Genomic DNA, 69,692 nt, shown 5'->3' with positions numbered 1-69,692 from the left:
TTGTTATTTGAGACAGGGTCTCACTATGTAGTTGAAACTGACCTAGAACTCACTGTGTAGCCCAGGCTGGTCTCGAACTCACAGTGATCCTCCTGCCTCAGTCTCCCAAGTGCTGGGATTACAGGAGTGCGCCACCACACCCGGCTCTCATTTTACTCTTCTTGATTTGAGCCTCATGAGAGTATGTCACCAGAAATTCCTGGAAATGCTTTTGCCTTTTTTGTTTGGTGCTCTCTTGTCTTGTAGTTATTAAATTTTACTACATCTTGTGAGATTAGAAACTTGATTATGAATTTCACAACACAAATCATTTTCAAATAAAACAAACCAGTAATATATTAAAATATAGCATAAATTTTGCATAGTAAGTACCTTTCCATTGATAGTTATTTCAATCCTAAATTATTGCTACTGAGGAAAGACTACAATTTGACTACATTTTCAAATTGCTTCAGTGATCACTAGGACTTGGCCAGTGCATAGAGCACAGCTCTGCAGACTCCTCATCCATGGGTGAATAATCCAAAAGAATGTCAGGGATGTAACTGAGTGACACGCACCTGCCTGGAAGGCAAGAGGCCCTGAGTTCTTTTCACATACAGAAAAAAAGAGACAGAGAGAGAGAAAAGAGCAAGTGAGCACAGCTGTTTTCATAAGCGAGTACAAAACTATCCTCAGCAGTAGGAAATCCTTACTTGATTAAATAAATATAAAATAAAAAGTTAAAGCTCCTTACTTGATTGAAGTAAATATACAATAAAAAGTTAAAGCGCGGTATTGTTTAGGTAGACTCATTGCAGTCACCAGTGTTGCCATTTGATTTCATTTCCTTATTTTGACAGAAGGAGAAGAGTTCTCAAGTGCACAAAGAGTGAACTAATGCTGCTGCTTTCTTCAATTAGACTTTAAGGACAAAGCAAGGGGATACAAAATCTACGATTGTACGCAAATTTATAAAGCTATAAAAGGAAAGAATGCCACTTTGATTTTGAACCAAAGCGAAGGTAATTTCAAAAGGTAAATCCAATCAAAATATTATAAATATAAGATAAGTTGTTTTTAAAACAAAGAGGAACAAATGACCATCAAAGGACAGTAATCAGCTTTGTACTTTAAAGAGTTCAGTTTTGCAGGTTAAAAAGAAAGTACAGATAATTTAGTGAAAGAAAATCTGTAAATCATTGGAAGAAGTCGCTTTATTACTATTAGTGTTCCTTATATTATAATAAATTTTACTAGAACCAAACTATATATAGTTGAATAAAGCAAAGATAAAAGCCATGGGGGAAAGGAAAGAAGGGAAAAGAAAAAAATATGAGAAATGGAAAAACATGGAAACAAAGCCTTTGTAAACAGGGAAGGGTGGAGGGGTGAAGGGAGGGCAGGGGAATGGGGAAAAATAAGAACCAAGATGCATCATGTAAAGGTACAAGAGCCTAATGATTAAAGTAACTGTACTGTATACCTAAAATGTGCCAATAAACTTAATGGAAAGAAAAAGAAAAGATAAAAACCTACCAAGACAGTTCAGTGTCACTACACTGTTACAAATTTTTAAAAGTGTATTTACAAAGGCATACATCTATTTTACACGTATATAACAAATTCTACTATGATAACTGTAAACTTCGGCAAATATAAATTCTACAGTATCTTTATGAAGATTACTTGCATGTAATTTATGTATATAATATATACAAATAAAATGCCATTAAAATGTTGCATATAGATGTATACATGCATTTTATATATATGCATTGATGTATAGTGTACATGAGTTCATGTACGAAATATATATATGATATGCTGGCAGAAATGTGTTTACAATATATTTCCAAATATTTCTGCAGAATTCTTTGCCTTTTCATAGACAGGAATATTTTATGACCTAACATGAGGCATTTGTCAAAGACACGACAGTTCCGTAAATTTTGGCTTCGCTACTCCCCGCATATTGGATTTAAGAAACACATTTTGATGATTCGCGCATACAGCATAAGGATGACCTCGGCAGTACAATGACTTCAAGTCGTATAAACTCATAAATAAAAGGAAATCAAACCTTTCATAGAAGTAATCCAAGCAAGAAAACCTTTTGTAAAATTTGAGATACCTGCTCTAAAATGCCACAATGGGTGCACCTCCCTTAAAAGGAGATTATTTTGTAGTTTCCATTTTTTAACATACCCCCACAGAGCTCCACCCGACCCCCAAGAAAAATATTTTAAAGTTTTGTGGTGTCTACCTTAATTTTTCTTCCAATTATTTGCTTTTTGAAATGTGCTAAGATGGGATGAGTGAACGGGAATAAATCATTTATTTTTCACAATTAGCCATGGTGGCCAGAAGAGAGTTTCTCAATCCTTCACATGCATGTAAATCACCTGGGGATCTTAATAATACGCTACTTAGTGGATCAGCAGGTCTGGGACAAGACTGAATTCTAGCAAGTTTCCAGGTACTGTCCAACTGATCTTTTATTATACGTCAAAGGACTAGAAAACTTCAGCCATGGGTACTTGCTTCTGTTTCCTTTCACACGCACTCAACAAACCTATACCCAGCATAAACTATGAACCAGCCATTCTACCCTCCTAACGGTGAACTGAAATTTAAGCGGGGTTTAAAGTTATTTTCTTAATATTTTGTTTATTTCACTTGGTTATGGAAAATAAGTTACAAAGTGCCTTCAGGAAAATGAGTTAGGAATATTTGTTAGACTTGCTTGAGAGCAATTAAGTAATGCTTTAAGTCAATTACTTAACTTGCTAACCACGATCTAAATCCTGGTGGAATCAATCCTTGTAAAATGTTACTAAATGGAATGCCCTGGCTTACATTTACTTAAAGAGTCATGGAAGAGGTTTATTGGGTAGAATTTAAAGTATACAATAAAAAAATGAGTGTGGCACTTTAAGAGAGGAATGTATTACAGTTTAGAGCTGGAAATTGTTGTGTGCTGAGATCTGTGGAACTTCTGAATCTATAGATAGTTTGGGTTTGGATTACAGAAGTGAAGTCATAGTTCACTCATAGATAGAAAAGTAATGGCTTATTATACAGATTTTTTAAAATGACCCTTTTTTTCATGGTATGGAGGATCAAACTCTAGACCTTACTAGGCAGATGGCAGAACCACTGAGCTAAATCCCTGGCCCATAAAAATATTCTTTGAAAACCTTGAATCTGTTTATCTTTTTTTAATATGGAACGCTTCACGAATTTGCGTGTCATCCTTGTGCAGGGGCCATGCTAATCTTCTCCGTATCATTCCAATTTTAGTATATGTGCTGCCGAAGAGAGCACTGTTTCTTTATCTTAAGGTCAGGTTTCTGCCTTTTACTGTATAAACTAAGGTAATTTATGGATTTAAAATACCTTTAAAAGTTTGGGTTATCATGGTTTCTTAGCTACTTTTTCACTGCTGGGACAAAAATACTCAACAGCCACAAGTTAAAGGATAAAAAGGTTTATTTTAGTTGGTAGTTTGAAATAGTTTCAGTCCATAGTCAGCTGGCTCCAAGGCAGTGTAGGAGGGCAAAAGAACATGGTAGAGGAGAAACAGTTCATAGCAACAGGGTAGACAGAGTGCAGTGAGCCTGCTTTCCCTCTCTCTTTTAATATTCTACACAGGATACAAGACCCAGGTTGCCAACCCTCACACCCAGGATGGGTTAACTGTCTTCATTATATCCATTCAGCCACACAGAGAACTATGCCAATCCAACCCATGAACTAATCCTTTATCAAACACCCTTAATTCAGTATCACACACCCAAGATGCAGCCACCTTCTGAAAGCCCCACCTATGAGTGCATGAGAGTTTGTGGATTCATACAGATATAAGCCATAACAGAAGCGTAAACCTGGGGAGTACAGATATGGGTTGCTTTGGTTAACTTTGTGTCCTGAAGATGCAGTCTTCTTTAAAGTACAATTTTCAAATTATGATTTTCCTTGTCTCCTTTCTAGCTAACTGTATTTCTTTTATCCTTTTATCATTCCCATTCCCTTACCCTTTGCCCCCTTATTCTTAAGGGATGCACAGGGGCCAAAGATCTGTCTTCTTATGACTGCTTCAGGCTGAGGTGGGGGCACTGACCCTACCTAGCCCAGAGATCGTAAATTCCACTCTGACTGATCTAACTGAGCTTTTGTTGTTTGACAAACTATCCTACTTTGATAGTAAAAGTTGTAGTCCCAATGCCTCATTAATTCTTAGACCTGGCTTAAAGAAAATGTCACTGGCTAGGGTCCAAGAAAGTCCCTTAAGCAGAGCTGGGGAATTTTTACTTACTCCAATGGTGAGGCAGGTTACATGTCTGTTGACTTTCATTACAGAGAAGGAATTTTTAGTACACTAACAGGCATAAAAAGATTTATTAGGCAGCATTTACAGTGTGCACTCCAAGAAAATAGTGTGGGCCCTTAAGAGAGCAGTACCTGATTTACATTCTTCCTCCAAACATGTGACAGTTAATCTTGGGAGTCAATTGATTAGATTAAGAAACACCTAGAGAGATGATTAGATTGCAAGGGTACTAAAATAATTAATAGATTAACCCATTAATAAGTGTCTAAATGAATTAGCAATTAGGAGGCAGGATCTATGGAGGAAGTAAGTCACTGTGGGTATAGCTTTGAAAAATGAATCTTTTCTCTGGTTTTTTCCCACTTGTTCTGTGTACTGCCTACCAAAGCTTTCTTTCAACACACTCTTCCACCGTGATGTTTCTGCCATGAAACTGGCTGAAAATGGGTTAAAATCTCTGAAAACATTAGTCAAAATAAACTATTCTTCATCTAAGTTATGTACATCCAATATTTTGTCCCACCAATGAAAATGTAACTAATACAGCATAGTAGAAAAACTCAGCCAGGCAGGTTAGCAATAAAAGGTAAGCAAAGTCTACTTACTTCAAACTTCTCTACTTTTCTTTAAGGTAAGAAAACCATAGGAAGGAGATTGATTTTGGAATCAGACATTGGGTTAAGACATAATAAATTCCATTTCTTTGTGTGATCTTGAGCAAGTTGTATCAATACCCCGAGCCTAGGTTTTTCTTTCCCATATGGGAGTTAGTCAGCTTTCCATTACTGTGAAAAAGCATCTAAGAGAATCAGTGTAAATGAAGGAAAATTTTATTGTGGCTTGTAGCTTTAGAGGTTTCTGTCCAAAGCTGTTTGAGTCTATTGCTTTGATACTGTGGAAGCACAGAACATCATCATGAGGATGTCTGGAAGAACACTGTTTGCCACATGATGATGGAAAAGCAGAAAGAGAAGAGTCAATAATTAGGATTCCCTGTAAGGTTTTAGCACCAAGGATCTGACTTCTTTTTCACCTCCTAGAGGCTGTGCTTCCTCCCAGTATTGTCATGGACCAGATATCAAGCATTCTGCACACCCACCTTTAAGGGACATTAAGATCCAATTTATAGCAATGGATTTAAAAAATAGCAATACAAATAATGTTCCACTGATTTAAAACTTATTTATCGAACCCCTACAATAAGCCAAGGGTTTACCAGTGAGCAAGTGAAAACGGACGTCCCTCTCATATGTGCGATGGGTGGAAATAACACCTGTGTGAAGGCCCTGGCACACATCTGATACTCCAAAATGGTAAAAGTCATTTTTCTTTAGTAGCTTTCTAATCTTTAATGTTTTCCAGGTAACTCATAGTTAACACAGAACATCCATTTGCATGAAACTTTCATAGCAGCACTTGGATACTCCTTACTATATACCAGGCATGGTTCTAAGTGCATTATATGTGGGTTTAAACTTATTTAATCCTCACATTCACCAAAAGGCATGTTATTATTCTCATTTTACAATGACGAAAATAGTTTATCAGAGATAAAATTAAAGAATTTCCCAAGGCTACAGAACTAGGGCTTAAACTAGAGTTTGGCTTCAGACACTCTACTCTTAAATACAATACCCTACAGTAATGAAGTTAGAACCACTTTAAACAAGTTCAAAAAGTTTCAATTCATGCTTTGAAGAAAATAGCTGCAACTGTATATTAGCAGGGTATATTACGCCCTCTGGTGGAAGACAAGAGGAATAAAAGAAAGGGAACGTTAAGAACAATAGAAAGGTGGAATTTCAGCCTTGTTTTAATTTGTACCTCTCCAATGACCAGAACACCTTTTTATGTATTTATTTGCTATTTCTACTTCTTCATCTGAGAAGTGTATATTCATCTCAGATGCCCATTTTTGGATTGAGTCTTTAAACTGGGGGTTGGGTGGCTGATTTTTTTCAATTCTTTGTATGTTTTAGATATTAATCCTTTGTCTGAGGAACTACTGTGGGTTACTTTTCACTCTTTTGGTGATTAATTGCTGTGCAAAAGCTTTTTAATAAGATGAGATCCCAGTTGTTGATTCTTTGTAATATTTCCTTGTGGTCAGGGTTTGTTCATTAATTTTTCCTGCTCATATATTCATTCTCAGGTGTTCCACCTGTTCTTTTTATCCCAGCAAATTTTTTGTCTCGGCTTTAATATTTAGAACTTTGATCCATTTTAATTTTAGTTTAGTGCCTGGTCAAAGACATTAGTTTTAGTATTCAGCATGTAGAAAGCCAGTTTTTCTAGAACCATTTATTAAAGAGGCTATCTTTCTTCCAATGAACATGTTTGGCCCCTTTGTTAAAGACAAAGTGGTTGAGTGTGGTAGGTGTTGTTTCCACATCTTCTGATCTGCTTCACTGATCCTCGGACCTATTTTTTGTTTGTTTTTGCTAGTACCATGTGGTATGCATGTATGTATGTAGGTAGGTAGGTAGGTATTTGCCAGTACCTTGCTGTTTTTATCACAGTAGCTCTGTAGTATAACTTCAAGTCAGGGATTGTGATGCCCCCTGGCTTGCCTTTGTTGCCCAATGCTGAGATTGCATCTCACTCCAGAATGAATGGACATTAACACAAAATCAACCAACAATAAATGCTGGTAGGAGTTTGGCAGGGGAAAGGAATCTTCTCCACTATTGGTGGGAATGTAGTCTGGTGCCACCACTGTGGAAATTAGTGTGGAGACTCCTCAAGAAACTAAGAAGAGGTCCCATTTGACCTACCTATTCCCTTTCTGGGTATCTTCCCAAAAGAATTAAAAGCATCATACCACAGTGATATATTCACATATTTGTATATAGCAGCACAGTGTGTAATAACTAAATATTGGAAACAACCCAAATGCCCATCAACCAATGAATGATTTAAAAAAAAGTGCTTTTTAATATAATGGAGTACTATTCAGCCATAAAGGATAAACTTCAGACACTTCTAGGTACATGGATGCACCTTGAAACCATACTCAAAGTGAAATAAATGGAACACATATGTGTAAATGTTGCATTCTCTATAGTGAGAAACTGAAAGTGTAAATAAAGACCAAAGTGTATAATAGATATTGTGAAATAGGGAGAAACTATTCAAAATTATATCAAGTATGAGATACTTTGTTAATAATTGAAATGTTTTATGCAAAAAGGTATAGTATTATTAGGAAATGAGTTGAGAAATAGATTAGCAAATGAAAATACATTAAGATGATACACAGTATATTTACCAGTTATTCTTTATTTTTTGTGTAAAATTTTTTCATAGAACAGCTTTTATATTTTATTAACTATTTGTAATACATTAAAATATAAAAAGAATAATAGCAAGAAAAAACAGCAAGTTATTGACATTCTTCCAAAGCTTGCAAGCTTATGAAAAGGGCTGAAAAACCTAGGACCAAGACATAAAAATACCAATTGAGAGTCCAAGAGATCAACATGTCACAGGCTCCTTGCAGAGTAGCTTCAAAGGCAAAGCCTCCAGAGGGGCACCTATGCATAGGAAACGAGATGAAATTCTCAAAAAATAAATAGTGGAGGTGCAAATTTTACATGAAACAATTTTACTTAAAAAGTATTTTCAGTATTCAAAACACATGGTCATGAATCTTCTCAGGAGTCAATTAACAGGATTGGCATTCCATCTTCATTCTACCGTGAAAGTTCTCAGGATTGAGTCGTCCCTGGGAAGATACGCTTCTATGATCTCATGGGCTGCATCTGGACTCCACATCACCCTCAGTACCCACACAAAAATCTGTGTGGAATAAAAATCACTTCTTTTCTCGTCAAGCTTTACAAATAGTTTAACGCCAATAGGCGTTAACTGTAAGCTGACTGCAGCGACTTTGACGGAAGCACAGTAGTCTGTATGAAGTCAGCAGCACCAATGCATCGCCTGTGTTCCAGCGGCTGAGGAAGGGTGGGAAAGGCTGCTCTGTTTATTCTTCTTCCACTGCTGCTGCATCTCAGCAGTGGCAAAGTCCCTGTTTCCTGGAGGGCAGGAGACTCAGAAAGACTGTTGCTGCTCCTTGGAGTACTGAGAAAACATCACCTTCATTCTCCTTTCTCTTCCTTATTGGGTCTCTCCGGAAGATGCAAGATGGTATGGGAGGTGGCTTATGCATTTGTCTCCTGAGAATCGTGACTTTATGCTAGTTTAACTAGAGACAGAGAACATAATTTCCTGTGCCGGGGCCTGGAACACTGATTCTTCAGTGTGCGAATCCATTGGTATATCTGTTCACTTACACTCCTACAACCCATCTTCTCAAATAAGTGCTATCTAATTTATCTACTGGAATGAAAAGTTATTAAAAATACTATAATATTTTACATGAACTTTCTTTTAAAAATTAAATTTTGGAAAAATAATACTATTTTTTAAAAAAATCTACTTCAGTGTGTTTGGAAGTTAGGTCCACAATGCATGAGTTTCTTTGTGTTTTCACAGTCTCTAATAGTGCCTCTGAGTTTTCTCTTGTCACTCTATTCTTATGATTTAATAAAAGTTTTCAATGGACTTTTCCTGACAGAGTGAAATAGATACTGTTTTATACCAATATATGTTGAAAATGAAGCTAGACAAAAAAGACCACCTATTGTGGTTCCATGTCTTGACTAGGCAAATCTATAATCCTAATAGAAAGGCTTTTATCAAAAAAGACAAGATACCAAGTGTTGGTGGAGAAAAGGGAACCACTGTATACTGTTGGAGATAAATCAGTACAATCATTTTGGAACAGTATGAAGTTCCTTAAAAAATTAAAAATAGAACTACTATATGATCCAGCAATGTATTTTTCTTCAATGTATCCAAGGGAAATAAATTTAGTATGTTGAAGAGATATCTGAACTGGGCATGGTGTTACATATCTATAATCCCAGCACTCAGGAGACTGAAGCAGGAGGATCACAGTTCAAGGCCAAGGCCAGCCTGGACTACACAACCAGAGCCTGTCTAAAAAGAAACAAAATGAAAGAAGAAAAAAAAGAAAGAAAAGAACAAAAAGCCAACAAAGGGTTATCTGGATGCCCATGTATATGCAGTATTATTTACATTAACAGTTTATGGAATCAATGTATCTATTGATGATGGGTGGAGAAAATGTGGTATATTTATGCATAATCTTGCTATTTGCAACATGAACCTGGAAGACATATAAGCCTGGCTGATATAAGCCAGGCACATACATGTACCAATTTCCCACAAAGAATGTAAACATTATAAACTATAAACATGTACTATATGCTGATTCAAAAAAATACATGTCAAATACAAGGACAAAAATACCAAAAAAAGTGAAAATGGATGTCATATTATGCCAAAAATTTTAAAAACATTAATGTATTGCAAACATGTACAAAAAAGGGGGGATCCAGAGATGGAAGAGGAAAGGTAGAAAAAGGGAAGGGGATAAAAAAGGAATTAAAATATACCACATGCATGTACCAGTTTTTCCCACAAGGAATATAAACATGTACTACAAACCTGTACTAATTAAAAAAAAAAAAGCTGGAAAAAAGTTAAACTGGAGTGCCTATTTTAATATCAGGCAGTGTAGAGTCCTTAGAAAAGACATATCTAAGAATGCAAGTCATTTAAAAATGAGGATCTAGCTCAGTGGTTCAAGCGCCTGCTTCACAAATGCAAGGACTGGAGTTCGATCCCCATTACCCCCGCCCCCCAAATAGATATATGTATACTGACAGAACAATCCCAAATATTTATATAGCTTTTAAGTTTCAAAATGCATAAAAACAAAAACTTATACAACTGCATACCACTTGAGAAAAAGGGATGGTATATTAATATACACTTCAATGAATCTCCAAATGTTCAGCGCAAACAGCCAAAGAGTAAATACTTTGATTTAATTGAATTCTCAAAAGGGCAAGCTAATCTGTAATCAGAGACCAGGGATTTCAAGAGAGGGATTACAAAGGGGCAGGAAACATTTATGAAAAGTTATTTTCATTACCTTATAAGCAGATTTAGCTCTACATTTTAAATATTGTCATTTTATCTCAATACAGCCACTTTAAACATAAAGAGCTGAGCATGGTGGCAGGAGGATCACAAAAAATGGGCTGGGGATTGAGCTGTGTTAAAGCCCTGGCTTCAATCCACTGTACTATAATTTTTTAAAAAAAAAGCAGGTTTATTAGTGATTATTGGAGTCTACATTTCTCCAGCAAACACCCCACAAATCCACCTGAGGTAAACTTCTACCTTAGATTTCTGCTGAAACGAAGGGCAAAACCCTGAAGCTGCTCAGATGCTGGCAAAAGATGTTGTGCAACCCATTGCTAAATTTCTGAGGGCTCTCACAATTTCAACTTTTTGTGATTTTTCATATTCCTAATTGAAACTAAAACACTCCACTTTGGAATAAAAGTGTCCTTTTTTGGGCTCTTGCAGTTAGCAAAATGCTTGATTGCAGCTGAGATTACACATTCTTTTTTCTAGTACTAGATGATGGTTAATTTCACATTTACTAGCATTTGTTTCAGTCTTTCTAAAATGCTTACTTCAAAACCCAATTACACAAATATTGTTGTTATTAGAAAAATTTGAATGCAGGTAAAGCCAGGGACTCTCACAAGCTCTCCACAAACAAGACAGGAATCCACTCTGCATTCATACAAGTACAACTGATTACAACTTCCTAATTATTTTTGGGATTAATATTTATAAAATTCAAAGGCTGTGGGGCCTGGGGCAGTGTTTGTTTCTGGCAGTCAGTTGTCAAGGTGGTGCACTGTAACCTGGGAAAGATGCTGTGGAATTTGCTGGCTCTTCGACAGACTGCCCAGAGGGACCATCAGCACTGCTTCACGCAGCTGTTTTGAAAATTAAGTTCCACAGAAGCAAAAGCTTCAGGAGGACAATGGAATTCCAGTGCACCTGAAGGGTGGGGTAGCTGATGCCCTCCTGTACAGAGCCACTCTGATTCTTACAGTTGGTGGAACTGCATATGCCATCCATCATTTGGCTGGGGCATCATTTGCCAAGAAGCCAGAATGACTTTAGTCTGACCAGCAGTCAGATGGCTCACTTCCAATCAGCTCCCTGGACCAGTAATATGATAAATAACTGAGCTCTTCTTTGGGGATTAATATTTATTGACTTGTACTAACTGCCACCAATAAAGCAGCCTTTACCATGAAAAAAAAAATCAAAGATATACATTAGTAAGTTTATACCAATTTTATTAATAACAAGCAAAATTATTTTAACATGAATATAGATTTCTTACTTTGGCACATTAAACACAGAAATATTTACACACATAAAATACTGTTTTAAAACTACCTTCAGAAATAAAGAAGACAGCAATATTTTACAAAGAACATGTTTTTGGAAATAGATATTGAGAAAAAAAACATTTAAAACAAGTGACAAAACATTTAAATTAACAGACTCCAGACACTGACAGATGAGTTCGTATTAATTTGGTAAAGCAAATATAATGCTAAAAGGTGGTAAACCAGATTTATATTTAAGATTATTTAGACAAAATTACATGGACGTTTTACCATGAAATTGAATAAATTTTAATTTACCCTCTAAATCACACATCTTTGGTAACTGTTTCCCCTTTTGTATAAATATTTAAAATTTCTAATTTGTATTGAGATTTTTAAGCCTTTTCACAGCAAGTTGTAAAATATTTTAGAGGCTGTCTGCCCTCTATTTTTGGGGAACAAAATTCCAGGTATCACAGTGATTAACATTAAAAACAATTATTTTTAAAACTTTTTAAAATAAAAACCTAACGTTTTCTAATTAACCTTCATGATAATTTAAATTGATTTAGTTAGACGTCACAATCTTCGTAGACTCTCTTTACTTTTTTTAGTACCAGGAAGAGGACCCATTCTGTAACTGGTTTTTAGCAGCTTGCCATTTGAGCAGTCTTCAGTGCTATGGTAATCACATAGACACTTTGTACAATAATCAAACCTACAACTTTCTCGTTCACAGGTTGCTCGCTGTAAATAGCAATCAAATTTTGCAGGTGATTTACAGCGGATGCAGGCTTTGAGGCTTTCATTCTTTTTCAAAGTCTTGGCAACCTAGAAAACAAAAAAAGTCCTAAGTAAATATTAGAAAGGACTAAATGTACTGCAATTTAGTAAAACCAAGAAGGACACCTCTGCGCCTTAAGACAGTTCCTGCCCCTAGGAACCTACCTACCTTTCAATGGGCAAGAGAAAGCATCACTTGTCAAGGGGTCTAATGGCCACTGCTACTTTTAGACACTGTCTTTCATCTCATGAGTGCTACTTACAAATCCAATCCCTAACTTAAATGCCACCTTTCTCTGTAACATCTTCCTGGAGTCTGTCATTTAAGAATTGATTTCACTATTATTTTTCTTTTTATAAATCACCTACCACAATATACAGCACTTTTATATTTTCTGTAGCAGGCTTTAATTTCAAAACACAGGCTCTACAAAAAGATTATGGTTTTCTAACTAAATTTTACATTATCCATGTATGAGCAGAACTTTTAGTAGAGATGAGTCAACGATCTGAAGATAGTATAGGAAGCTTTGACTACTAAGAGCCGGACATTTTCTTAGCTCATTCTTCACTTACAAAATACTGCAACTGTAAAATGTAATGCTGAGACGTAAGAAACTTTCAAGTTATTTTTGAGAGTAAAATGAAGGGGATTAATAATTCCATAAGTTTTTATTATTCTATAATTAGAGTTAAATGAATACCAGTATCAGGTGTTGTAATTTGGTATGGAATGGAATTTACTGTCTAGAGATAAGTTATATTTTTATCTTGAAACCTTCCTATTTCTCATTTTAAACACTTTTAACAATAAATGCCAATGTCTTTAATATGTTTACGAGCAAAGTTACCTCAGAGAATTCACTGTGTCGACTATATGTAGAACTTTTCTGATCACCTTTCTTGGATAACTTGACTTGAGCATCTTTTTTGGGAAGAGTCTGGGATGCTGATTTTTGAACAGAAGCTAATGCCGTTCTGATCATAACATATTCTCTGGTTGAAGCGTGTGGTGAAAATTTAATGCTCTTTTCCTAATTAAAAAATATTTAGTAATAATCAAGACACTTTCTTACATAAATTCAACAGTCTAGTTATTTTTAGTTTCTACATATATCAGAAAGGTCAAACGAGAATGTAATGGATATATTCCTACATCTAACTTACCTGCACATGCTTAAATACAGCCACACATAAATATTCAAACATGGAAAGTCTAATTTTTTGGCAGAAAGTAGGAACCAGAAACTGAGAAATCACTTTAACACACAGTCTGCATGCTATTTATTTATTTTTGAGACAGGGTCTCACTATGTAGTTCAGGCTGGCCTCTAACCCACAGCAATCCTCTTGTATTAGCCTCCCAAGTACTGGGCACAAGGGTGCAGGGCTCTTGATCCAAAGTCAAAGTACAATCAACAAAACAAGTGGTCATTATACCCATTACCAGAAGATGGCAGTAGCCACATTCGAATGTCATTTTAAGTGCTAAGATTTAAAAACTATTTAATTTTCCATGATCAGTTTACCTATGAACAAACTAAATTTGGAAACTAATCAACTTACTTTTAATCTAAAGTTATAATTCTGGCTAAGTAGCAGTCTTTTAGTCATGTATAGATCTTGACTCCTAGAAACATCTACAGTTACCAAGTATTAAAAGTAAAAGCATTTCCTTTACACAGCAAGAATGTTGATAATTTACTGTTCTTCTGGTAAATGATCAAAAAAGAAATCCTTTTTATTTCTTAATAACTAAGAAATACAAATAAAACAAATCTCCCTAGACCCACTAGATCGTCAACACTCATTACACTCTATTATTTTGGACATTTTGATTCCTACCTTATTACCTTGGACATTCCACTTGAATCCAACAAATAACCAAAGTGGGATGCCTTGCTCTTTATTTTTGAAGGGTTTCTTATTGAGTTCTAGTAAAAGGCTAAAATGCTCTGTAAATTTAAAGAAGGGTTTCCAGATTGCCTTTCTTTTCTACTTCCTTTTTTTTTTTTTGTAGTTCAGTCTTGCTTTGATTTCACTGGGTAGCCCAGGCAGGCCTCAAACTCCTGGTGATCCTAATGCCTCAGACTCCCAAGTGATAGGATCACAGGCATGCACCACCTTGCCAGGCTGCTACTTCCTTATTTCTAAAGGTAAAAGAGTAATAGTAATGCATTTCGAAAAGAAAAAAAATCACCTACAAAGACTTACAGTAATTCTTTGCATTGCTTTTTTGTACAACTGGAATGCCCCTTTATCATCTTCTAGAATCTTCTTCCAAGTAGTGCTCACTTTAGACACACTGGAAAATAAATGATCATAAAAGAAACAAAGCATGACAAAGATGCTAAGATGAATATAGTAGAAAAGTATTCATAGTGCTAAAATTGAAATATGTATCAGCTGTGCTTCTCAAATCTGACTATACATTAGAATTCCTTGGGATATTTAAGATTTAAGGATGCCCATGCCTAATCATTTGGGTTTTAATTGGCCTAAATGGGAAAAAGCATTCTATTTTGAAAAGTTCTACATCAAGTAATTCCAGGTTAAGGACTACTATTCTGTGTTTTACTGTTTTTACAATATTTATGAAAACCAAATAGCCAGCATTCTGTATATAATACCATGCTAGATGTCAAAGCACTGTGGGACACACTGCTACTAGTAGAAATTCTAAAAAGTTATTAACATGGAAAAAAACACAATCTGTGAGTTATTATCCTCTAGGGAGCTAGTCAATAAGAAATATCAACACTTACATGTTTCACTTTACCCATAAAGACTAGAGTAAAGCCACACTTGCCAAATATTCTAATTTTTCAAAGAGCTTCTTCAAAACTAACCCAATGGAGAGCTGAACTCAACCTAATACAATAGCCTGTACAGTAAAATCATCATATTTTTCAAAGCTACCCCACCCTTGTGGGGATGAGGTAAGGGGAGAGGGGGGAGTAGGATAAAATAAATACATTTTATTAAAAACAAAATACAATCTTTCCCATCCTAATGGATTTTCCTTGGTGTAATCAAGATTTTTGAGACAGGATCTTGTTAAGCCGTTCAGGTTGTCCTTGAACTCATGGCAATAACTCTGCCTCAGCCTCCCAAGTGCTGGGATTACAGGTGTGTGCTACTGTGTCCAGCCCAAGGTTTTAAAATAGACAGTCATAATCAGATCCCTATTTGTGAGTTTCTACATTTTAACCACTGTCAAACTTAGGAGAGCCAGGGATTTAGCTTAGTGGTACCGTGCCTGCCTCATAAGTGCAAGGTCCTGAGTTCAAAAAAACAAACTAGGAGAGTCCTATATCAAAAGTGTCTGAACAGAAATCATCTCATACTTCATGGGCAACAAAATTGTGACAATGATTATACTTGTAGAATGGAACTAGGCCTGTTTTGTGTGTGGGGATAGGGATGGGTGTGTACTAAGGGATTAAACCCAAGGTCTTGGTACTGAGCTATATTCCCCTCTCCCCGACCCTTTTGCTTTGACAAGAACTCTAACTAAGTCACTAAGTTGCCCGGTCTGGGTTCAAACTTGTGATCCTCCTGCCCAACCTCCCAAAGTGCTGGGATTACAGGGTTGTATCCTCATGTTTGGCTAGACTGCTTTAGTTAATCCCCAAAGATACATAATTCAGAAATTTCAGAATTAAAATGGAAAGCCACCAATCTAACAGTTTTGTAATACCATGAATTTGAAATTCAAAATGACCAGATTAAATGCATTCTTCCACTTCATTTTAGTGTACCACTGGTGGTGAAATACCAGCTATCAAGCAAAAGCCATTACCCCAATTAAACAACACTATAGTATCACTACATATGCCAGTAGTACTGAGCCATCAAAAATCCACAGTAGATTACACTATACTTACTTGATTAAGTCCATATCACTGAGTTGAGCCAAAATATTTGCTAAGAGATGTTTCAGCTCCCTTCGAAAGAGTTCACTGAGAATATCTACAAATTCTAGGCCCATCTTCCTGCCAATTATATTCTGTAGTCTAAAATTTCCACTGGATATAATTTCTTTCAGTATTTCTCGATCTATTTTAGGATTTCGCTTGGCATTCTTTTTTAATGTTGAACAAACCACTTTTTCAAAATGAAGAACTGGCATTAAGTTTTTGTTGGGATACTGGTCTGGGTTTTGTGTCTGTGGCAGGCAGGACTGTGGTCTGCTTCTGAAATTTTCTTCCAGAGTGAGGCTATCCTCTTCACGTTCACTGAAGCCACTTTGTTGAGTAAATGAGGAATAGCCACTGTCTTCGTAAAGCCTATTGGTCTCTAGTTCTTCTATTTCATTTGAACTATTAAGTGTTTGTTCAACATGTCTATTTTCCTTATTATGCAAAGGCTTGCTTTTCGTTTCAAATTCTACAGTCCGAGGGCTCACAATTGGAGAACTAAGGTATGATAACCTTTCATATTCTTTAATGCAGTCTTTACAAGAACCTTCCAAATAAGCAGGACTGTAGAAATCTTGTCTTCCACTGTCATCAGGTTTTACCAGTTTAATTTCAGGATGAATATGATTACAATTAATATCACACTTCATTTTGACATAAAGAGTGGAACTTTCTTCTTTATAACCTAAAAAAAGAAGACAACATTTACTTTTTAACTGCAAAATTTCCACATATCCTTAAGTTGGGATATGATTTAATTATTTTACATTTTCTGAGCACTATGCATTGCCTATGTGCATCTGCCTATAAAGCTATGAAATTATGCAAGCTTACTCATATGACCATACTATGTGGAAATACTACTCAAACGCATAAACATATATACTCATATATATTTAAATTATTCCCACAATAGTACTTCAAAAAAGATGTATTCTGAATCTGCATAACTATAACATTTGATTATTTTGAATCTATATCTGGTTAAGCAAAAACATGGGAAAAAGAATCACAAAATAGCTGTACTTCTCAAACAAATGAGAGAAAATGATACATCAAGAATAGTCTGAAGTAAAATTTATTTTTAAAGTACTTCTAGTATTTACTTCTGGAATTCCTGGACTTGAAATGACATTTAAACATCCATTAAGATAAAGTCTAACTACTCCCAAAGTTCTTATCTCTGAGTTTTATTTTGGTCAGAGATCCACCTGGGTGACCATCTGATATTTTTAAGGTTTTTGTGTATTCTAATGGATAGTAAACTCATGCACAGGTACAATGCCTTGGTGTATCTTGCCTAACAGTGTCAGAAATACTGCTAACAATCAAAAGTAAGACTTAGAATGACATTCCATCATAAAAACTAGATTTAACTGCTGAGATAACAAGTATGAGTTACTGTTCAGTTACTGTAAAATAACTCAAGTCAAAAGTACAAAGGAGAACTAGCATAAGAAACAAAAATGATACTATCAACAAGTCATGCAATTATTTCTGGGTATTATTCATTAGATTACATTACTGATTCAAATTTGAATTACATACATGTATGTGTGTGTGTGTGTGTGTGTATTTTTCCCCCCAGGTTTGTTACTCCCAACCCCAACCTTAGGGCCTAAGAAATCATTTATAATATAATTTGACAAACAACACTTTAAGATAACTTCAAAACAGTTTCTCAGTCTCTGCACTATTGACATTCTGAACTGGCCAATTCTTTTCTTACGGGCCACACTGAATATTATAGGATACTTAGCAGCCTTTACCCATTAGATACTAGTGTCATCCCTTTTCCTCAAGATGGAACAATGACTAAATGTCACCAGTTACCATTCATTGCTAAATACTGGGGAAGAAAATTAATAACAGCAAAATATCATCCCTCATCCCTCAGTTGAGGATGACACCTTTATAAAGGTTTGGGATTCTGTCAGGCAGTAGGGACTGGCAAGAACATTCACTGAAAGCTAACTTGAGCAAAGGTACAATACTAAGAAGTAAGATAGATGGGTTCAGGGAAACCATCTACCACTACTAAAAGCAAAGCATATTAAGTAAGAAAACAATTAGAACACAAAGAAAGCCATAGGGACTTCACTGCTAGGTTAAATGTAGACTTCATATGCTTTATTTATTTTTTTCTCTCATTGAGTTCATTGGTACATTTTAGGTATACAATACAGCTACATTCATTATCGGAATCGTGTACCTTTACATGACAGGTCTTGGTTCTCATTTTTCCCCTTGTCCCTGCCCTCCCTTCACCCCCTCCTCCCCACCCCATTTACACACACTTTATTTCCATTTTTTCATTTTCTCATATTTTTTTCTTTTCCCTTATTACCTTTCCCCTGCGCTTCCCATTTTCCCTATACCTTTAGCCCTTTTCTTCCTATTTCACATTGTCAATTATGTCATTAGGATCTTATGTACCATTATAGTTTTTCACACCAGAGAAACTATTTGGTATTTACACGTGTGACTTATTTGTTTCACTTAGGAGTATATCCTCAATATGTATCCATTTTCCTATGAATGAATCTAAATTCTCATTCTTTACGGCTGAGTAGTATTCCATTTTATAGAAAAATCACATCTTCTTTATCCATTCCTATTTCTCATTCCTCCCATAAGCCAATGATGGGTAAGTTGATAACTAACCCTTATAAGCAAACGTTTAAAGCAAATCTTTATTAAATGCCAGTAATTTGTCTATATTTATTTAATTCCTTTTAGACCAAAACTTTTCAAGTCAAAATAAAAATGGCTATCTTTTTGTCAAGTAACTTTGCAAGTGTAAACTACCTTTTACTTTCTATAAAAAACAGTTATTTGCTCCAGGATCACACTAAATTTTAGACTAACCTAAAAAGTAGGAGGAATTTAGGACATAAAGAATAAGTTAAAAGTATACAAATTCTAAGTTCCCAATTAGTTCTAAAACACATTTGGGTAGTTTCCTTTTATTCAAAAGTGTTTTAAAAAATGATGAGATTGTTTTTTATTCTTTCTCCAACTAAAGAATTAAGTTCAAGTCAGATGTAGTGACACATTTCTGTAATCTTAGCACTTAGGCTGAGGCAGGAGGATCACCACAATTTCAATTTAGATAGGACTTTCAATTTATATGACATGATAAAAAAGGAAAAGCCACCTTTAAAGACACACCTTTTACTTTATTTAGTAGCCCAAAGCAAAGGGATCTGAAACCTTACTTTCAGAATTTCTTTATTCAAAGGATTCAAAGGCATACTCATTGTCTTTAGAACTATTTCTGGAAGACTGTCCACAAAAGCATTCAGTATCATTCTTTGATACTGAATATTCTTTTAATGATACTGATCATTCTTTTAAAATAGAGCTAACAATTCAAGTATCTTAAATTTGTTGAAAAGTTTGCAGTTTGCAGTATTTCTAAATACTTGGCCCATACAATCTTTGAGGTAGAAGGGGGAGCTCTATTATCTTTACAGTGAAGCTCAGGGATGCTCAGCTGAGAACCCTGCACAAGATTTAATAAGTAGTCCAGACAGCCAGATTGTTCTTTTCGTCTCTAAACTCAGTGCTCTTTCCACTATCTCAACTGGGAATGAGGTGCTTTGGAAATAGATTTGCTCACAAATAAAAACAAACCTACAATTTATAAGAGTTTTTTATATTTTTCTTTACAGTACAAAAACATTTTTATCTTTCAGACATAATTACTGTTGCTTACTTCAGAATCTCAAGCAAATAGCACAGTACCTGACAAAACGAAGACTTACACAAAAAAGTGTTTCCAGGTATTTTGGTTAATACCAGCATTAGAATCTATACTCACTCATTAAATAAGCACTTATGGAACAAAATCCTTCAGCTTTTTCTTTTGTGGTACTAGAAACTGAATCCAGAGATTTACAACCCCAACCTCTGTATTTCACATCAATAGCAGTTGCTATACACCCACTCAACTCTTGGGATTTCTACAGTGCCCCATTGTAATTTGTGAACCAACACTGATCTATTATTGTTAAAATCCTTATTTCCCTTAGTTTTCACTCTTTTTCTGTGCTCTAGGATCCCAACTAAGATAACTTAGTCTCTATACTGGGGATGGGGGTACAGCTCGGTAGTTGGGTGCCTGCCTGCCTGGCATGTGAGAGGCCCTCAGTTTGATCCTTGATTCCCAGTACCACAAAGAAGAAAGAGAGAAGAAAGAAGGAAGAAGGAAGAAAGAAGAGAGAGAGGAAGGAAGGAAGGAAGGGAAAGAAAGAAAGAAAGAAAGAAAAGAAAGAAAAGAAAAGAAAAGAAAAGAAAAGAAAAGAAAAGAAAAGAAAAGAAAAGAAAAGAAAAGAAAAAAAAAAAGAAAGAAAGAAAGAAAGAAAGAAAGAAAGAAAGAAAGAAAGAAAGAAAGACCAACTAGCCTTACTTCCTTTGCAGAAAGATCCTTGGTTGGGATTTGCATATTTTTCTTCACAGTTTGTCTGATGTTGTGAGTTTTTAAAACAGAGGTAAAGTGCTATTGTCACCATACACTAATAAGGGTAAATAATATTACTGTAAGTTATCGTTTACAATGTTTACCTTGATCACCTGGCTGAGGAGGTGTTGGTCAGATTTCCCCACTGTAAAGTCACTTCTTTGTGTTCCTTTACCTTTCTATACTCTTTTGAAGGAAGTCTATACATAGCCCACACCTCAAGGGAGTGATGAATTTGGAGGGGGGTAAAATATATAAATCATTTTTCTGCTTGGAAGTGTTATCTGTTCTTTTCCATTTATTTTATCACTTATATCAATACAGACTCGTGGATTTCAGGTCGTAATCCAATACTAAAAATTGTTGGTGAAAATGTTCCAGTTTTCACCGTTGTGAGCCCTTTCAGTTGACTTGGGTGCCCATTTAACATACTTGCAAATGGCATTTGCATTGTTTTGTTTTTTGAGTGTTCCTTATAGGAACACTTTTTACTGGAGAAAACTAATAGAAACCAAAATCAGGATGTTGGTTGCAGATTTAACTTTAAAATCTGAGATTATTACTGTGAATGAATGAATTATTATTATGAATGAATCACAATACTGTAAAATAAGTTGAATTAAATACTACCATTTATTTATACGAAAGGAAGCTGAAGTAAATGAACTCTTCATCTCTAACTAGTCAGGTACTTCCCACTGACGAAATTCTGTGTTCCTAAACAATTTAAAAAATGTATATATTCATATAATTGAGCTGGTATTACCCTTAAAAGGGAGAAAATATGACATGAATTAAATAAGTGACAGTAAAGAGTCTAATTTTGCTTGAGCTGGGCAAGGTGGAGCATGCCTATAATCCCAGCACTTCCAATACTCTAAGGCTATGCTGCTAGTTCAAGGCCAGCCTGAACTACCAAAACCCTGTCACAAACAATGGCTAGCTTTGCCACTTCCATTTACTCAATACTTGCTTAATGACAGGGTGAGAGGGAGAAAGATAATTATTTTTCTGTTTTGTTTGTCTGCAGTACTGGGCATTGAGTCCAGGACCTTCACACTGAGCTACATCCACCCCTTTTTGTATTTTTAAATTTTGAGACAGGATCTCATTAAGTCACTAAATTGTCCAGGCTGGGCTCCAGCCTCAGCCTGCCAAGGTGTTTGTAATTAAGGGTGTGCGCTAAGGATGATCTAAACAAAGTGACACTCTGAAATCTGAAAGGGCTGTGGGAACAGTTCAAGGGAAACATAAGAAGTAAGAAGTATAAATTATTCAAGGAGAAGGCGCGTAGGATTGCAAATTAGTGAGTTAGGAAAATGATTCAAAAATAATTTGAGAGTTAAGAGTGGTCTATATAGTATGTGTAGGATATCTTGACCTTTGCACCGTTCTAAGTATTGGAGAGAGAATTGGTTTATATTTTGAAAAGATCATTGGCAGCTGGGGAGAACAGCTTGAGGAAGGTTACAACAGAAGGCAAGCCAAGTTTTTCACAGGAGTCCAGAGGGTTGGGGACCAGGAGTTAGGATAATTGCACCGGAAATGAAATGGGTAGATACAAGAGGGTTCGATCCCTAGAACAGGGCTAGGGTTGGAGCTGGTCCTCTTATATAGGACAGTAAAAATTAGTTGTAAATGTGCTGAGTGTGGATGATAACTAAGGAAAGTGGAGTAAAAAAATACACTTGGGTTTCCTGCTTGATTATCTTAATTATAAAATACCATTTCCAGAATTTGGGAAAATTGACACAATTCTTAAAGTCTCAGTTTCCCACCCACAAAATGGGGGAAAGAAAAAGGAAATAAATATAGTTAAGTCTTTAGAGCCCTTATCACAAAGATCTAATAGAATCCATTTTACCACATTATCTACAATAAGCCAAACGTTTTCATATTAATATTCCTTACAATGAAAATCCTGAACATGTAAAAGCTGTAAGATACTTTGCACACAAGAGCATACATTTAGGAATCAGATGCAAGTTCCAGATGAAAATCCCTGCACGGCCTTTCAAATAGCTTTGGTAACTTAGAACAGTTATTTGCCCTATTATTCCTTATTTTCCCTAAAATGAAGACACTATTCAGAGTCAAATATTGCATTTTTAAAAACTCTCACTAAGTCACAGTCCAATCAAGAAAAAAGTAGTTTATTAGTAAACTTTATTTAGTCTGATTCCCATTTAACTTTCCAGTGAACTGACATTTCGCACTAATATGATTAAGATTACAGTGGTTAAAATCTACATAGCTTGTCTAGTATGCTAATTATATAATTAAATTCCAGTGTTCAACTTATAGATAACCAACCACCACGTGCCCAAGGTGAGGGATGGACTTTCCTTTAAGAATTTAAGAGGTCCAAAGCTCATGCCTAAAGCCTATAAACCAGCCATAATCTTCATTATAGGAAAGCCTTTTAAAAATATGTGGGTGCAGTAATTTTTAAATTTCATTTATTCTAATCTATAGCTAGGAAAAAAGTTGTAAGCAGCAAATACTTTCTGAGAAAAAGTAGTAAAAACTGGAATTTATAAAAATCAAGCTTCAGAATTTCAAAGGGAGATTTGTGATTAATGATCTTCTACAAATATACTTAACCTGCTAAAATTAAGTAGTTTTTTTCTTTCAAGACTTGATTGCTTTTCTAATAAAAGAGGCATTATCAAGCTGTACAATACAAAAATCAAATTGCTATTTTGTTCATTTCTAGCCATGTGAGGTAAAATAAATGCATTAGGATTTCATTTAAAGATAGCAACAAGAAAAAGAAAATAAGCGTCTGAATTGTGAAATAATCCAAGTTATGGAATGGAATATCTAATTGTACAGGGATATAGGGTAAATAAAAACCAATTCAATTCTCACAAAAATCGGCTAAAACTATAATCAGCGATTTTGTATTAAAAGATGCTTTAAAAAAAACCCTACACCTCCCCCTTTCAACTCCAGGCTTTAGAGAGTTATTAACCAAAGGGAAAAACGGGAAAATTGACGTTTTTGTTGGTATGTTCCAATTGAGATGGGAAGGGCATCTCTCCATTTGGCGGGAGTCGGAAGGAGCGAGACCCTGGAAATCCTGAGAGGTCGGTGGGGGGTGGGACGTCCCCTCAGGGCGCGGGACAGGCAGAGGCGGGAGATAACCTAGATCTCCCGCGCCCGCCAAGACTCAGGAGGCGGAAGGCTGGAGAAAGCGACCTAGGAAGCGAGGGTCCTGACAGATGTGGAAAGGGGTGTGAGGCACCTGGTCGGGCCCGGGGGCTGCAGGCTCGGGGCCCTGTCAGAGCGCTGCCCAGGTGGGGGAGGGGAGGGGGCTTTGGCGCCCATTCATCGGGGTGGGGACAGGTAGATCTTCCCAGGGACAAAACGCGCGCCCAGTCCGCAGCGACCCGCACCTCCCCGCTGTCGGGAGCCGGGCTCCTCGTGGCCGCCAGCACCCCACAGCCCGCCATCCCACCGTCTCACCCGGCACATCTGGCTTCCCCTTCCCGAACCCTAGCTTGCTTTCTCTCGGACCCTAGAACCACCGCCCCACCCGTCAGAGGAGGCTCTGAGTGTGCGGCTAGGCGCCCGAGCTCGGGGATCGGGTCGGGGTCCAGGGCGCGCCCTTACTGAGCAGCCCTCCCGGGAGCGCACTCCCCCGCGCCCGCTCCCTTCACTCACCGTCCGAGGGGCGAGGGCGCCCGGCGGCTGTCACTGGGCTGAAGCTGCACAAGCAGGAGGGTGACCGAGCGATACAGCTGCAGGGGCGCCGGCTCATGCCAGAGGACATGCGCTCTGTCTCAGGTAAAGGAATAGCGAGACACCGGGGGCGCAGCTGGCTGCCCGCTCCACAGAGCTGTAGCTCTTAAAAGGCGCCAGCTGGTACTTTTAAAATCTTTGAATTTGGTGCCCAAATCCTCGCGGCCCAATGGGACGAGCGTCTCGCACGCTCGCACCAATAAAAAAGCGATAGGAGGGGACTCGTTCTCCCGTGGCCAATTGGAAGCAGCGAGGCGGGGCCTTAGCGGCAAAGCCTAACCCCCTACCGTCCTGTCTCTCAGTCCGTACCGAAAGATGCTGAGGCCAGGGGCGGGGCTTCCTAGGGCCTTGAGCCCACCGCCCAGCCGCACGTGGAGAGGGCCTACCGCGCAGGTGTGCACCGGCCGCTCTCCCCATCCTCCCTCTTGAGAACCGGCCTCCTGCAAGTCTTAATTTCATCCTGAAGGCAGCTCCGGCTTGGATCTGACGCTCTCTGATGGTACAGATGATACTCGAATTTCTTCGATCCTCTCACAACTGGGAGTCCGATGAGTGGCAACTCTGGTCTTCGGAGAATGCGGGCTTTCCCGAAGCCGACCCTCCCCCCACCGGCCCTAGGTCGCCCGCCTCTCTAGGATTTAGGCGCGCTTCTCGTTTCCTCCTAAACTGGGCCCTCCCCCAGCCCACGTCCTCTGCGCAGGCGCCTTAGAGGGCGGGGAAAACCAAAGACTTGGCGGGTTGGCGCTTGCGCTCTGGGGTCTCCCGCGTTTCCTCTAGGCCGGCGGGGAGGGAGCTGAATAGGTAACGCGCGTAGGTGCGCGTTTCTCCTGGCGCCCGGAAGGGATCTGAGCAGTCCTGACGGGAGATTTGCTGCTGAACTTTTTTGGACCTTTGAGTGGGCCTGCGTCTATATTTCTTTCTTCCTTTCAGCACTTAATCATACTGTATTAGTATTCTTGTTTTCAGCTGCAGTTCTTCAGCTACATATGATTTTTATGAGCAATAAGTTTTTTGAATTTGTATTTACTCTCTTCTGGGTTTTTGTTTCTTTCATGAGCCAAACAAAATGAAGCAAATTCCCCAATTTATTGGGCTGGAGGTCTGGTCAGGTGAATATTTTTCTAGTCCTGTTGAGCAGATAGTGACAAATTGTACGGTATTTATTAGTGATGCTAAACTTTTGACAACTTGCCTGTGCTCCTAAGCAGTGACATGGCATTATTGACTGCAGCGCAGTGAAGCCATAGGATGTCCTCTTCAAAAAAAACCCGAATTCCACCTTGTGCTCTTTGCTTGCTTCTGCTTCTTGCAGCATCTAAAAGAATGCATTAATACTTTGCAGTTAGTGTTTTGTGCAGTTGGTGACGCTTTCTATGTGAGGCAGAGCCAAGTTGAAGATGAGTCATACAAGCGCTGGGTGGATCCGTCTAACGTAACATTTTTATAATGAGTCCATTGTTATATTTTCCACTTTAATTTTTGAAGTGTTGCATTAAAATAGCGTAACTTTGGTTACTGAAATTTTTGTGGGTTCCTGAAGTTTTGCACATAAGGGCGTGGACCTTGTTTGGCTCTGGTGCTGGGACCTGGAGATTCAGGTACAAAAAGGTGAAAGTCTAGTCCTTCAGGGAGTATATGTACAAATGGGAAAGAAATTGAAAATTAAGAATTTAAGTAAATGCAAGAAAACCTAAAACAGTGGAAGAGGATAGAGAATGGAAGTAGAGACACAGGTTAAGGACATTGGTCAGGAAGATTTCTGAGGCTTTGAGTCATCTGAATGCTGAGCTGGCAATGTGGAGAGCTGCACAACTAGCAGAGGGAAGACTGGAATGCCTCCCAAGGCAAGAACTCACCCAGCAAGGAAGAATTTAGGAGACAAGGGCAAAGTGGTAAGGAGAAGCCAGGTCCTGTTGTGCCTTTAGATTTCCATGTAAAGTTAAAATTCCTCTGATTACGTTGGATAGCAGTTGTAGGGATTTTATCGAGGGAGTGATTTGTTTAGTATTAAAACTATGAGCCGAGTGTGGTGGTGCATGCCTGTAATTCCCAACTCTCAGGAGGCTGAGGCAGGAGGATTGCAGCAAATTTCAGACCACTGTGGGCTATATAGTGAGCTCAAGGTCAGTCTGAGCTACATAGCCAGACCCTGTCTCAAAAACGACAACAACAAAATCCTATAATAGGTTCTTTTTATGTACTGTAAAAAGAACATTAATGTTAATCTTTAATGTTTACAATAATACTAGCATTTTTATTTTATGATGATTATACATAGATGTGTAAGTTAATTCTGACTACGATTGTAGAACTGCACAGCTAGTAAGCATGTGCATCTTGTAGATCGGGAAGATTCTTGAAGATTCTATGTCCTCACATGACAGAAGGTGAAAGGGACAGACTCCATGAAGTTGGGAATCTGACTCAAAAGGCTATATGTTTTATTCCCTATTTTTCTGAGAATAATATTTTCTGGGGTCTGGTTAATAGTATATTTTCACATTATTTCCCTATTTGACCTTAAAGATCATCTTTATTTTTAGATATGGACAAAGATAAAAAGGAGGGATTCTTCATTAAATTAGTTGAGCACCTGGAATGAGACCCTTATATCTGTAAAACTGAAAAGGTATGTGTAAGAGTCCCGTCACTGTAAGTCATGGACCATCTGTATTTGTTCCTCCTATGTCCTGACCCACCTTTCCCCCTTTCTTTCTTTTTATTTATTTATTGCATTACTGAGGCTTGACACTGGGCTTTTAAACTTCACTATGTCACCAGCCTACCCTCCCCTCCCACACTTTTATAAAAATAAAAGTATGTACTAAATTGCCCAGGCTGGGCTGGAATTTTTCCGATTTCAGCTCTGAGAGTGCTGGGAATACAGGCATGTTCCATGATGCTCGGCCTCTCGTTTCCTTATTAAACATGAAATCTTGGGACAGAAATAAAAGGGAATTTATTACTTTGCAGAAAATTATTTAGGAATCAGGGTATCTTAGTCCCTTTTGTGCTACTATAACTGTCACAGACTGAGTAATTTAAAAAGAATAAACTTCTACGTCTCACAGTTCCAGAACCTAGGAAATCTAAGATTGAGCCTCTGACATCTGGTAAAGCCTGCTTTATGCTTCCAAGGTAGTGCCTTGAATTCTGTGTGCTCACTATAGCAGAAGGTGGAAGGGCAAAAAGGGCCAAGCTCCCTTCATCAAGGCCTTTTATAATAGCATTCATCATTCCAAAACACTCCCCAAAAGCCCCACTTCCATACACTGCTGCATTCTTGATTAAGTTTCCAACACATGAATGTGGGGGACACATCCAGACCACAGCATATGGTAAAGTACTGTGGAATATAAATGAAGGAGCAGTTAATTCTACCGAAGACATGAGGGGCCTTTTAGATTGGCCCCTGAAACCTGTCTGCAGAGGTGTTTTCAAGATAGAGCATGCAGCATAAACAAGGGCAGGTAGGAGTGACAGTACATGGTTAATAAGATAGTTATATAAATGGATTGTTTATGCAAATATCTACAGAGGTCCATTTCTAGGACCTTGAAATACTATTAGGACTCCACTAGGCTCCTGCTGCCGCAGTTATAGTGCTCTATTCATACCATTACATGGATTTCCAAAATTACATTTGATCATCTAGGAATAAGTAATTAGTGTAAGAGGAGCCAATGACAGTTGAATGACCAAAATGCCATTTACTCTGTTTATAATATACTTTCTCTTCCAATGCTCACACTCTGGGGACTGAGACAGGATTCCTGCCAGTTGGAGGCTAGCCTGGGCTATATAATGAGTTCAAGGTCAGCCTGAGCTATATACCATAGGGAAAGCCTGTCTCCAAAATAAATAAACAGATCTGATTTATTTATACTTTTTTTTTTTTTTTTTTTTTGGTACCAGGGATCAAACTCAGTACCTTGTGCCTGTGAGGCAGGCATAGTGCCACTGAGCTAAAGCCCCAGCCCCATTTCATCTCACTTGTGCTAGGAACCAAGCCCAAGAGCATGCTAGGCATAAACTCCACCACAGAGCTATGCCCCTGTCCCCAACGTGCATTTTAAATTTATATTGTTAGAATCACTTAAATAACAGAGAACTTTTTTCTATCATGTTCTAGTGTACAGGAAGTTTTAAAATTGATCAAAGGCTCTTCTCCAATTTAACTAGTACAGCTCTTATACTTTCTTTTCCTGGGGGCAAGAGATAAGGGAACGGATGGGCTGGGGCCAGTGTAACTATGTAAACTTAATAGTCCTCTGTTGTTTGCAAAATAAAGTTCAACCTGAAACTTAATTTTCTAATTACTACCTATTAGAAGAGGTAAGGGGAAATTAAGTAATATTACACTGTAATATTTAATCATCTGTGGATGTGTACCTTTTGTCCAAACAAAAACCCGAAAAATGTTAGAAGTGATAAAACAACAGTGAGGTCCATCAGTCCTACTGATATTCTTGAGTTGCACAGATCACTAAAAGCTGCATTCGGCAGTTCTTATGAAGACAGAATGCCTTTCATGTGAGGGTTCTCTTCAAATTAAAAGTCTGATTTAATTCATAGCCAGCTTTAATACTGTACCTTGTCTCCAATAGTTTTGTATACATATCTTTTAAAGCATTCAGGTGAGAAAATATAAACTACTCTGCCAAATAACATAAGCAGGGCTAAAAAAGAAATTTGAGTAATACATCCTGACTTAGAGGAAATATCTGATAATATTGTTTGAGGTTTATATATCATACATATGTTCGTAGGAACTCAAGACTACTGTTGATTCTAACCAATATGGAAAGGGTGTCTTGGGAATTAACCACATCTCCTGATTCTTTTAATATTTTAATCTTATAAGTTGAACGGTGAAACAATTTTCTCAGGATATCTCAAGTGTCATAAATCTAACATGCATTATCTACTAGGTAGAGTCCTAATTGTAGTTCTTAATTTACCTTATATTAAAAAAATTCCTTTGGGAAGCTGAGGCAGAAGGATCATTTTGCATTCGAAGCTAGCCTGGGCTATGTAGTGAGCTCAAGGCCGGTCTGATTTATACCGCCAGACCGTCTCAAAACTCTTGGACCATCTAGCATCTCACATTTCTTTGATACCTCTTCTTTATTGCTCAACACCTCAAGATCTTTTATAGCTCCAAGCAGACGTTCCTGGCCTTCCCTCTCAGGCCCAATTCTCTGGAGTCCGTCTTCATAGAAAAGAGCTATGCATAACCAGGGCTCCATGGAAAAAGGAAGAACTTGTTTCTTTTAAATCTTTTGACAGAAGAAATTTAGCTTTAAGCTCATTATAAAGGATAAACTTCCAATTTACAGGGCTAGTTCACTGGTCTCACCTTTTTTAAAAAAAAATTTATAAAATCTAATACATCCCAGTATCGGAGCATTCAAACCTGGCCTATTTAAATGAATATTTTAGTGGCAGCAATGGTAAGTCACAGGAAAAGGAGGAATGTTTAAGCTGGCTAACCCATAATCTCTGATTCCAATTTTCAAGAAATACTGGCTTGAGGAATGAGTTAAAATGACAACCACAGTTAGCTTGATCTTCTCAAATGAAAATATAATGCAACCCCTTGAGAAAAGGAGGGAGGGTGGCAAGGCTGTTCTAGATTGAAATTTAAGCAATACAACCACTACATTCCATGCATAATCTTTAATTGGGTCTTAAGTTTGAAGTCACCTCTAACACACTAGGGGATCATTGGAGAAATTTGCTTGGATGTCTAGAGATACTTGGTTGGGATTTAGTGTGAATTTTGTTAAGTGTGATAATGCTTCAGTGGAATAGTGCCATTTTTGGGAAGTATAGGTTGAAATATTTAATGAAGTGTTGTGATATTTATAATTTACCTCAAACACTAAGCAAATATGAAAACATTATTGAAGTTAGGCTGTGGATGTTTTGCTAGTTAAGTCTAGTGCATCGCAGAAAAAAATTCACTTTTTACTACCTGACCAGAGCAGTACCAGAGCTGGACCAGTGCCTTGGTCCATTTGTGTTGCTGTAAGTTAATACCTGAAAGTAGGTTAATTTTTGTTTTGTTTTGTTTGAGACAGGGATTTGCCATGCACTTCAGGCTGGTCTGAATCATGGTGACACTCCTGCCTCAGCCTCCCAGATGATGGGATTACAGGCATGTGTCACCATGCCTGAGAGTAGTTAATTTAAAAAGAACAGAAAGTTCTCTAAGTTCAAGGTGCTGGTATTTCTTGTGTAGTGGAGGGCTTTCCTGCTGTGCTCTCATAAAGGGCAAACTAGCTCAATACCACATAAAGCCTCTTTTATGAAGGCATTAATCCCATTCATGATGGAGAACTCTCATAGACTAATCAAGACTGACAATATCTGAATTTGGAAGCAGACACACTCAGACCATAGCATTCTGTACATTTCTCTTGGCACCATGTTAACCTGTCAGTAAGGGCTCGTTGAGGGATAGTGAAAAGATGGGACTTTTAATTCTTTTCTGTGGCACAGCTGCCAGGGCACTTTTGGACCCTGAAGGTTAGTTTTGTCGTAGGGATACTCACATAATTGGTCACATTATTCTGGCTGTTTCTATGAAATTGAAATTTACATTTAAATTTGATTTTTTTTTTTTTGTTAAAGGGGGTTGAACTCAGGGTCCTTGTGTTTGCGAGGAAGGTGGCAGAACCACCTGGCTAAATCTGCATTTTGATTAGACAGATTACTTTCTCCATAATGTCAGTGGTTTCATCCAATAAGCAGATAGTCTGTTTAGAACAAGACCAGCTACTTCCAAACAGAAAGAATTCTCCAGCAGGGTGTCTTAGGTCTGGGACTGTACCATGCTGGGTCTTCAGACTGCTGGGTTATGCTGAAGATTTTGGACTTGTCGGGCTTGATAATTACATGAGCCAATCTTCTCTATATATACACATCCTATTGTTTCTGCTAGACAATAAATTTTACTTATACCTTGACAGAAAGTTTCTTGCAGTTGCTGGGGTCTGAGGCTGTCTGCTTATAAGGCCTGATCAACTAGCTGTATACCACCTTGACCCAGGGCAACACAGGAACCTTCCCATCATTGAGTGGTTCTAACAGCCCTGTGTTTAGTGGGTGGGAGCTTGCAAGGGTGTTCTTTCCTTTGGTGTTTCTTCACTCCTAAGGTACCACCTCTTGCTGTATTAAGAGTTCTTTTTTATTTCATTATCAGTCAAATTAATGACACGGTTTCAGTCTCCTATCTGGACACTGATTAGTGTGGTATGTATTTTATATTTGAAGCATTTCTAATAGTTAAACCAAATTTTTGATCACCAGTTAAATATTTTACTGGAAAAAAATGACTATTTTCCATTGTCTACATCTTATGCAAAAGAGTTTGAGGTTTATGACAACAGTAATGGTGATCCTGGGTGTGTGTTTTACTAAAACATTGAGAGAGATCTAAGGTAATGATCCACGCCTTAAGAATATGCACATTACTTCCACCTGGTTAACACATTTTTCAAGAAAGTACTGGTGGGTATTTACTGCAATAAAAATTTTTCTAAGCCATACGTTATATAAAAGGCTTTAATAACAACCTTAAACTTTTTGCGAAATAATTTCTACTAAAGATTCATAATCAGCATAGTCTTTCAATGACTGTATAAGTTCATCCAGTAGATAATCTCCTTGCATAAAAGCTTCAAGATCATGCAGTGATTTGTTTATTCTGTGATCTGTGATCCGGTTCTGTGGAAAATTGTATGTTCTTATTTTCTCTGATCTTCCTTTAGTTCCAACCTATTAAAAGATACGAGATGCAGTTAGATTCAGGACAGCTTAAATTTACAAATTTAGCTTCCTTGGGGATTAAGTTATTGATAATAAATCACAATTCAAGAACAAAGTTTTAATAATTTGAATTCCTAAATGATAAGGGAACATGATGTAGAAAAAAATGGGCTTTAAAATCAGATTTAAGTATTTGAATCCTGCGTCTGCCACTTTAATGCTATATGACTTCAGGCAATCCATTTCAAGTCTAAACTTTAATTTCCTTATCTATAAAGTAAAGACAAATAATGTCTACTACACAGTGACAATGTATATATGGAAGCTGGCACATAGTTGATGTTCATATAAATAGACAATGATACATAATCTCTGTGAACTAATGTAGTCATTTTGAGTAGTAAAAAGGTGATGAATGTCTCATGTTGAGGAATTCTTAAAAAGACTCTGTAAATTATAAAATTAAATGCCAAACAGAAAGACATTACTTTCCAACTTTCTTGCTTCCATAATTTCAAAAGCTTAAAAATGAATAGGGACTCAGTAATACTATCTTCTTTTAAGTCACTTTGACAAAGCCTAAGAAAGATGCCTTTGAAAGAGGGACGGACATAAGGTTACTATATAGAACAGGCGTGACCTTTATTTAAGCTAATTGTTTTCTTATGTTGACAAATATATGAAAATAATTTTGACATAGAAATACTGAGTTAGCCAAAAATATGTTTATCTTTTAGAAGCATTTTTAAGTTACTTTTTACCTGAATCTTTCTAGCATTGTATCTTTTACTTGTTTCTTCCTCTAGATGCATGCTGTAAAGCTTTGCACGTAACTTTTTCATAGCTGTCTCTCTATTTTTAAGTTGAGATCTCTCTTGTTGACATTCAGAAACAACACCTGAATATTACGATGAGAATTAAAGAGTTTTAATAGGAAAACCCTCTGTATTTATTACCAAGGAGTACTTTTTTTCTTATCCTTTTCTTCCTTTATGAGGGAAGTAGAACAGTACTCTAACATAAAAAGCAGATATCAAGCTTTATGAAGTTCATAAGAAAACTGCAAGTTTAAGTCTGAGCTGTACCACAATGTACTTCCTATGGAAAACATACATACTAAACAATAATCACAAATCATGTAATGTAGATTGCTTTCCCATACCCACCTTACATTTTTTAAAGAAATAAAAACTAAGATATATAGAAGTTCAAAACTATTATTAGAAATAGCACTATTAATACTTTTGAAGATTTCCACTTTTTTTCCTATTCCTGTTTGTGTACTCTATAGTATATATCAACTTAAAGTTTAACATGAGGATTTGCCTGTATTTAAAAAAAACACAAAACTATTAATTCAGCACTCATTTACAAAACTGGTTAATGGGAGCTGTGCTTATTTGAAATGAGTCACAGAAAGAGATTCTTGTATTCCTCTAGGTATGTGTGGTCTGTAGCCCTATGTTCTTTATCATATGTAAATCACTGTAGTAACACTTACTACTTAGTTCTACATAGTAGTGTACTGGAGACTTAAAAAGATTTAGACATAATTCCTTGAATTGAAGTCAGATCCCTTGGAAATCTGTGAATAAATTCAACAAAGGCAAGAAGCCCCTCAAATTATATGCAAAATTTTATGTGGATGTATGTTTCTGGGCAGGAGAACCAATGCTGTCATTTTCTGAAGAGTCCTCAAAAAAGGAAAAGAAACAGTGATTTAGGGTATTTTCTAATAAAGAACCATAATAACTTCACTTGGAGCATTTAAAAAAAAATTTAAAATATTAAATACATACTTCAGAAAGCCATTTGGAAGGACTACCTCTCTTCATAGACATTAATAAGGAAACTCCTTGGGCTCAGATCTCCCTCTTCCTGGCTTTGTAATTGCCCTGCAAAGTATCAACTACAGATTCTAAGATCATGTAACTAATAATAATCCTTAGTAGTATATATTTACTTGGTATTGAGGGTCTGTATCAGTGGAAAATCAGTCATTTTCCTCAGAAATTGATTTTTCTTCAATATTTTATGTTCAAGAAATAAGTACATACCTGTTGGAAGGTGAACTATCCGGACAGCACTGTCTGTGGTATTTACATGCTGACCCCCAGCTCCACTGGCTCGCTTCGTATCAATTCTCAGATCTTTAGGATTAATCACCAGATTAATCTATACATGTGAAGAAACGAGATTTTTAAAAATTACATGCATCAGCTGTATATATGCATTCATCTAAAATTTAAAAGATGTAATTTTAAGAATAGTAGTTGGAAGGATACTATGAAACTGTTTTTCCTTTAAGAGCAGAGAATCAGGGCCGGTGATTTAGCTCAGTGGTTCTGCTGTCTGCCTCACAAGTGGAAAGTCCTGAGTTCAATCCCCAATACAAAAAAAAAAAAAAAAAAAAAAAAAGTAGGGAATCAAAACATAATGGAGAACAAAATCAAACACTTCTTAATGCTCAAAAACAGCAGAAGTTACTATTAGAAATAAGTACACATGACCTAAAATGAGATTTTAAGAATATTTCTACACTGAAGATGTTAGTAGGGAGGAAAATGCTGGCTTGAATATAGGAAGGATTTATGTCAGACATATTTTGGAGGCAAAGGGACATAGCAAAGGCCAACAAGCCAAGGGTATAAATCAATGAATACATTGTGTTCTGAAATCAGGATAATGCTTTGTTCTAGCAGTCACCATCAGAAGCACTGGGCTTCAAAAGCTCTGTTCCATGAATAGCTACTGACTACTCTGACACGTCTGCAGTCCTGGCACTAAGAATACTGCCATGCCCTTAGTCTTAAGTCCCTATAGGACTCGCCTGTAAAGTTGCCAGAAGAACTGGATGATATACAAACCTCTGTTTCCCATTCTCTCATAAAAGCTTTTATCATCTCTTAAGTGCAAACCACTCCGAGTGGTTAAACCAAAGTGAGTAGTAGCCAGGTGTGGCTCCTGCCATTTATTCAGTTTCATTTTTCCCTTACCTGTTCAGCTCCTCATCTAGGCTTAAAAGAAATTACTTAAAAGAAACTCCAGTTACCCTATTATAGAGTCAAACAGAACTTTTCCTCAAAATTAATAAACAGAAACCTTTGATTAAACTTCCTTCTCCTCATATAATTTGAAGTTATTCTGCTCAGAGGAGGTAACCATCCCTTACCTCCGTAGGTTGGGGTAATATTGCCACTGTCATCGTGCTAGTATGGATGCGGCCTTGCTTCTCAGTCTTCGGCACTCTTTGTACTCTGTGCACTCCTCCTTCGAATTTCATGTATTTATAGGCTTCTGAACCACCAATGCTGGCAGAAGCATGCCTAAGGCCCCCTTGAAAGTTGAAAATACAATTCTTTTTATTATTCTTGCCATTTATAAATAACTGACATTTACTATTTTGAAATATACTGGTCAGAATCAAAAAAGAAAAGAATATAAGCACATTAAAGAACTATAGCAAGTCTTGGTTATTTAGTCTTAGTCTGCTGTTTATAATTATTAAATATAAAGCATTTTTGGTGCTAGTGAACTGACATTAACGACACATTTAAAAGACCATTTTAAAGGATTTAATAGTCATTCAATGGCTTTCACTGAATGACTAATCATATTTTACAGACCACTTCAAAAGTGTTATGTTTACATTCAAAATGATGAGGTAAATGAACAGAGAACTAAACTTTCTTACAAATAAGTTCTAAAGGTAATCATGGATCTTCTAACCCTTTTCCTAGGACACATGTGGATAAATAAATCAATCTACATTTTACCAAAACAAACTGAACAGTTCACTGACCTATTTCACTTGGAAAATATTCCAGGGTTTCAAAATGCCATCTTTTAAATGAAGCATATTGCTGATACATATCAAACATCTCTGCAGTAAACAACATTGCCTCCTGACCCCCAACTCCTGCAGTTACCTCCAAGATCAAATCCTTTTCATCTGTTTCTTCTGAGGGAACCAAGAGTAAGATAATCTGTAAATATAAAAATATTACCTCTCCTATAATGAATAATTATTTAAAACTTATACACAAAACCCCAAAGAATTCTCACAGCTGAGAATGTGGGGGCCATATGTAGGTGGGAGCCAGGGATGTCCAGGAATACTGAGGAACCCTCGGGGCTCGAGCATCAAAGGGGGGCTGAAATCTGGACGACTGGGGAGCGTTCCTGGGTCTAGGAGATAGCTGGACAGATGGGGTTCTGTGATCATTTCTCTAAGCAAACAATTTAATACTGCTGCCAATCCAATTGCCATCTTGCCAATTAGAAACACAGAATGCAGAAGAATTTCCTTACAGTATTAATGTTACAACTGTATCGTAAGTAAAATTCATCTTACTTCTTTTTGGAGTTCTCACATGCTTTTTATCAGTTCTCCATTCAGTTAATAAGAAATAAGTGCTTACTGTAGGTAGGACTATTATGGAAGAAAAATTAAAACACTCAAATTTGAATTTGAAAGCTTCCTTAATATGGAAGAGAAAGCATGTGATTTTTGGAATTCTAGGGCTGACTCTCTACTAGTGCTAGAAACACGAAGATAAATACATGAGAAATGGCACAAATGCCTCATTGTTTTATACAAATACCCTACCTGGTGCTTTAACTTGGTTATTTCTTTTTGACATAAAGTTATTTCATTCTCTGCAAGTTTCCTTAACTCTTCATTCTCATCTGAAAAGGCAACAAGTAAGTTTTTATTAAGTTACGAACAGTAGTAAGTTACCACTGTTGAAGCATAAATGTCTATCTTGCTAAAAGTAGCATTTTATACATTAGCTTTCATAAGCACGTGGCTATAAAAACCTTTTCTGATGACAAAAGTATAACAAAAAGCATACAGAAAAATAAAGCTAAACTTTTTTATAATTTCACCTTCATGAAATACATTAATAAACTTCAGTTTTCCAGATTAGGCTGTAACGATAACAAATGAATTCATTTAGCTAATCAGAAAGACCTGAAAGGAAACAGAGATTCCATTAGGTACACCAAGACTGAATTTAAAATCAGAAAGTTATTGTGAAAGGAGAAATTTTTTAGCCATCATAAATTGTGCAGTGAAAGATCAAAGACTTTATCAGCTTAAGAACCAGTCACGCCGGAAACTGGCGATAGTACATAATACAGGTGTAAAGATCTACCTTTACACAGGTCGCAGAAGGTGGCGGCGCTGCGGGGGTGGGGTGGGGGAGCCCTAGCTCAGAACGCTGCCACCCTTGATGCCCTCAACTGCCTCTCCTCTGTACTGGTCCGGCCCCTGCTACCTAGGGTCCAGGGGGCGGAACCAGGCATGGGGGTTTCTGGGGGCGGTACCCAGGGCTTCATACAGGGCTGTTAAAAGGCTAAGCGTGAGGGTGGTATGGAGGGTCTAAGAGTACTGGAGATCTGATTTACTTCCGGGGCCATGCGAGTGGGCCCCAGAGGTACCGGATATTATCAAATGGGGGCACTGTATCAGTGCTGGGCTGATAAGAGGCCAGGAGCAGTGCAGGTCAGGAGCCAAATGGGGGTGTGAAGAGTTTGGGGGACCAAATATGGTACCAAGGGTTGTAGCAGGGGTCTGAGGTCTGGAACTTGGAGATTAGGGGCAGTGTGAAAGGGCTGAAGAGATAGTAGGGAATATATGGGGTACTAGGGAGCTGAAGGTGGTTCCAGGAGCAGTTTTGGGTGTTCAGGGTGTAGAGAGGGGGTCTGGGGGAAGTATCTGGGCCCCTGTGTGGCAGTCAGAGCCTTGATCAATAGCTGGTCCCTGGGTGCTGTACCAATGCACGCTATGAGTTATTGAGGTATATGTGATTTAGGGTCCCTGGGAGGAGGGTAGGAATGCTGGAGTGCTGGGAATGTGGGGTCATGTATATGGGGGCCTGGGATATCCAGGAATACTGGGGAACCCTGGGGACTCAGACACTGGGGGGGGGTGTCAAAATCTGGAAGACCGGCGAGGGTACCGGAGCATAAGACAGCTGGGCAGATGGGGTGAGGGTAACAGAATGCCTGAGACAACTGAGTGGTGGAGTAGCTGGTGCCTGCATGGAGTACCCAGTAGGTGGCAGAGCTGCTCTGGCTCAGGATCAAGCTCCCTGGGCTGTCCTGTGCCCTTGTGGGGTCACAGGTCTTCTGGCCAGACCCCAGTCACAGAAGCTCTCCCTGTGCTCATTCGAAGATTCAGTTGGTAGTGATGGCTTTTAAAGAGGCAGAGAGCAATTTCTGTGACAAGACACTCTTTTCAAAGGGTCTCTCCAGTGTGGTCCTTTCCCTTGCCTCACTCTAACCATCTGTACCTTGTGTTTCAGGCCTAAGGTCCTGGCTATGGCTGTGGCTACCATAGTGCATGACACATCTGAGGCAGTGGAGCTCTGCCCCTCCTATGGCCTGTACCTGAAGCCCATCACCAAGATGAGCATCAGCGTGGCCCTCCCACAGCTGCAGCAGCCGGGGAAGTCCATCTCCAACTGGGAGGTGATGGAGCGGCTCAAGAACATGGTGCACAATCACCAGTTCTCCACACTGCGTATCTCCAAGAGCACTATGGATTTCATCCGTTTTGAGGGGGAGGTGGAGAACAAGAGCCTGGTCCAGTCATTCCTAGCCTGCCTGGATGGCAAGACCATCAAGCTCAGTGGTTTCCCCGAAATCCTGAAAGTGCACGCCACTGAGTTCAAGATGGACTTCCCCACCTGCACTGACTGGGAGTTCTTCAACACAAAGGAAAGGAATGAAATGCTGCCTGGGGAACGGCCCGACACCATCCACCTACAGGGGCTGCCCTGCAAGTGGTTCACCCAGAAGGAATCAGGCTCAGAGAAACCTAGCCAGGAGGTACTCGTGAAGGCGTTCAAGAAGTTTGGGGAGATCAGGAATGTGGACATCCCCATGCTGGACCCCTACCGAGAGGAGATGACTGGTCGGAGTTCCCATGTGTTTGGTTTCGGGGGACACTTAAGCTTTGAGGCCTACATACAGTACTGTGAGTATGAGGGGTTCCTCCAGGCCATGAGGGCCTTGCATGGGATGAAGCTGATGTACAAAGGGAGAGACGGCAAGGCTGTGGCCTGTAATATCAAAGTTTCTTTTGATTCCACCAAACACCTGGGAGAAGTTTCAATTAAAAAACGGCAGCTGGAGAGGCAGAAACTTCAAGAGCTGGAGAAGCAGCGCGAACAGAAGCGCAGAGAGAAGGAAGCAGAAGAGAGGCTGCGGGTGAAGGAAAAGAAACAGAAGGAGCTGCAAGAACTGGAGAGGGAGAGGAAGAGGGAAGAGAAGCTTCACAAGAGACCACAAAAGCAGAGGGAAAGCGCAGAGAAGGAAGCAGAAGAGAGGCTGCGGGTGAAGGAAAAGAAACAGAAGGAGCTGCAAGAACTGGAGAGGGAGAGGAAGAGGGAAGAGAAGCTTCACAAGAGACCACAAAAGCAGAGGGACTTAGAGTTCTGGCGGAGTCAAAAGCAGTTGGAGAAGCTTCAGGTGGAAGAGCAGAAAAAGCTCCAGAAGATAAAGCTGGAGGAGAGAAAGCTGCTGCTGGTACAAAGGAACCTCCAGTCCATTCGGCTTCTGGTGGAGCTGCTGAGGAGAGCAAAGTCAGCGAAGCTGCAGAAACAGGAGCAACAGGAAAATCTGAGGCAGGTGGAGAAGGAGCACAACCTGCAGGTGCAGCAGCTGAGCACCCTGCAGTGCAAGAAGACTCGTGACATGCACAAATCCCTTCAGCAGCCCTCACACACAGCCATGCTCCACCCCCTCGGGGGCCCACTACCCCCCAGAACCCCCAAGGAGGCCCTGCCCCACATGGAGGTTGCCTGTACACCCAGGAACATGAAAAGCAGCATAAGAGACAAAGTCGGGTTCAAGGAGGCTCAGAGTCCACTCTGTGTGGGTCTGGAGGATGACTCCCTGGAAAGGAGATGCCCAGGGGTCCTTGCCTGCATCCCCAAGGACAACCAGCAGGCCAAGGAGGTCTCCACCTGTGACCCCAGCATGCTCAAGAAGGAGGACCGGTTGAAGCATGTTAAGAGTAACTGGGAGTCCAGCAAAGGCCATGTGCATCCCACACACAACAGAAGAGCTGAGGAGCAACATACACCAGATAGGAGCTGGGCCAGAACTGCAGAAAGATGTGAAGAGTTGAGGCTGAGGATCAAGGAGCAGCATCCATGCCAGAAGCTCACCCACAGGGACCAAGGCAGCCCCTGGCCATACCCACAGAGGTCCCACAGCAAAGGCAGGGAGAGAAGGGAGAGAAGCAGCCACCACCATGAGAGGAGCTCCCAATCTCCTAGCAACCACCACAGAACCAGGTAATGAAGGGCTGGGCCTCCCTAAGGTCGCTGCCCTGTGTCCTGTGGCTCTTGCCTGTGTGAAGCCAAGCTTCTTATGCAGCTAAATATCCCAGGAACCTGAGCCCATGGTTCACAGGAAGACAGAATGCTGGAAACTTAAACTCTCTCATTAACACACAAGGCCACTTCGGGCACCTCAGTTCCAAACATGTCACTAGTTTTAATTTTCCGTTGAAACTGTTGATCAGATAATGTGGCCTGTCCTCTAATCAAGAAAACCACAAAGATCAACAATGCTAAGAATGGCACCTGTCATGCAGACTACAAAGCAGCATTTGTGTGCACCAGGCCAGGCCAGAACAGGCCAGCAATGTTACCATGTTTCCTACAGCTGTTAAGTGGGAGGGACTGTCAAAAATGAGGGCACCCACAGATTCTCCGCCCAAGGCAGGAAAACACCTTGCTATGGTGGGCTTTTTCTGTTTTTCTCCCCTTTTTGTAGTTTTTAAGTGACTGGTGCAATGCAAAGAGAAGATGATTATGGCACATTCAGTCCTGGTAAGAAAGTGGAAAACTCAAACGTGCCCTAAGTCTTAGGGGAGTGGCACAGAGTGGTGTGATGCTCCCTGACTTCCAAACATTCATTTTTTACAATTTCAAGTATAACAAAGAACAAAAAGGTTGAGTAAAGCTTTAGTTTCTAGGAAAGGTTAGTGTGTATAGTGTTTTTATAAGAAGCTATTTTTGCTAGATTATTTTTACTTGGAATGTTGCTAATAGATTTAAGGCTGCAAACTTAATAAATTTTAATTGTTTACATCTCAAAAGTGAAGCTCAAGGATACTTAAAGCTAGCTGTACACATTTCCATTGGGACATATTTATTTCAGGTTGCATTTTATGGTGAAATGAAATCCTTTCCAATGGGGAAAAAACACCTACTTTTAAGGCAGAAGTACAGATAATTTTAATTTCTTTGTATATTTCTAGAAGAAGAAAATCTCAAGAAGAATAAAAACCCAAAACACCAAGTAATTAAATATTAAAATGTCACAGTTTGAAGGAACTTTTATTGGGGGAGGTAGGGTTGAGCAAAAAGAAAGGACTGACTCTCAAGAAGAGAAAAGGACAGTAGCAAAACTGAAATAGACACTGATGGGAAGGTATAAAATTAATTTGGAAAGAGTATGGCATAGAAGAAATTTGAAAAAAAAAGAACAGTATGTTGAATTGGGACAAAAACCAAACCAAACCAAACCAAACAAAAAAAAAGAAACATGAATTCTAGCTCAACTCCTAAGGTGCTCTTTAGGCAACAATTCTCAACTTCTTCAAGTCTGGGTTACATCAGGAGTAAAATCAGTTTCTAGCTGGATGACTCTAAAGTCCCTTTCAGTTTTGAAATGTTATCTTGTGCAAGGCTAAGGAGAATGGAACGAGGTTAGAAATAATTTTAAGTCTACATTTTATTTAACACAGTATACGTCAAATATTTCATTGTATAATCAATTTAAAAATATTAAATTTTGTATAACAAGTCTTTGAAATCTGTGTATTTTATACTCCTAGAACATCTTGATTCAAAGAAGCCCCAGTATAGCAGCTCAATAGCTGTATTCCATTTCTGGCTACCACACTAGACAGTGCAGCTCTAAAAGGCCATTTCCAAGTTTAGTTTCTCTTTCAATATTATGAATCAATATGTATTTACTGGGCACCTTTCCACTGTTTCTCCATTATAGAGAGGTTCTTTTCTCTTACTCTTAAAGAAATTGCTTGTTGTCACCCCTTTTCCCACCAAGATTTGGAAATAACATGCCAGATTTATTATTTCTCTTCTGTTAACTGATTCTGAAATTGCTAGACTCTACAATCACAACAAGAAAACTTTGTATTAAAATTTCTAGTAATAAAATTGTAAAATCTAAAGACTTTTGAAAAGGTATTAACTTTTTAAAGTCAGCCCTAAGAATCTCTTACTTGAAACTCTCTGTAAGTGGTGTTTACAGCTGTTACTTATTTAATTGGCTCAAAGACCCAAAGGTCTCCTTGTTCTTTTTGGATCTCATAGGTTTTTCTTTTGTCTGCTCCTCAAATATGGTACTACGTATTTCTGGCCTTGTTATTCTTATTTGTGTATCTACAGATCTGCACGAAGCATTTTCATTTACTTTTAATTTATCAGGCATATCTCAGGCTCAATCTTTCCTTCCTTCCTTCCTTCCTTCCTTCCTTCCTTTCTTTCTTCTACATCAGAATACCTTTATCTGAATGTCCTTCTTCTGGGTTTACTTTACAGTAAAAATCATCTTTTTTGTAAATTCAATCCAAGTTTTATATTTTCATTTTAGTTAAGAGGACCACTCCTAATTCTCTGAAGCCAGAAACTTCAGATTTTTCTTAGAATTCTCTTTCATCCTTCTTAGACCACCAAATCCTATTATTCTTCAGAATGTCTTGCAAGTTAGATCTCTGCCTTACCACCACCTCTTCCTTGGTTTGTTTAATGATTTTTTCATTGGCTTTTCAGCTACCAGTGTTTCTAGAGAATATTCCAATTTATCCTCAATACTGATGCCAATATCAGTGTTGCTTTAAAAAGCTATCACTTCTCTGTTTAAAACCACCACTGTTAACTTTCTATGATCTATAAAAGCAAATGCAAATTCTTTGTCATGCTAGGTTCTTAACTGTTTTGTTTTTTTCGAGATTCCTTTATGTTGCAATCTTCTGTTCTAGGCCCTGCCATACTCTATTTCCCAATACAGTACCTTCATCTTTTCTTTTCATACCTTCATCCTTTGCCTTTAATTCAATATCTCCCCCCTCATCCTCTCTCTCTCCCTACCTTTCTCTCTTTCCTCTCCCCCACCCCTTTCTCTCTGGCAGTAGTAGGGATTGAACCAGTGACACTTTACCATTGAACTACATCTCCAGCCCTTTTTCATTTTAATTTGAGAGTCTCACCAAGTTACCTAGGGCGGCCTTGAACTTGCCATTTTCCAGCTTCAGTAGCTGGGATCACGGGTGTGGGCCCTTCTCTTGCATGAACCTGAAAACCTCTTGGTTCCTATTCAAGATCTATTCAAACACCAGGTTTCATATTTAAAACACTCTTCTCTTTATTATAAAAATTAAAATATTCATTCACTTATATTTTTACTTCTTAAGTATCTCTCTTTTTCATTAAACTGTAAGCTCCCTAAAAGCCATTCCATAATTTTTTGGTAACAAGTGGTGTGTGACACGGAAATAATTAAAAACCTGCTTGATGATATCTTTTGTTTTGTTCCAATAGCCACAATTTTCTAACATTTTGTCAACTTCTCTAGTTTGATTTTTAAAATACTTAAATCTTTAAATCCACTTGCATTTTAAGCCTTGTTTAAACTATGAGTCCAATTTAATTTCCCCAAAAAGTCATTACTCTCAATACCATTTAATAATTAATCATTAAAAATAAACCGCTCAAAACAAGCCTGGAGTGGTAATACACACTTGTAATCTAGGCACCTGGGAGACTGAGGCAGGATGACTGCTGGGAGTTTAAGGCCAGTTTAGGCTATACTGTAAGTTGAAGGACAACTTAAACAACATTGTAAGGCCCTGTAAAACAAAACAAAAAAAACCCAACCCCAAACCAATCAATCAAGACATTGCTGCTTTTCTCTTAAATCACTTTACTTTTAGCTCGCATAGATAATGCATTAGCTTTTTGTTTTTTTATGGCATCTTTAATCCCATTCCAGACTGACTTTGCCATAAATCAAAGCTTCTTAGATGACAAAACCAATTCACTCATTTCCCAATCTAAAAGCTTCTGCTGGCTCCCTTTTGCCAAAATACAATCAACTTTTAGTGTTGAAAGAATCCCATCTGCCACTTCCCATAACTTCTCTTCCTTTGCCCACTACAAATACAGTGACGAATAGAGCAGGAAACTGCGAGTGAGTCCAATCCCAATTCCATTTTTTGTAAACCGTTTGTAATGCACAGTTATTTGCCTTGCAGTATATTGCTCATGGCTTGTTATGCGAAATGAGATGAGTTAGTAAAGAAAGCTAAGCAAAGCCTGAAGCATGGTATCGGTATCGTATCAATAAAGGTTATACTATTTTATCCTCTAGGGTAAGTCCTTCCACTTCTGCAACACCTTCCCAGCAAGTTCTTCCTCCCTTAAGTCGCTAGTCATATATGTAGAACTGCTCTCATTTATCGGCTGTATCATAATTAGTTCTGTGTCTACGAATAGACTGCAACCCTCTCTGGATCCTTGCTACCCCACGGATCAGTAGCTCGGCATCTTAACGTTCTTGTACTAAGTAGAAACTTAAGACCCATCCCAAATTCGAAAGCCAGAGAATCACTTGGGAAATTTGCTGAAAATGTGTAATCCTGGTTTCAGATTCTGTCAGAGTTTGGCAAGCACCGCTCCTCATACTATTGCAGATGATCTCCACATCATAGCGCAGTTTTGGTCTGGAGCCCAAGCTAGGGACTGTGCCTTATCTGTCTTTGTAAAGCAAATGTGCTCCTGCCAGATGGAATAAAGAAAGGTCAACCAAATTTGATGAAGTGGGTCGGTGCCTGGGCAAGGGTGCTCAAGAGCGCCGACAGGAGAGGCTGAGATTAGAAAAGCATGTAATGGTTCCCTGATCTATGATCCAAAACAAAAACGACTGCACCTAACTGAAGAATTTCAAACTCGGTAGAGTGGACACCTGGCAGGCGGCGTAAAGGGTAACCGAAGAGTCAAGACTTTGCTCTCAGACACCTTACCACGCAGCAAGTGCTCGGTCTCCCGCAGCTCCTGCTCCTTCTGGCTCAGGAGTTTGGCCACTGCCATCAACTCAAGGCCCCTGACTTGTAAATGAGCTTCTGACTCCGCCTGGCGCTCCAGAAAGGTTCGTAAGGGCCCGCCGCGGACGAACAGCTCCTCCAGTGGCGGGCCGCTGCAGCCAAAAAACCGGTGAGGCTGGCAGGGAGCCCGGCAGGCCCACAGACGACGTGCGGCACCCCACAAAATTCTACACGGCATAGCCAGGCCGGGAGAGCTATGGTGGGGGACGGAAGTTCCGGGCGGAGCCGATCTCGCGACACTACACGATGTTTAGCGAGAGTTAGCCACGCCCAGCCGGATGCGCCCGCGCCGCTTTTCAAGGGCCTGCCGGAAGCGTTGGTGATAACTTCCGCCAAGCGTGGGAAAGCCGCAAAGTTGAAGGGCAAAAGTTGAGCAGAAGGGGCGGGGCTGTCCCGGGCGCGGTCCCGGAGGCCTGGGGCGCCTCCTCTAAATCCTGAGTCGGAGAGCATTTTTCAGGGCTTGCTGCCGCGTATCGGGCAGAGGATGGCAAAGCAGCATGTTGCCGAAGTGTCCTCTAAGGCATTGAGTGATTTTACAGCATCTGCTTTCATACCACTCATCTGCAGAATCTACTGGCTTTAAAATGACTTATCTGCCCACCATTCTCCGTTTTGTTTTATTTATTTAAATGGAGGTTGAGTGGCACTACGGCACAGCAGAGACTTAGAAGACCTACCAGTGTGACTGGGGATGTAGCCCAGTAGTGGAACCCTTGGCCGGGATTTCATCCTCAGCACCAGGTTAAAAAAAAAAGAAAACAACAACAACAAAAAACCTGCCTCAGATAGCCTAATCCTTTGTCTGCCCCCTCAACCCCCTAAACTTTGTATAGCGGCCAGGAACACTGAAGTCTTTTATTATAATTCTTTGCGGGTTTCAGAAGACTTATTTAGAGTCTACAATAGAAACGGATAGGAAGGAATAAATCCAACCTGAGAACGCAAGGACTGACCGCCCCGTCTGGAAATGCCCACTACCTAACTGGTTTGAGCAGTTATCTACTCAGTGAAGTGGCTTTACACTAAGAGATAGATGACTGACTGAAGTAGCTTCTACTTTATATCCCAACTCCAACTGCGTTAAAGCCCTCAGTGGCTACTTAGAGTTTTAAAAGTTGTGTTATTAGGATATGTTTGCAGTACGTAATGTTTACTTGTGGGGAGTTGGTTCATGCACATAGCATATCTTAATTCTTTCTTCATTTCCATCACTTCCCCCTCGTCCTCCCTCCACCTAATTTATTCTCTAACAATAAAACCAAATGGTAAAGAATGGGAACTTCTAACAAGATTAAAAGTTTTTCCTTCGGTCATCAAAAACAAAATTACTAAATATAAGTATTTGGGGGGGATACCGGGGATCAAACTCGGGTCCTTGGCACTAGCGAGGCAGGCGGCAGAGCTACTGAGCCAAATCCCTGGCCCCTTCAGTATAAATCCTTAAAAATGAATTTGCATTGTCTCTCTTCATCCCTTAGCACTACGTGACAAATGCATAGTGAAGTGGAAGAATGAAATGATTCTTTGACAGCTCATCTTCTCACTTGTGTATCCAGGCCGCGCTATACAAAATTGTGTGGCTGTAATAGTGGTTGACACTCAATTCAAATCTGAGCACAGCATGGCCCCACTAGGTTGTTATATCTTTATATGAAGTTATTTCTTAACTCTAAGCTCAATTTTGAATTTTTCCTTTTACACAGAAATAAATGGTGGAATTTGAACCCAACGTGATAAATCTCTCAGCTGCATTCTCAAAACATGTCATTTCAAGAATGTATTTTATTATTTATAAAGGGTGAAAAATTGTTATAAGCCATAACTTTATATAAAACAATGTAAAGAATCCAGCCAGAATTTACTTTCCCTCAGATGCATAAGCAATTTAAGCAACACATATAAGTGTACCTTTTATTCTTATATTGTTACACCAATGAAACAGTAACTTGTCTAAGGATACATTGGTGAATTCATTAATTCAAAACATTTTAAGAAAGTGTAATGCATATGCATTTTACAATAGCCATAGGTTTCCACAATATTTTTAAATGAACACAGCTGTTTGACTTTGAAAATTCAAATATTACTTAGAGACTTCTGAATTTTCTTACATTATTGTCATGCTTAAATTCGATTACATGGTGAAATATCTAGCATTTTCTGAATGTGTATTATACATATGTAAAATGATAAGTTCAAGAAAGATGAATAAAAACTCAGAAAAAATTTAAATTGGAGGAAAAATATTTGGGAGTATCTGTTCAATTCATAAGCACCTACAGTTATTTTGATATTGCAAAATAACTAAGCATGATTTTTCTTACATTGTATCCATGTACTCAAAACTACTTTACAATCCACTAACAAATATCAGTGAATCCAAAATGTGGATATAGATTACTAAATATAATGAACATAAGAATAATAAATTATACACATTCAATATATTTTACAGAAGCAAACACATTAAAATTCTGTTTAGTATTTAGCAAACATCTTAAAATCATATATAAAAACACTGTACTTATGACAGATTGGTTGAATCTGGGGAGGAAAGGGATATCAAGTCTCATTCTAGTATTGTGTACACTGTTCAATGAAGGGAATACAGAAAAGTACTAAGCAGAATTATTATCAGTTTAAATTACCTTGGCCTGGGGGTTTAACTCAGTGGTGCTGCCTCCTGCCTCGCAGGTGCAAGGTCCCGAGTTCGATCTCTGGTACAAAAAAAAAAAAAATCCTGCTTTTAAAGTACCTCTTACTACCATTAGTAAGAGTAAGCTCTTTAGTACTCAGAGCATGTGGATGATTACATTAATTACACAGGTAGATTTTGGAGAAAATTCACTTACACTCTATTAAGTAAATAGTCACACTAACACTGTTTTAGGGTTCTATTCTTCCATTTTACTTTCCAGTTTATTATAGTCATAGTATGTGTTAGTAAGCCTTTAATGGAACCTAATTATATTGTTGAGGGCTATCCTTAAGAGTTATTTTTTTTTAAAGCTAGGTGCAAATGTCCAGTAAATTTACTTATATGACTTTTTTTTTTTTTTTTAGACAGGGTCTCATGATGTAGTTGAGACTGGCCTGGAACTCACTATGTAGCCCAGGCTGCTCTTGAACTCACAGCGATCCTCCTGCCTCAGCCTCCTGAGTGCTGGGATTACAGGCATGCACCACCATGCCCAGCTACTTGTAATATATAACTACTTTAAAATGTCCTCTAATATAACTTCTTAAAACCCTACTACTGCCAGAAGTAGTGGCGCACGCCTGTAATCCCAGCACTCAGGAGGCTGAGGCAGGAGGATCTCTGTGAGTTCAAGACAGACTGGTGTACATAGTGCGTTCCAGGTCAGTCTCAACTACGTAGTGAGACCCTGTCTCAAAAAAACAACAACAAAAAAACCCTACTCCTTTATAGTAGAGAAACCTAATAGTATTTCATCTGATGATCAAGGTCAGTAAAACTCCTGAAAGGAACCTGAAGTTTGAGAAATTTTCACAGCAAATGAAGACGTGGTGATGACATTTACTATTGATTGCATGTTCTAAGAATGCATCTTTGACTCTGTGGTATTCCTTCCCAGAATCAAAAACCCTGTCCAATCATAAAACATCAGAGAAATCCCAAAATAGAGAAACTCTGAAAAACCCCAGACCAGTGACCAAAACTGTCAAGGTCATCAAAAACAGTCTGAGAAGGCTCCAAGTTTTCTCAGCTAAGCTTTCTCTTAATTCTCACAGCTACATGAACCTAAGGGGGACATGACAGCTAAATGTAATGTGGTGTCATCAATGGGATCCTGGGACAGGAAAAGGACTGCATAAAAGCTAAGGAAATTTGAACAAAGTATAGGATTCATCTGTCATTACCACCTCATTGTTTCTGATGTCCTACAGGTGTCGAGTATGTGAGGAGTATACAATAGTTGCCATTTTTCCATCAATCTGAAACCATTCTAAAATAAAAGATTTAGTGAATGATATTTTCTAGAGTCAATCTTTCATTAGTTTTATCTCTACCACCTATTTATATATTTGCTAAATGACTATATTTTTCTTATCTTTGGGAATGTTGTTTTATTTCTATTATCTATCCGTAAGTTTATGTTTATCTGTATTTATGATTGAAAGAGTTCTAGATTATAGATTTTGTAGGATGATGGTGAAATGAAATAGCGATTGTGAAATATCTTGGTCAAAGCCATATCACTGATAAAATCCTCCATCTTAAAATAAGCTTGGTTCTATTTTTTGGATAAATTACAGTACAAGTCAGCTTTTAAAAGTATGTTTTGAAACCTGTATTAAAATGGCATTTAATGCAGACATTCCTGAAAAGTAGTAATTATTATTGAGCTGAAAACTGTTATAAAATATATGTAACACCATTCTTTCTTTATTTATTTTATTTAATGTTCATGGCCATCTTGTAAATCAATATTCATTTCATATGACAAAATAGGCTCAGACAGTAAGACTGATCTCCCCGCCATAGCAGAAGACAGAAATGTCAACTTGAAATTAAAATTGTCATTTTTAAGTTCTTGACTTTTTTCACTATACTACATGTATGGATCTGTGGATACACATTTACATTAGTAAGAACAATATATGGTATCACTTTAATACACAAATAAGAGCTAGATCTTAAAAAGGAAATGTATTCATAAAAACAATTTGCTTATATTCTAAAATATTTATTTTTAAATATTAAAAGGCAGAATGCTATAATAGCAGTTGAGTATAAATTAAATCTTAAAATTCTGAAATTTGTACAACAGAAGAGAGACTTACTATGAGAAGTAATGAAGGAAGAATGAATTTCAGGTTGTACATATAAGAAAAATATTACATTTGGTTGTCATCAGTGCTTAATAGTGGTTCTTTGCCCTACTCATTTTAGAGCTTTTGTAATAACATAAAAATTAGTCCTCAGACTGAGACCACTTAGGGTAGTACTTTGCCTTCTATAGAGTTTTTATTAAAGTTAAGGACTAGATATCCTATTGAATTAATCTGGGAAGATATCTCCTGGGTCTGGACTGGACTACTTCTGTCAGTAAAAGTTTTAAAAATACTTATCAATAAATCAAAGCCTAGTATTTGAAAATAATACTCTGTGTACTGTTGTGGTTTGCAAGGATACTACCAATGTGACAGAGAAGATCTGAAGCAAGTTTTTGGAATCAGTTTTATTGATAAATATTTGCAGTTGTAGTAAGTGCATTAAAATTTTTACAGATTTAAAACTCTTCTTAGGAGAACATTGTATACTTACTAGAAATTTTAAAACTGAGTAAACACTCAAATAGAAGTGTTTGCAAGATATATTTTGCAGACTGGGATCATAAATTGTCAAAGTAAATAGGAAGAAAGTTTTCTGGAAACATTTTTACCACATTTCAAAATAATATGCCAATATATCAAGCTCATATTATTCAGAGTTCTTGTTTGATAGGGCTTTATGTGTAGGCATTTTCTATCTTGTTGAGAAACTTTAGTGACTTTCCAAAGGGTTCTTATTTTTTAATCTTCTGATTGTATTTTAAATCCCTCACCTTTACATTTCTTCACCAAAGCAACTAATATTTTGTATTTGTTGTAAGTGTAATTTGTCACGATTACAATATTACCTATTTTTTCAGTAAAGTTAAAGGTATATAGAAAAATGGCTAAATTCAAAATAAATAACCAGGTACTATATCATTTTAAATCAACTCAGTGGGTAAAAATGTATATGTGCTCCCAATAAATAAATATTATTTACCTATTTCTATACTCCTTTTACTAAATCGAACTACCAGGTAAATGTACAATACACGTTTTATACCAGGCAACATTAAAAGATACATATAAACACTTCATGCACCATGACCAACTGGCAAAACTGATCATCTTGTACATATTTAAGATTTAAAAAGCAAAATCACATTATTGTCTTGACCTAAGCATTTCATAACTTCAATGTTAAAATTATGTTTTGCATTTATTCATACGCACCTCCTAAAACTGTCAGAGTGTCTATGCTAACTTCGGGTAATAAATAACAACTAGCCAGAGTAAGGAAGTGTCCTCAGTCTCTGAAGAAATCTGGGTTGCCAACTTATCTATATATACATGGTCTGTATCACCTACTTTTCTTTCTGTTATAGATACTTTTGAAATTAAGTAATATAGAAAGCACACTAACCTCTGTGTCTGTGTGCCTGAGCAGGTTCTATCTACAAAGACATCCTGGTAACCTAAAACATGAAGTACTTCTTTTAAAGTGCTAAATTTTCCCCAGGGAAGAATTTACTCATGAGGAAAAATCAAACTCTAATAAACCATATATTGTGCTCTTGGACTGGTAGCATAAACACCAGTTGAGGGCTTTTTTGTTTATTACAGCTCTGTGGTTTAAATAGAAATTATACCATATTTTAAAAATTGATAAAGCTGCAAATACACAGACATACTCTTAGAAACTTTAAACATTTTGAGATTAAATGAGAAACGCTCTCACCCCCCCCACCACATAAATATGAGTGTAGCACAGAAATGCTCACATAGCATGGTTACCAACATCTATTGTGTAACCTGCTCTAGAATCCTTCTCAATTCAGCTTCCTAATCAGGTTTCAAATGGACATACCACTTTCTAAGTCTGTACCCTACAAATGCCCAGGTTAGAGATCAGGACACTTTATAAGGGCCCTTATCTTTTACATTTGGTAAAATATTAAATGCACTGTCAAACAGACAATTCATCTAATAGTCCAAAGTATCTTATAAAGATAACTTACGACTAGCAGGTCATCATCATATATAGTAACAACAAGAATACAAAGTCTACATTTAAAAAAATTGATGCATGCGGAATGTCATAATATATTACATATCTTCTAGGCTTGTGCACCAATTCATTGTGCCTCAAACACAGAATGACTCTATACCATATATGTGTATACATCATAGTAACACAATAAACAATTCGAATCAAGAAAAAATGATTTAGCAACAGTAGAACTTCACAATAGAAGTGATGATGGTTTTAGGTTTTACTTTACTATTTAGGAAAAATATGACATTTTGTAAACATCTTCATAGCTGTCTTTTTCAACATATTACTGAAAACTATTATTCAAATAGTAAATATCTAAGTGACATGGATAAAATGTCAACACACTAATACTTTCAAAAAGCAAGTATTTGCTGAAAGATGATTACTATAAATATTTTCTATCTTGTGTATTAACTATATTTTCATAAAGAATGTATTTAAAAGTGCTGAATATGGTAGGATAGTCAGCAATGCCAGTGTAAACAGAACATTTTGTTTCCTACTCTGAAAATTTTTTTAAATCCCATTTTGTCAAACACTGCAACAGTTAAAATATTTGCATAGGGAATAGATAATAGCCCTTAATTCATGTCTCCTGAATTCTATATAAATTATAAAATCATAGTTACTTAAAAAATTCTTGAAATGCTTACAATTTATGGAAAAAGAAACTTACTATGCCAACCTTTCAAGTAAAGTAAATTTAAAAAGAAAACCCCAAACTTGGTTTTTAAAAATATGTTTAATAAATTAAAAAATGAGAGGTAGTTAAAAATGACAAAGAAAACATAATTTTAATATCATCCTTAATATAAGGCCAGTATTCTCCATGGATATAAATCTTTTTAAAACTTCCATTTTAGTTTTCTCAGTATTATATTCACTTTAAGATTAAAAAAATAGTATTCAGGGGATATTAATATTCAAATGTTACACCTTGATATAAATATGACACTAATTATTATCATTATTATTATTTTGTGCACAATAGGACATTGTTTTCTTGAATATCAGAAGTACAAGCCAATGTCAGGCAAGTAGTATTTTTAAAGAGTTAGTGTAATTATAAAAATAATATGGCAGCTAAAAGATTTGAGCACTGTACTGCCTTTTCATTATGGATGAGAATGAACAGTTTGGTTTGAACATTTTTAAAATAAGTTATTTTAAAGATACTATGTGAAAACAGTTAAGGTCTGAAGTAGAGAATTATCTTCTTCACAAGTAATCTTTTTACAAAACTTTTCATAGCAAAACTTAGCTTTTCACTGGATTTTACTTTCAAGCACAGGACAGATCCTATTCTTCAAAATGTTTTACAGTGCTACATATAGGCATTCCTTTATTAAATCCTTTTCTTTAGATTCCAAAACTAAGTTATCAAGCTTATTTTTTTCTTGCTGAAGTACATAACTTTACACAACCATCACAGAACTGGAGAGCCAGTTTTTAATAAATTAGTTACAGTATGGGACATATGATATATACATAGATTCATTTTCTATTACAATTAAAAACAATACCACTCTTTGATTTGTCATTGAGCTAGGATATCTTCAAATTGTTTTGTGCTTTTTTTTTGTTTTCTTTTTTTTATTTTTAACAGAGCAAAGTCTTCTGTTATGAAAATGCCACAGTATTGGCAGTGAACAACCAGAGGAATCTTTCCTTGGAATTTTCCAACAAACAGATAAATAGCTCTTTTTTCATATACAGAAATATTGGCTTCAAAATTAGTGTACTAAACACAGTATATAGCATGTTGAATACTATTGTTACATTTTAAAAACTGCCTTTTTTCTGCTTCAGATGTTTAAAAAATGCAAACAACAGCCAAGTTTTGGCAATTATTTAGTAAGACTATATTGCACAAAAGTTCTTAAATACAGATATAAGTTATGCTATTTGATTAAATAGTACAATAACTATGTGGCAAATGAAGCAGTTTTACTTCGCACATGCAGTCTCTGGAGATACACTACGAGACTGTAGGCCTACAAATACAGTTGGTTTGCAAGTAGCATGAGTGTTGAATAAAACAAACTTAATTTGGCAATTCTTTGTTTTATGTTGTATTTTCTCCAAACTCAATAACGGATAACCTTGATAAAAATGGAGACAAAGACCATGATGGTAATATTTTCACAGTAGCCTGAGGAATGCTAAAACTGGAGTCCTCCAGGAACTTAATTTTTGATGTTATGTAACTATTTCTGTTTCCCTTCCCAGCCCTCTGAAATGATTTTTTAAAATAAAAATTATGATTCAGAAGAAGAGCTGGCAGTACTTTCAACAAATGACTTATAAATCTGAGAGTTCAAAAACCTTGGAAAAGAATCTCTGTGCATTAAGGTATATATCTGAAGTTGGGCATCTTCGTACATGTGAGGGTTAGGATCCAACAGATTTCTATTGATGACCTCTCTAACTCGAGAATCGAGACTGACCTAAAAAAAAAAAAAAAAAAAAAAAAAAAAAAAAAAAAAAAAAAAAAAAAAAAAAAAAAAAAAAAAAAAAAAAAAAAAAAAAAAAAAGCAGACATCACATTAATATTTTTTCAAAACACCTCAATTAAATAACTGTAGATTTGTGATATTTCAGGGAAACGTCAGAGTAAATCCAACCAGAAAGTTAAGGTTGTCTTTCCCCACCCGCTTCCTGCTTCTTCCCTTCCCTCCCTCCCTCCCTCCCTCTTCTTCCTCCCTTTGCTTCTCCTTTTCTCCTTCTTGTTCTAAATTCCCTTCGCTCCCTCCTCCGTGCCCTTCCTTCCTTCCCTCCCTCTCCCCTCCTTCCCTCTTTCTTTGACTTTTCTGGGGGTCTCACTATATAACTCAGGTTGGTCTCCGATTTGTGGCAATCCTCCTGCCTTAACATCCCGAGTGCTGAGATTTTATGTGTGCAGCAGTGCGTCATGCCTGGGGCTATCTTTTCAAAGGCTACTACATACATATCCTTTGTAATTTTCTTCTTTTAAAAATTGAATTAAACTGAGCAAAACTCTACTTTATGCCCGAAATTTGGTTCATAGGTATCTAGACCTTTTTGGATTTATCTTTTCTATGCATTCACTCATGAGCTTTTGACAATTTCATTCATTGTTGAGGTACCACAAAATAACCGGAATATGAACTCACTGCCTCCTTTTCTGCAACTGCTGTGCAAACTCTCTTGATCACTGGGCAAAAATTTGACAAGAAGAGGCCTCTCACAAAGATTAATGTGCTTATCAGATGTTGACTCTCAACATTTTAAAATCTCAACAGGTCCTACCGCATCAAAAGCAGGAAACCGAGAGTGTGGAAGGGCAGAGTGACGGAGAAACGCGCCAGGCATTCTCAAGATTCTACGTCTATCTGGCAAGACCTAGGAAAATCCTACACTCGAATATGTCTGAAGGCCTATGGTTAGACACGAAGCAGAGCAGTTGTTTAAAACACAAACTTTGAAAGGAGAAATACAAAAAGGAATTTAAAATATTCATCAAAATAACGAATACAGTGGAATTTGAAAAGTGTAATGAGAATTAAATTCTGTAGCGATTTGGCTTTTGCTCTCCCAGGAAAGCCTAATCCATTTAGAACAGGTAAGGACATAATGTAAAGGGAAAAAGTGGGGGAAAATAGTAATACGATTATATTTGGGGAAGCAGAACTAAAGCTCTGCCCTGAAATGCCAGGTTAAAACCCTTTTGAGAGGTAATAAGAACCCTGACTGGTTTCAACTCTCACTATTGAGCAAGGTGCAGGACATTATGTTCCGTAATTAATTGTCCCATGCACGCCTCACATATTTCTATATAAATCCTTCATCATAAGCATTTTGCAAAGTCTTTTGGTTCTGGCTCTTTTCCCAATCCATGATCTAGATGATCTAAGCTCTGAAAACAGTCTGAATGAAACCATTAATATGCCATCAAGTGTCTTGAGTTCCTGAGCTCTACTGACCACGTGGAATTAGACTGATGGATAACACTTCAGAAATGGCTGCTAGATTTGTCAGGAAATAGTGATCCAGACTAAATTTCTACAGTTTAAACTATGTATATACGTGTATAAAATTTAAACTCTTAGCTGAACTATATTTTCTTTGTTGGGAATTCTATTGAAAATAAATGATCGTTCAATTTTTACTTCCTGTGTCATACGAAGTCATTATCAACTACAAAGTGATAAAGAAGTAAAGAATTTTCCCTAAGCTCTTTACCTTACTTAAAAACATATTTTATGTTTTTATTCAGCAGGAAAATATTGACATTGGAGCTTAAATTCATTCTTTTTATTCTCAAATGTGGTGTTAGGGTAAGGTGAAGTCTTACCAAACACTTCTGTTTTTAAACATGATGTGCTTACTATTAAACTTGAGAGAACATTTTCCTTCAGAGGAGAAGGAAAATTCAGATTAGCAATCAAAAAAGAGTGTCATTTACTTCTTAAATAGCATCATAATTAAACAGTATCAGTTTCTTTTTCTTTTTTCTTTTTTTCTTTTTTGAGACGAGATCTCCCTATGTAGTTCAGGCTGGCCTTGAACTCACTATGTAGCCTCGGATGGCCTCAAACTCGTGGAAATCCTCTTGCCTCTGCCTCCTGAGTGCTGAGATTACAGGCAACTGCCACCATGTCTGGCATAAACAGTGTAAGTTTCTTATCAGTAGCTGAAATCATATTTAGTTATATTAAGACAAAAATAAAATAACTTGAATGGTTACATGTCTTAAGTCCTGTTTAACTGCCAAATTTCTTTGCAAATTAAAAACAGTAGTAAAATATCATAAAGAATATAGTTCCATATTTAATAATCCATAGCAAAAATGCATTTGTTATTTCCATTTGAAAAAATAAAATATTTACCTTAATGTTTGGTTGTGTATTTGAAAAGGTTGTTGGTCATTCAAAAGCATTGTAGAGAGGCCAAGTATCAAGGATAAACCCATGGGTTAACAATCTACAGTTTCATCTTTTGGCATCTTGTGCTTCAGAATGAGGAACACCTATAAGACAAGGTGATGTGGTAGGGCCCATCTTGGACCTGAGCCACAGTCATCCTGCGACTCTTATATGTAGACAGCTTATAAAGCCATCTATCTTATCTGAGTCCACTGCATGAGGGACTGAGGAGTTTCCTGGAAAAAAAAATTCATCCCAAAGGAAGAGAAAGTTGAGTAATACAAGACAAGAGCTAGTCTTAGGCTATGGAGAATCTCCTCCTGGTCTCCATAGCTTTACACCTAGACGGGGGAGGCGGGGGTACATTATAGCAGTAACACTGTTTAAATATGACAGCTTTGATAGATTGGGCTGCGATGAACTGGCAGCATAAACTGGAAGTTCTAGCAGTGCTGAAAACTTTGGCAGGGTGGGAAGCTGGCAATTGAAGCTTAAAGTGATAGGCCTTAGTGGAAGCACTCATTCCTCCCAGAAGAAGACAGGAAGGAAGGACAGAATGTGGCTTGCCAGCATAATAAAATGATCCCAAGCAATTTCCCAGACTATCGGGTAGGAAAATGCAATGAGAATTTCGGCTCAATAAGAATGTGGATGTCTGTGGGAAAAACTTTTTACCAGCTGCTCCTCAGACAAAGGACTATTATCTAAAATATATAAAGAACTCAAAACAACCAGCCCCCCAAATATAAAGACCCAATTCTAAAGTGGGCATCTGGAATGAACAGACATTTCTCAGACAAAGAAATAAAAGCAGCAAGTAAATATATGAAAAAATGCTCCACATCACTGGTCATTCGAGATGAAAACAACACTGAGATTCCACCTCACCCCACAAAGAATGGCTGCTATCAAGAAATCACACAATAACAAATGCTGGCGCAGTTTTGGGGAGAAAGGAACCCTTCTCCATTGTTGGTGGGAGTGCAGACTGGTGCAACCACTGTGGAAGTCGATATGGAGATACCTCAAAGAACTAGGATTAGAGGTTCCATTTGACCCAGCCATCCCTCTGCTGGGTTTCTTTCCAAAAGAAGTGAAAGAATCATACCACAGTGATATATGTGCACCCATGTTTGTAGCCGCACAGTTTGTAATAGCTAAAACCTGGAAACAGCCCATCTGCCCATCAATTGGAAACTGGATAAAGAAGATGTGGTTTTTCTACAAAATGGAATACTACTCAGCCATAAAGAATGAGAAAGTGGATTCATCCATAGTTAAGTGGGTACATTTTGAGGATATACTTTTAAGTGAAATAAATAAGGCACACATATGCAAATACCGAATAGTTTGTCTGGTGTGAAAAACTAAAATAGTACTCAAGATCCTAATGGGACACTTAGCAAATAGGAAGAAAAGGACCAAAGGTGTAGGGACAGTGAGAAGGATAGGGAAGGGGGAATAAGGGAAAAGGAAAAAAATATGAGAAAATGTAAAAATGGAATTGAAGTGTTTGGGGGGGGGTGAAGGAAGGGTGGGGACAAGAGGAAAAAATGAGAACCAAGACCTGGCATGTAAAGGTACAAGATCCCAGTAATGAATGTATCTGTACTGTCTGCCTAGAAAGTACCAATACATTCAATTAAAAAAAAAAAAAAAAAGGAATGTGGAGGTAAAGTGGGGAGATGAAGGGGAAGAGCTTGCTAGTGTGGCTCGGGAGGACCCAGAGGAGCCGGTCACACATGAGGTTCATCACTAGATTTCCCAGCCCGGGAAGGGGAATATTAAGTTACATGAATATTGTGAGAGGGAGTAAAACCCTTTGACTTTGCCTTTTTGTCCTATCGAGACACAGTGAAAATTTTAACTCTGCAGATAGTGTTGGCAGTGTGATACAGAAAATGAATGCACTTTACAGGAAGGTTTCCTCCCATGGAAGATATTATATTAATTTTCTAAACAATTTTTAACATATCATAAGTATTCTTTCCCAATTTTTATCTGATATTTAATTTTATTGAAATGGATCTACTCAGGATTCTTGTCTATGTATAATTTTATTTTTTTCTTTAGAAATCCCTATCAAAATTTTACCTATAATAAATTTTATAGGACATTTGATTCTTCAGTTAATTTAGTAAATGTTAAACCGGCATGATGGTACAGGCCTACCATCCCAGTACTCTGGGAGACAACGGCAGGAGGACGGCAAGTTTGAGCCCAGCCTGAAAACTTAGCAACTTAGACATTATCTCAAAACAGAAAATAAAAAGGGAGGGAAATTAGCTTAGTATGAAAGCCCTGGGTTTAAACCCCAGTACCACTCAGTAAATAAATACTCTAAATGTGCTTATTTATTTCAGTCATTTCAGATTTAGTCATGTATTACTTTGTGCTTATATTTCTATTGAAAATAATTATAAATTACAAATAAAACCAATTATTTGAATTTACCTCTTGGAGCAAAAAGTATTGGTAGGATAAAATATAGTAACGATAGTTTTACATCCTGCTTTGGGGGGCTCAGAATGTGATTAAAGTCCCTATTTCTAATTTTGTCTGAAGTTTTAAGGTTGTATTTACAGAAATGTACAATAAGTCATAAAGAAAACACTGGACAGTGCAATGTATATTCAGGATGCTGTAGTAGGAAGAGCACCAAATTGGAGTCTGAGGATTCTAGACTTGTGTTCTCTCTCAGTCGGGTGTAATTCTCATTTCTCGTATGTTCAAACATTAATTTTACCTGTTTGAGGAAAATTTTCTTTTGATTTGTGTTTTGCTCTGAAGTGTCACCATTTGTCCTTATAGCTGCAAGATTGTTGTGAGACTCCGATTGTAACAAAAGATGAAAGACAACCATGAAGTTTAAACCCACTGTAAAGTGATAATGGTAATAATATCATAATTACGATGACACCTAATGTCTTTGGCTGTTTTTTCAATTCGAAATTTATCTCCTCAGAGTGACTTCTGCCGACGACGCCTATTTCAAACTGTATTATTCCACACTTCTCATCCTATGGCTCATCACAGTTATTTGATTTCAGCATGATTTGTCTGTCTTCTAAAATGTAATCTCCACAAAGGTCGGCCCAGTGTCTGCCATTCCCCACCGTGTCCCCAATATCCAGTCCAGCACCTGATTCCTAGGAAACAGTCGATAAATATTGTTGAATGCTAATGAGCATGCACATATAAAGAAATAAATATGGGAAAATATAGTCAAGTGAGCTGTGTGTAGAATACAAGACTCAGATTGTTAGAAACACTAAATTCACATAAAAATAGCTAAAGGCAAATACACAAACGCATGACGATTACCTAAGCATTAGTTTTGGATGATTCTGGAATATAAATTGCTTTATTTTTTTTTCTCTGGAAATTTAAGATAAAACCAAAAGCAAACAGTTCCTACAACTATTGAAATCACCATGTGGCAGAGTTTAGAGTTTTCCCCACACGCTAACAAGGAAGCTGAGGCTCCACAGCAGTGAAGTGAGTCGCTAAACGTCACGTGGATGGCAAGTGGCAGGGCCACACTGCAGCTCAGGCTCGTGACCCTGCTATCACAGAGGAGACTGAGATCGATACACCATGTAGTTCTCATTCGGATAAAAGAATTACGCTTACTGAAGGGTTTACATTTCTTTCATTATCTGTTGGCCAATGGTGTTGTAGTTGATAACAGTCTTTCTCCTTTCCGTTTTCAATTTTTCATTACCACATATTTTCAGTACATAATGTTTACATTCACACGTACTTCACATATCTTAACTCTTTATTTCTCTTGCCTTCCTCTGCCTCCCTCCTCGTTCTGATTCTGGATCCCCTCCCCATGGGAAAAAGATCTATCTCGCTGTTTTCTATTTTCTATCTTTTGTTTTTTTTTTAAATTATTTATACTGTGGCTTTCTCATGGAAGAGAAGCTATGCAATATTTAAGCTTGTGTGTCTGGTTAATTTTTTTTTTCTTTCTTTCTTTTTTTTTTTTTTTTGAGTCAGGGTCGCACTATGTAGTTGAGACTGACCTGTAACTCACTATGTAGCCCAGGCTGGTCTCGAACTCACAGTGATCCTCCTGCCTCAGCCTCCCGAGTGCTGGGATTACAGGCATGCACCACCACAACTGGCTTGTGTCTGATTAATATTATGGTCTCAATGTGTTTCCATTTTTAAGGTAATAATATTTAAATAGATTTTTCATTCTCGTTTTTAATTTTACTGTTTGTCTTTTCAATACTTCATAATGTGCCAAGAAACTTTTCTGTGTGCAGCAAGGTCATTAATCTTAAATGCTTCTTTATATCTTCATTTATTTTTCTCCTGAGGCGATTAAAAAAGCAAATTTACTTTATAAAGGTCTGTTTTTTCATTTTTAAAAAACATAAAACCTGACATCATGATTAGAAGTTATACTGCCCACTGACTTCAATCATCTCTTATTTTATAATAATTCTCACATAATTAAAATGCATAAACAAAATCTTGAAGAAATGAAATTTTTCAGTACATGGCATCAAGGGTGTCACTAAAAAAAACGTTGTATATAAATAATTATAAAAATGTACACTCTCTGAAAGTAGATTTAACAATATGAAACATAATAACTCAATCAAATTAAGGTAAAATAAAGTTCAGTGACGAAAAAGGCTGTTCTTGTCCGTAATGAAATCTCAATAACTTATTTAGTCATTACCATTTTGAAAACGTTCTAAGTAGAAACTTACAAAAGCCTGAGTAGAGAGAGCGCATGGTCCAGCCCCGTGATAGGAAATCACCTCTGCCTGGCCCGAGGCCGCTGCCCCGAACCTGTGAGGACGCGTGCTGGCTGTCACTGGGTGGGCAGGTGATGCAGCTGTTCCATCGGCCTTATAGATGTCCTGCTAGACTTGGCTTTCTCCTCTCTGGGCCTATTTTTACTGTTATTTTTTGTAAGCAAATCAACTTAATACTGAGGCCCAGGAAGGTGAAGTGATTTCTCTCAAGTCATAGAATTCAGAGGCAGCGGAGCCACGGCTAGAGTGGTCCACACTTCAGTATCAGTGCAGTGCCGTCGCTACTATTCAGTGTGACCTGTTTTTGATGTGACACATGTTCTCACAATGCTAGAAAACAGAACTCAAAGACCAACTCATTGTCCTCAGCTGGTGATGTATGGTGGCTGATTAGAAGGTGGCATGTTTTGGCACAGTATTGTCCCCGAGATACAGCAGATTGTCAAGGGCTCCAAAATAACTAGAAACTGCATGATAAATCGCAAATCAAGTCACTGAGCAGGGCTCGTGGTTCAAGAATAGATATATATCTTGTCTTAAAATAGTCACACAGCTTTTCAACAGTTAGGTTGTATAACTGAAAATACCTAGTGTAGATGTTGTTGTTGTTGTTTTGCTAGTAAATAATGATCTAATTTAATTATATGTTGACAAGCGTGAAATCAGCCAGCTGAACAAAGGCACCTCCGACAGGAAACAGGGCTCCTTATGCAGTTCAGGCTAGCCTTGGACTTGTTCTGTAGCCCAGGCTGGCCTTGAACTCACAGAGATCTTCCTGCCTTGGCCTCCCAAGTGCTAGGATTACCGTCATACACCACCATACCTGGCCATATTCTATGTGGAGTTACTTATAATTTATTTATAAAATAGTACACAATAGCCAAATCATAAAAATGTGAATCCTCTCTCTCTCTCTCTCTCTCTCTCTCTCTCTCTCTCTCTCTGGCATTTTAAGAATATTATAGAGTAGGTAATAGCCAAAATATAGATATTAAAATAAAGAAAAGAATAAATAGCCTTATTACATGAAATATTAACCTATGTAATTTTCAGGTGATGTTCTTTCTTAGAAAATACTATTTTAATGACTTAAGTGAAACTCCTGTTGAAAATAAAGAAATTAGGATCATCAGTACTGCACAAAGAGTGAAAATCTAAGTTTATGTGAAAATGAAGTATTTTGTGACATTCCATGGATCGGCAACATCTGCGAGACCAAAAGGACAGTATTTCACATAAAAACTAAGATTAGAAAAAGGGTACAAAGGACCTATATGTGCTTAATATGGAGAATACCCTTTTTGTAGTATTTAAAAAAATGGAAAGGTCATCATTTAAAAATGAAATATATGTAGTACCAAAGACTGGCCTAGGTAATCCAGATATCTATCACTTTCAGATGACATGACTTACATGTTTAGGGAGAGATGCAGGCTAGATAATCTTCCAGAGTACTCCGATTTGTATAATTGTAAACAAGAGAAGCACCTTCTAGATGAATACTAGGATCTTTTGGTTAATTTGCTATATAACGAAACTTTAAAATAAAAAATAAGAATAAAATGATACTAATAAAATCCAAATAAAGTTGGTTGAATGCTAATGTTAGGTAAATTAGAAACCTAAAGACTATACTTTTAGTATGCAGGATTATACTAGTGTTATAAATACAAAGTGCTATCAGTAATAAATGTATTGAGGCTATGGGAAACAATTCTCCTTACTTTGTGTCTATGAATACCTTTTCGTTTTTAAATACCTTTTCTACATTAGTGAAGGAAATAAAAAAATAATCTTTTGTGCATCTGGTCTCTCATGTGGTAGAGACAGTCCTGCTGGAGTATTCCGGAACACCAGTGACATGTTAACCTCATAAAAGTGTCCCCTTGTAAATGTCATCAGAAGTGAAAGAGTTTATACTGTATTCTCAACTTAGATATCTGTCGAAGTAGATGCTAATTCATTTTACAGATCACAAAGGAAGGCATACAAGTTAGTGTATGGTGCATCAAGCACGGGGACAAAAGACTAAGGAGCCAGAGCCCAGTTCTAGGGGACATCAGCCGTGTCCATGGCCACCAAAGGGCTGTGGAGGCCCAACTCTGGGAGCAGGAAGCACCAGGTTGTGCCATGTAAATATATCAGGGAACATCCGAGTCGTGCAAGAGTCACAAAAAAGGCAAACGGGGTGGTGATGTGGAAAAGAAAAGGCACCCTAAAAGCCACTTCGTTCTCTGGGGCCTTTACAACACCTGGAGCTCTGATTCCCCTGGGCTCCAAGGCTTGGTCCTACTGTCAACATCCTCTCTCACCACATACCTTAATCATTATCAGCCTACACCCTTCTTAGGAAGTGGTTTTTAAAAAGTTAATGGAAATGTGCTATCCGGTTGCTGCAAACATTCACATTGCATTCTGGCAAAGGGAAGACAAGCTTGCACTTTCAGCAACAGAAAGTCTAGAATAAGTAAAATCGTTTCCAGGACTGTCCCATCGAGTTGCTTGTACTACTGGTTGTACATGTGGCGCAGCCATGCCTGTTAGTGAGACCTATGAATTGCGGCCCCAGTGTGAATGTGTTAATCTCCATCCACATACTCCTCTCCCGCTTCGAACATATTTATCTCATCATACTTGCTAGCTTTGGTGCAGTTCTGAAAGCCTGTTTTTAATGAGTGTCTGTATAAGGTACAATAACAGATACAGTGAATGCTGCTGCAGAGTGCCATCCACTAGAAAAGAAGGCTCATGACAACACTGTAATGGGTCCTCATTCACCTTATTCAGCAAATACGTCACTGTGAGACTTCTGGCTTCTTCAAAGTCAAAATTACCAGTGAAGGTAAACGTTTTGAATCATATCAGGACATCGAGGCATCGAGGCATCTGTGAGTGCCCGGCTAAACACACAAAAGAAGGACTCTCAGAACTGCTTCATGAAGGGGAAAGAATGATGGGGTACGGTACATGTGTTGTGATGAGGGAGATTATTTTGAGGAGGTTTAATGGCAGTGAGTCTTTTGCTACAATGAATTGGAGTTGGGGCCACAAGTTCAAGGTTGATACCAGGAAAAAAAAAAGATTATCAAAATTTTAATTAAAAAATTCACAGTAGTTTTTTAGTGTGTGTGTGTGTGTGTGTGTGTGTGTGTGTGTGTGTGTGTGCCTGTGTGTGTGAAAAGCTTGTTAAAATTGCAGATTCTTGGGCCGGAATTTAGCTCAGTGGTACCATGCCTGCCTGGCAAGTGCAAGGTGCTGAGTTCAATTCCCCATACTGGGAAAAACAAAGTGCAGATTCTTGGGTTTTCTTTTAAAAATGCAGATTTAGAAGTCCTGGAAAGGCCTCAAGAATTTCTTTTTAGACAAACACCTAGGGTGATTCTCACACAAGAGATCTGGGCATCAAGCTTTGAGAAGAATCTTTCTAAATTCCTCACTTCCATGTTAGCTTAAGTCACAGAAAACTGCTTAAACGGGCTCAAAAGTGTTAATTCTGAAAAGCAAGTGAACTACCGTGTAAGAGTTAGTCAGAGACCAACCGTCAAAGCATCGTGGGCCAATTAACAATCAAACACATGTTCAGGGAAACTCTCAGAAGGGAAGGTCAACAATTTCCCCAGAAAAGTCTTCCGGCCACAGCACAGGCCCTATACTCAGTTTGGACAGCAGACCTTTCGGTGTTATGCCTGGTCTTAGGAAGCCCACCTCAATACCTTCCCGATGTTTACCTCTTTCGGTGATAGAATAGAAATGTAATCTTCATATATCATTCTGGCTTTTTCTTCTATTACTTTTTTGTTCTGCTCCTTCTTTAAATCTTCACAGGCAAGCCAGAAAAGCAGATTCTCTTCACTGTACTCTGTTCGGAGGAATTCCCGGAAAAGGTTTCTTCCTGCGGGGGCCTTCATCATTTTGTCGAAATTTTGAGACCAGGATAAGACTTCCTCTGCAGTGGGGCTTTGGCTGCTGAGGAGGAATAGGGTCGTTAACAGAAAGCAGCTCAGATTTAAGAAAGCTAGGTCAGGTCTGGAGCGGAGCAGGTAAAAAGTCCATTCCGTTGCTGCCACCTAGTGGCTAATACTTTGCCTCTCAGTCTGGTCTGCTCTGACAAACATGCAGGACTGATCAGGCACTTCTGGGTCTTGGGGTTTTTGTTGTTGTTGTTGTTGTTCGAGACAGGGTCTCATTATGTAGTTGAGACTGACCTGGAACTCACTATGTAGCCCAGGCGGGTCTCGAACTCACAGCAATCTTCCTGCCTCAGCATTCCGAGTGCTGGGGTTACAGGCGTGTGCCACCATTCCCGGCCATTTCTGGGTTTTGAAAAACGTTATGGTAGGTGGTAGGCATGATATACGTGAAAATGAGCCAAGGACTCAAATATTAAGGAACTATACACCACATCACAGGGGCATCATACATTCCTAATGAAGCTTGGAAATGTCTAAACTCTACAATACACTTCAAGATGATAAAAACACTATAGGATAAATTAACTTTTTTTCTTTGCCTCTTGATACAGATTTTCACTTTCCAGTCATAAGAAACAGTTTACTTTTTGCATTAGAAGGCATTTTCTATTAGTAACAGGATCTAAAGTAAGAATATATATGTGCACTCATTTCCAAAAATGTTACTGTAAAGCCAAAGGCTTTGAGTGGCACTGGGAATTTTTTGATGTGCATATGAAGATTTTTCAGTGTGTACATCATTGCAGAAACCACCTGCTAATACTTCACTGTCCCACTTGCTAATGCATCAAAGAAGTGGATGGTTAGAGTAAATCAGAATGCATATGGTCATCCATTATGACTTCATCCTTACATAATTAGAATTGCTTAAAAATCTAAAATATATTTTGTCAAAGGGGCCAGTTACTTTAATTTATCAGTATTCCATAATGTATGAATTTTCTCACTCACTGAAAATATTAAAATTTGAAAAGCTTTAAGCTTTTAAAAACCTCACATAAAAAGCAGAAAAAAGCATTTAAAATTATATGAGACAGTCAAGCTGTATTTTTATTTTATTCCTTAGATATTTCATTCAAATTCTCATTTTGGAGAAACTGGGTTCAAGTCTGATCTGATGTAAATAGGACCAGGAGCCAGCAGGACTCTCTTCTTGACCGACAAGTAATTTAGTGGGGTTTTGGGGTGTATGTTTGCCTATTTGTTTATTTTTTTGAGGCAGCCTCACTGTAGAGTTTAGATTGGCTTTGAATTCACTATGTAGGCCAGGCTGGCCTTGAACTTGCAGGGGTTCTGCTGCCTCAGCCTCCCGAGTGTTGGGATTACAGGTGTGCACAGTTATGCCTGGTTTGTGAGTGTGTTTAGACTTTCGTGGAGACAACTTAAAGCATAGTCTCAGAAAAGAGAAGTAAAAATAAAGAAATCTTGGGAGGGCTAGTTAATGCAGCAATTTTTTATTTCTTGGAAGAGAAAGACAATCTCAGGCAATGCTGAACATAGCTAATAGAAAAATTGGTAAAAATCCACTGCGATCACCAAAGAAAGCCTCCCACGCTGGGCCAGTGTCCATTACACAAATTGTGAGGAATAGCACAAATGGAGAGAGAACACTTAGACTTCGTAGCTGTGAATAGACAGTTCCATCAGGGACGTCCCACTCACCTCTCCTCCAGGACCTGGATACTCTCCATTTTTGTGGTATGTATGGGTCTTCCTGCGGTTTCTCCTCTTTCTTCATTCCTAACGGTGAGGCTGTAACATAGCAGAATATTTACTTTTAAGGCGAGAGGAAACATTTCACAAGAGATTTTTTGGTCCGCTAGTTGAGAATGTTTAAAATACAGGAAGAGAAATATCATTTTTAAATAAAGGGCAAACCCATTTCAACCAGGAGAATGAGAACTATTTTTAAATAAACTAACAAGGTAAATCAGAATGAATATTGTTATCCATCATGACTTGGAAATGATATAATTTGAATTACCTAAAACCTGACATACTATAAGATCATATGCTTTACTATTTTATAAATATTATGTTACCTTTTAAATCTAAAGTCATTGTGCCTTTTGGTTAATTCTGTTCAGTTTGCTTTTCATTTACTTTTTCCCAGTTAGTTAGTAGCTAAGAAGACAAAATGAACCAGAATCTAATCCAGATTTTTCTAAATTCATATCATCATTCCCTACAGGACAGGTTTACCATCATCAATACCATCCTTCCTTCAACCACTAAAGTATGAGCTACTGGGTTTATACTTGACTTTGTCTTTGCCCTTTCACGCTAGTTGGTTCATCTCCACTGTCTTGAGAGGCACAGGATAGCAACTCTGAGGGTCTGACACAGAGCATAGGGTGGGTGGACATTTGATAGAATTATAGGATAATACTAGCCACTTTACAACCTACAACAATAAGAACCGTGCAGCTGATCAGTGGCTTTGGATAGAATGCAAAGGTTCAAGGTACACAAACCTCTGGACTACAGATAAGGGGGGAGGTTATGAGCAGGAAGAAGGCAGGTGGGTAAGACGACCAGACAGCTGGGAAAACTGGGGCTCCTGAAATCAGCAAACTGATACTTCTGTCTAGGAGCCTGCGAGTTTCACAAAAGCCCATCAGAGAGCAAACGAAGGTCAGATAACATCTCTTTTTATTCACTCCATAAGAGGCAATGGAAACTGTTGCTTTTAGTGCCTGTTAGGTGTTAGGCACCACTCTCGTAGCACTGTTACTATTTCCATTTTACATGTGAGCAAAGTGAAATGCAGAATGGCCTGGTAGGTTGGCTCAAAAACTGAACGCTAAATATTTAACATGGTTGCAGTCTGAAGTCTATCCTGCCAAACGACCTTGACATTGTATCTTTATTAAGTACGTACTCAATAAAATAACTGAGTACCTCAGGCCCTCTGATAGGACTGAGGTAATTCAGAACTTTTAGGAGTACACAAAAGTGTCAATTATATGGTTCTGGTAGAAAGAATGCATCGCAGGGGAGAAGAGTCCAACAGTGATTATTCTTAATCTAGAAAGTGAAGTAAGAGAAACTCAGACAATGTCTCATTAATTCAATGTCTCTTTTATTCTAAGGTGCAAGGGTGAGGAAGTAGGGAAGTAAAATATTTAAGGAAGCTTGATAAGGAGGCTAATCTAGAAAGTAAGACAACATAGGAAGATGTACCCCAGAAGGAGGACTGACTGGAGAAGAGGTGGGTGGACAGAAAATGGAAAGGATCCTCTAGTCAGAAAAAGGACACCTCCAAGAAAAAATACAATTCAATAGTGAAATAATGTAAGTTCTCCCCTAGGAATGATGGCAGGCTAATTGGCGTAGAATCAAGGAGAGAAAAATGAAAGCTCTCACAAAAGTAGTGTGGCCAAACAATCCTGGGAAATGACTCTAGCTCTTGCTCTGATTTAGGTAGCATCTTGGCTGAATGACTAGAGCTCCTGGGTGGGAGCCACCTGTGGCTCTGGGAGTCAAACCTTTTAGTGAAGTGGAGCCATGGGACAGCCAGGGTGTGGCGCCATTTTTATGTCTCTTTAAGTGGGCATTGTGAATGTGGGTGGAGTCTGAGGTGGTGTAGGAAACTGCAACCCTCTAAGTTGCTATCCACGTTGGTCAGATAGGACTTTTAGAGAGATTCATTAATTTCCCAAATTAATTGAGTGAGTGTAGTGAGAGTGCTTCCTTGGAATGTGAACGTGGGTGACTGGGGGAAATGCACCACTGACAACATTTTGCAAAACTTTCTGTATTTATAAAATATGCTGCTATGCATGTATG

General features: G+C 37.8%; 3 protein-coding genes, 1 non-coding gene and 1 pseudogene across 12 annotated transcripts in view; 1 reads left to right on the top strand and 4 right to left on the bottom strand.

The window, feature by feature from the left end:
- Positions 1–3,199: 3,199 nt before the first annotated feature.
- Positions 3,200–3,306, bottom strand: LOC117286107. Its single transcript, XR_004517217.1, has one exon. It is a non-coding gene; the product is annotated as a U6 spliceosomal RNA (small nuclear RNA).
- A 7,824-nt stretch (positions 3,307–11,130) lies between these two features.
- Positions 11,131–11,380, top strand: LOC104865394 (annotated as a pseudogene).
- A 761-nt stretch (positions 11,381–12,141) lies between these two features.
- Positions 12,142–25,132, bottom strand: Fbxo5 (F-box protein 5). Its single transcript, XM_010628859.3, has 5 exons — positions 24,433–25,132; positions 16,272–16,989; positions 14,599–14,689; positions 13,236–13,418; positions 12,142–12,432 (listed from the first exon to the last, which is right to left on the bottom strand). The coding sequence occupies exons 1-5, from the start codon at positions 24,539–24,541 to the stop codon at positions 12,181–12,183; spliced, it is 1,353 nt and encodes a 450-aa protein (XP_010627161.1). The 5' UTR covers positions 24,542–25,132; the 3' UTR covers positions 12,142–12,180.
- A 6,019-nt stretch (positions 25,133–31,151) lies between these two features.
- Mtrf1l (mitochondrial translational release factor 1 like) lies at positions 31,152–45,668 on the bottom strand. Of its 4 annotated transcripts, none has more exons than XM_010628861.3 (7): positions 45,353–45,668; positions 36,893–36,972; positions 36,086–36,269; positions 35,456–35,619; positions 34,341–34,458; positions 33,045–33,181; positions 31,152–32,292 (listed from the first exon to the last, which is right to left on the bottom strand). In XM_010628861.3, the coding sequence occupies exons 1-7, from the start codon at positions 45,609–45,611 to the stop codon at positions 32,092–32,094; spliced, it is 1,143 nt and encodes a 380-aa protein (XP_010627163.1). In that variant the 5' UTR covers positions 45,612–45,668; the 3' UTR covers positions 31,152–32,091. The 4 variants fall into 4 exon arrangements, with proteins under 4 accessions (XP_010627163.1, XP_010627165.1, XP_010627169.1 ...); XM_010628863.2 differs by having other exon boundaries at positions 36,086–36,244; positions 45,353–45,431; XM_010628867.3 differs by lacking the exon at positions 36,893–36,972 and having other exon boundaries at positions 45,353–45,417.
- Positions 45,669–53,101: 7,433 nt separating this feature from the next.
- Rgs17 (regulator of G protein signaling 17) overlaps positions 53,102–69,692 on the bottom strand; it is a 108,182-nt gene continuing 91,591 nt past the window's right edge. For 5 of the 6 annotated variants that reach the window (XM_010628870.2, XM_010628869.2, XM_010628868.2 and 2 more), the window contains 3 exons: positions 67,566–67,655; positions 65,661–65,898; positions 53,102–54,715 (listed from right to left, as the gene is read on the bottom strand). In XM_010628870.2, coding sequence (XP_010627172.1) covers positions 54,527–54,715; positions 65,661–65,898; positions 67,566–67,655 — 517 coding nt within the window. In that variant the 3' untranslated portion in view covers positions 53,102–54,526. The remainder of the gene's footprint in view (positions 54,716–65,660; positions 65,899–67,565; positions 67,656–69,692) is intronic. The other variant, XM_010628872.2, reaches the window with a different exon arrangement.

The sequence above is a fragment of the Fukomys damarensis genome, unplaced genomic scaffold, assembly GCF_012274545.1.
Source record: "Fukomys damarensis isolate Sample0158 unplaced genomic scaffold, DMR_v1.0_HiC HiC_scaffold_14, whole genome shotgun sequence".
In the NCBI taxonomy this organism is placed as follows: domain Eukaryota; kingdom Metazoa; phylum Chordata; class Mammalia; order Rodentia; family Bathyergidae; genus Fukomys; species Fukomys damarensis.
This window is presented reverse-complemented; position numbering and strand designations above follow the sequence as displayed.

Bases quoted from the DNA above. Each gene is read 5' to 3' on its own strand.
- Fbxo5 (XM_010628859.3), bottom strand. From the start codon at position 24,541: ATGTCCTCTGGCATGAGCCGGCGCCCCTGCAGCTGTATCGCTCGGTCA. The intron at 16,990-24,432 runs GTGAGTGAAGGG...TTCTTTTTTTAG, and splicing joins GCGCCCTCGCCCCTCGGACG to GTTATAAAGAAGAAAGTTCC. The intron at 12,433-13,235 runs GTAACTTTGCTC...TTTGTTTTCTAG, and splicing joins GACACAGTGAATTCTCTGAG to GTTGCCAAGACTTTGAAAAA.
- Mtrf1l (XM_010628861.3), bottom strand. From the start codon at position 45,611: ATGCCGTGTAGAATTTTGTGGGGTGCCGCACGTCGTCTGTGGGCCTGC. The intron at 35,620-36,085 runs GTCAGTGAACTG...TCAACTTTCAAG, and splicing joins ATATTTTCCAAGTGAAATAG to GGGGCCTTAGGCATGCTTCT. The intron at 34,459-35,455 runs GTAAGGGATGGT...TCACATGTATAG, and splicing joins TATTACCCCAACCTACGGAG to ATTAATCTGGTGATTAATCC.